The sequence below is a fragment of the Cyanistes caeruleus genome, chromosome 1 (genome assembly GCF_971803275.1).
Source record: "Cyanistes caeruleus chromosome 1, bCyaCae1.hap1.1, whole genome shotgun sequence".
NCBI classification, from domain to species: Eukaryota; Metazoa; Chordata; class Aves; order Passeriformes; family Paridae; genus Cyanistes; species Cyanistes caeruleus.
The window spans coordinates 113,531,501-113,603,589 of NC_141701.1; the positions used below are offsets into that span (position 1 = coordinate 113,531,501).

At 40.3% G+C, this 72,089-nt stretch overlaps 1 protein-coding gene across 6 annotated transcripts; it reads right to left on the reverse strand.

Moving 5' to 3' along the window:
- Positions 1-7,980: 7,980 nt before the first annotated feature.
- Positions 7,981-53,035, reverse strand: LRRC3B (leucine rich repeat containing 3B). Of its 6 annotated transcripts, none has more exons than XM_086851105.1 (3): positions 52,900-53,025; positions 40,676-40,763; positions 7,981-9,243 (listed from the first exon to the last, which is right to left on the reverse strand). In XM_086851105.1, the coding sequence occupies exon 3, from the start codon at positions 9,076-9,078 to the stop codon at positions 8,299-8,301; it is 780 nt and encodes a 259-aa protein (XP_086707231.1). In that variant the 5' UTR covers positions 9,079-9,243; positions 40,676-40,763; positions 52,900-53,025; the 3' UTR covers positions 7,981-8,298. The 6 variants fall into 6 exon arrangements, with proteins under 6 accessions (XP_086707231.1, XP_086707237.1, XP_086707214.1 ...); XM_086851111.1 differs by lacking the exon at positions 52,900-53,025 and adding an exon at positions 41,921-42,064; XM_086851088.1 differs by lacking the exons at positions 40,676-40,763; positions 52,900-53,025 and adding exons at positions 13,555-13,671; positions 14,963-15,116.
- Between the last annotated feature and the right edge of the window lie 19,054 nt (positions 53,036-72,089).

Consider the following 72,089-nt stretch of genomic DNA (forward strand, 5'->3'; position numbering starts at 1 on the left):
AGCCAGGAATTTTGTTACATTACAGGGTGACAACCAAAGAGAAAGATGGATTTTTTTTAAATTTTCCAAACTATTTTCAGCATTGCAATTTGCATCTACTGTCATGCAACTATGGTTTCAGGGTTGCCACAGCTTCTGAAAAGAAAAAGATGTACTTCAGAGCTTATTATTAGAAGCAATGCCTTTGTACCTTACCCAGCTCTCCTAAATAGATTGTCCTTTTCTACTTCAGAACTTCAGAACAGAGTCAGTAAATTTCACTTTGCTCATTTCTTGATTAGCCCTTTTTTAAAAAAAGCTTGTGCATACATTTTTCATTTACTTTGTAAAAATCCCTAATATATTAATCAGTTCATGAATCTTGCAAAAAACATGAGGAAAGAACAAATCTCTGCTGACCCATGAATACACTTCCCAGAGAGGTTTACCATTAATAGCAATCGAAAATCATTTCTGATAAGTGGAAACAAGCTTGCTTGAAGATTCAATCTGAAGAGCCATGAAGTTTATTCAAACACAAATGTAAACAAACAAAAGACTAAAGACAGGGAAAAATATTCTAGTCTGAGTACAGCTGCAAGGGTTAGACACCCTTGTCCTGAAAATCAAACAGGCTGTGCTAGTGTTTTTCAGTTTACAGTACTGGAAAGTTGGATATACCAAAACTAACTTGGATAATTCTGAAGGAAAGCAAGCTCCCTATGATTTTAAAGGACAAAGTCTCTGGGATCCTGACCTGTGATGTAACTGCTACTAGTGGTAAGCAGGTCCCTTCAAGAGGGAGAGGGTTCACAGATCTCCTCCCAACAGCAGTTTCCCTCCTTTTACAAGTGGCCTAAAACAACACAGCTGGCAGTGCTGAGGTGAGACTCTGAACAAAGTACTGTCAGGGTGGCATTTCCCTTGTCCTTAAGGACTAGGCCAGGAAAGGGACAGTGGGTTTTGTGTTGTGTAACCAGACCCGCAGCTTCTGAAACAGACTAGTGAAAAGGTGTGCTGGTCGTCCCATACACAGTCACATGAGGAACATAAAATCCAGCATCTACTTGAGAACCTGAAATCTGTCTAGTATTACTTAAATTCAACAACTCCTTTCCTTTTACCACTATAAATTTAATTAACAGGGTATAGAGATATTGTCTAGAGGGCTTATTGCAGTCACAGGTTTTTTTTCAGACAATGTGCTACATTTCAGTATTCTCTGTGGCTAAGAACTCCATTTATAAGAGACTTTGCTGAAAGTGAATGTTAATCTGGCTTAGGCACAGAAATAAAAAATTGGTAAACCATGAAATGCAGCATTGAGCACAAAGCTAATCCTCAAAGGAAGAAAAAAAGAATAGGTTTTGATAGGGGGTTTTTTTTCTTTTTTTTTTTTTTTTTTTTTTTTTGTCCCGCTCTGATGTTTGAAGGCAACCTGAAAGTTCTGGGGTCTGTTTTTCCTTCCCATTTTTATCCTTGCTTTTATATATTAAAAATTTCCAAAGCATATTTTAAAGAGCATGATTTTATAACCACACCTATCTAAAGAAAACATGTATTTTTCCAATATATACCTAAAGGTTTTTTTAGAGATGTGTAGACAGGCATAGAAACAGACTTCAGTGCAGACAAGGTTTAGCTAATATGTTCAATTTCAATCTCCATTTAAATATGAGTAATGTCAGCTCATACACTACCAGTGTTAGGACAGATGTGTTTAAACAGACCTATATTTTCCAAATTAAAATGGAGCTATGAAGAATTCAAGAGATCACAAACTCTCATTATAAGGCCATGACTACTAATTGTGAAGGATGAAGATACCTAAACATATAACAGCTCAACACATGGACTTTTTGTTTGGTTGGTTTCTTTGCTTATTTGAGTTTTGTTGCTGTTGTTAGTGGTTTTGTTTGTGCTGGTTTGGTTTTGTTTGGTTTTTTTCCCCCTCAATGTCCAGTTTACACTGCCATTAATGAGGAGATCAATATGCCATTAATATGGAGATTGCTGCTTTGTTATGAAATCTGCTTGCAGACTGCCCCACCAAAGCAGTAGGATGCTCATAATGTGCTTTTAAAACCTCAAAACAGCATTAAGAATAATAAAGATGATTGATTTCCCAAAAACTTAACTGCTTCTCAAGTTTCCTTGCAGTAAGGAAATTCTAAAACCATCTAATTTTTCACTTTGGCATTTCTTTTGGAATTAGCAGCTGTATTCAGAGACACAGCCATCTAAAGGAATCTCCTCCAAGGGCCATAACTATCTCCTAGGAGAAAAACACAGCCAAACACACTTGTAATGCCAAGAACCTACTCATTTACAAGTGCAGAAGAGGAGAACTGATCCAGGAACATGAGCTGCACTTGCACTCTCTGGTTTTTACACAAACACGGCTGTTCCTTGTGAGCTAGAAGGCATTACATCATCCACCTAAATATCTCGCTCTCTAGGAAGTTGTACTGCTGTCCGAGCCAGCTGGAAAACAAAAGCTTGTTCACAAAGGTCTGTAATAGCATGATATGGTAGCCAATGGTTGTGACTAAGGATCTCGGAAAGAGGATGAGCTGTACCTCATTTTCTTCCACATTCTGTGTAGCTGGTACTGGGATCAGGGAGCATTGTGAAAGGCTAAGCATGGAGGTGTACTTGGCTTAAATGCAGCATGAATCATGGCTTTGAAGCAACAAAGCAAACCCTCTTCATGATTAAACAGGGCAAATGAACACATCCAAAGGAGATCCTGTTCTATCTGCATGCATGTGTATGTACAGCTAACTGACACAGCCATGCACACAACCAACCACAGGGAAATAGGAGTGAACTTGAGAGATGTATGGATGCCCTGCCCTTGTACATACTCATGGATGCAGCGGCATGCAGAAAACACCTCCTTCACATACTGCTATGGCATGGCAAGTATACGCTGTGTCTGATGCTTGTCGGTGGGTTTTGCTCCTCAGACTGGCTTGAGAAAAACAAAACCAAAGCTTCCAGGCATTTCCCTGTCATAAGTGGCACTGTTGAAGTACTTACACCTTCAAGAAGTCATCACACCAGTTTTCACTTGAAGAAACAACAACGAAGGGATTTCTTAGTGAAAAACAAGTGCTTTAAATGAAGTGTTTTAATGAAGAACCTGCAGAGAAATTCCCATCTTTTCTAGATGGACCACCAGTTGAGCTTTAAGAGTAGCATCAATTTGCCTTGATATGTCAAGCAAGGTCTGAATTAATTATTCTACAGATCCCCAGTGGAAAGCTCTCATTCCTTTAGTTAACACAGTCTTGGCACAACTCAGCACGGAGCGCTCGAACCTTGTCCAGCAGTTAGTGCTGCAATTTGCAGTGAGAAGACACCAACATTGAAGTGGGATTTTGCTTTCCCTGGACTTCATTCCCAGCCCATGCATGGGAAATCTCCTTGTCTGCACTACAAATACTCTCTCCTGCCTCTCAGGGAGGCAGCTTGATTTGTCTCCCACTGGACATATAAGAGCATTGGTGCCATACAAATCAAGCCCACCTTCCCTTCCTCAACACCCACAGCAGCATCTCTGAGAGTATGAGAAGCACAAACCTGTGAGCCTTTCCTGGGATGAGCAGGGATTTCCTTGTTGAGAATTGTATCTATATAATGTTAGTATTGTTAACTGCTAACAACCCTGACTTCCAAGAATTTGTGGAGTCCTACATTTGATATGTTTTCTTCTCTGAGGTAACCTGTACTTCATTTAAATGCATTCTCTCTACAAAAATGTTTTAAACCCCCGCCCTGCATCCATTGCTGGATATCGTCTAACCAGACTCCTGTTCTCTGTTGCAAGAAACAGAGATCAGAGCTTCTGAATTTCCCTTTTGTTTACTACTCCAGCTATTACAATGAGTTCTAATGGTATCTCACCTCCATGACTGGGGATGTTAGATGACTTTTCCTATGGAAACAACTTCATATCCTTGATTATCCTATTATCTTTCTCTACATATTCAGTATTTCAGAAGTAAGTTCATTTTTCTTGAAGACAAGGAGAACCTGAACTGAAATGCAATGCTCCAGATGTGTGCTCATGAAAGATTTTATTCAGTGGTTTATCATGCCATTCCACCATGCTGTTTGATTATTTCCCTCCTAATAATTTCTGGTGTTTGTCATTGAAGAGCTTCACACTGTGCCTCCAAGATGTTTTTTCCATTTGATTACAGCCAATTTAGAGAATATCCTCATGTTCAGATGTGCCATCTGCAGTACTTTGCAATTATTCACACCAAATCCAACCTTCTTTATATCATCATCTGCCAACTTAGAAATGTGAGAACCTTCTGTATGTCTTCACAGTTAGCTGTAGGCTGGACTGCCCTCCATAACTGTTTATAACCCACAAATGTTATCGGTTCACTATCAACTCCTTTCTCCACATCACCCAGGAACACACCGTGCAGCATTGTTCCCATTCGGATTCCTGTCAGACACCTCAGAAATTTCAGTAATCCTTCTCCTTCAAGTCAACAGATGATTTCTTCTTATTTTTGTTTCTTTTAACCAGTAACTAATTGATAGGTGAGTTTTTTCCCTTCTCAAATGCTAGCCTGGTTTCTTTCAAAACCTTTGCCCTATCTATTCATTAATACCCATTAACTCCTGGCTCTTGCTAAAAGTGGACTCCTCTTTATAACTTGCTTAGGAAAAAAATGTTTCCATTTATTTTGCCAATACTATGGCTTTACGTGTAACCTCACCAGAATTTATAACCTCCCGTATGTTCCTCCTTTGGATTTCCTTCCTAAAGTTTAAAGATTGCTTTTAAAACAGATCTCATTTATTCTTGTTTAGCTTGTTTACCCTGCTTAGCTCTTTTTCCAGGTGTGAAAGTAGAGTGACATCCTTTTAAAAATTGATTTAGATTCACTCCAAGATGCCACTGCACATCTAAACATGCTGCAAGACTCCATGACACCTTTAAGTGTTTAAGCCTCCAGCTGTTCCTTTTACTTTCCTTTTTTTACTTTCTAATGCTTATGATTTTCCCCTTTCAAGATGAAAAGAAATGTGGTAGATTTTCTGCCCAGCCTCTATTTGGTAAACAAAAATTCTATTATCTTCTTTTCTTCCTAGGAAGACCAGAACATGGATCACCATATTTTTTGTTCATACTCAACCCCTAAAGTTTATGGCAATTTCAGTGCAAAATCTTGCTACCAAAGACTTAGGAATATAATGTACATTGACAGTGAAAATATTTGTACCTAATAATGAACCAAACTGAGAATAAAAGAAACACATAAAGCCTGAGCCTTAATACACACAGACCAAATGCACTGCCACAGATCTAACCCACAGAACGTAACACTAGAAAATTAGCAGAGAAAAATCACCATTAGTTTTAAGAAAAAAAATAATGTTGAGTTATCCTTTACCATTTAGAAACAAAAATATGGATGTTTTCTGTAAGAAAATCAGGGTAGAGAAATTAATCACATTTAAGCTATTAAACCCTAGCTCTACGTTTCATGAAGCATCTTAATAGAAAAAATATAAAAAAAATCACTGTGTTATGTATTATCTTCTTATTTTCCATCATATGCTATGAGTATCCTGTGAAAAAGAAAATATCCATTTCCTCTTATCTGTATTTACATGCTAAGGTATCACAGATAAAAATACACCAAATCACCCATTTCTCAGCAAAACTGCTTTTGTAAATGAAGTAACTCCTTGAAGTGTTTAATTTTTATCAAAGGCTAAAATTTTGTGCCATTGACTTCAAAGGGAAGCACATAGGCTTTTCTAGTGTCAGTAGTTTTGGAAAGTAAGGTGTGAAGTAAAAACAAGCATCTTCTTATCCTCTTGGAACCATCCCTCCAAAGCATTTGTACAGAGTAATGCGTAACTTGGTTTAAATTTGTTTGGGTCACAATTTAAAGTAGGAAAGCCAGAAGTTCATCTGGGGAAAACTATACTAGAGCCTGTCTCATGGATCAAGTAATAAAGAAAAAAAACCCTAAAGATAACTTATTTATATTTTTCTTAGTTTTGGGAAGAGGGGATATTTTTGAAAATGCTGCTTGAAATTACATTTTTAAAACCTGCCAATTGTTTTTAAAGTGTTTTAAGACTGGCCAGAAATTCTTAAATGTTATTTGGACAAAATAATTTTGTCCAAATTTTGTGGAGAAATTCCTTCATTCAGCTGTGAATAAACAACACCAAACTCTTGATTGTTAGTACCTTCAGCTTGGACTAATCTTTTAGCTAGTTCCCCCCTGCTTTTTCCCACAGTAGCATATTAGCTGGGATCCTAAACATTGCTTTGGGAACACAGTGATAGAGATGAGACCAATTTTACTCTGAAGGAAATTTTAGAGAAATTAGGGGAATTACATCAGGAAGTAATTTTGCCCAGCCTACACAGAGACACAACATGTCCTTTTCAATAGAGTTTGTTGTATTGCCAGTACAGTGAAACATTTTATCTGCTCTCTTCAGACTTACATGTGTATTTAGTCCCACTGCTTTTGGGTCCTACAGGAGGCCACACAGAGCTTGTGGGGCTGGGGTAGACAGTCAGACAGAGTTTGGAAAGTATAAAATGCTAACTAAGGAGGATGTGTAATCAACAAGCGCCTCTCCTTAGAAATTAAAATTTTTACTTAAGGAAGTTGGTGGCAGGGACAGAAATATCAGACAGTGGATATTTTATGGACAGACTGCATCTTTTACAAGCATTAACATTCTCTTAATTTGCCAAAAACTGCTCATGAAGATATGCAAACAGCTAACTAGGTCACAAGGACTCACCCTACAAAGATGACAAAAAAGTGCAAAGATGACATAAAAAGTTGACTCTATGTCCATTTAAAATATTTTTTTCTTTTTTTTTCCTGTTCTCTCACTTGCTTTGAAACAAATTTTAGCTATTATTTTAACAGTGCTCTGAATAATCTAAGATAAACAAGCTTCTGCCCTCGTAACAGAACCGTAACAGAAATAATGGATAAACTAATGGGAGAGATTACTCTGGCAGGGTTTTAAGCTGACTTTTAACACTTATTCTTGCAAAGCAGTGTTTTATATATTTTTTAATCCACGCTTCTGTAATACATATTCCATTCTGGATCTACAGGGATCCAGAGACAAGCATCATTTTATTATGCTAATAAAGGACAAGAAGAATACATCCTTGTGGATTTGATCCCTTTGAAAATTTTATCTATGAAAAGAGAAAAACACTGTGTTTTTAAAGACAGCAGAGATTTAAAATATTCATTTCATATGCAAGGCTGAGTTTAACTGCATGTGGACTTTTTATTTTCCCAAACATTTATCCACAAAATCATATAAAAAAATACATATATCCTAACACACAATAGAATATGCCTAGCCTATATATTCATTTATTTCCTTCAGTTTTTTAAAAGGCTGCTCACTAAATAATAGAAGTCACATTTACTTATGAACGAATATACAGCTTAAACCCACCACTTTTTTTTTTTTTTTTTTAAATTATCACTAGTGGTATTCTAGTTTGACCAGCATACTAAGCTTGCTGTTGCCTTCTCCTGTACTCCCCAGGGCTGAGGTCACCTGCCTGAAGCTCATACAAGGCAGTAAGTGGGTGTAAGATGAAAACTACCACATGCCCCTGGCTTACCTCTCTTCGACATCCTGAGGTGAAGCTCCTCCAGGTCGCCTGCTCCCCAGCACAAAATGCCCTCCAAGAGGTTAAGAAAGCATCAGTCCCTTACACTCAGAGCCAGGGCACTCTGCTCTGCCCACACCGTGCCACTTTCCCCCTGTGGCAGGCAGCCCACAAAACGGGCTGCCATCCACCAGCTGCTCACCTTGCATCCGTGGGTGAGACGTGCCCTTTGGGGACTCTCCAGTCCTGGACCCCTCACAGCCCACTTCATCAGTGCTCCTCTCTTCTATCTTACGAGTATTGAACCAGCCAAGAGCGCTCAGGCACTGGACAGGTTTCTGATCAATAAATTACTCTGCTTTACATGGTTCAAATTTAAGCTTTTATTTGGTTTTTAAATTAAAAAAATAAATTTCGTTATTAAATAGTGGAATGGGTCTAAACTAATGTTTACATATTAGTTCACTTGCTTTAGGATACCACCAGAGAAATAATTGAAGTTTACCACCCAGACAAAACTTTCTGTTAGAAAGCTCAACAGTGGCGTTATTCAGTTAAACAGGAAAAAAAAGCCCCAAAAGTCTTAATGTTTACAATGAACGTTAGAAGTAAACCTCTGGTTTCAGCATCATCCAGCTCTAGCTTCCATCACAAAGGCAGTCATTGTATTCAGAATACTATACCACAGTGCTAATGTCATCGGCTTCATCTGGTTTCTTTTGCCTGCTTGGCAGGGATTTCAAGTACTCAAGGTGCCTCCTTGCGTCCTCCTGGTTCTGTCGGACGTAATAAACCACGTAGGAGATCACCATGGTGAACCAGCCAAACATGGTGACCAGCATGGCGTAGTCAGTAGTCTTTTTAGGGAGGTTGCAGAGGTCGGCATCGTTGGCAGCGTTGAGGAAGGGTCTCCCGGCGTGCTCGTCCAGCACAGATGTCTTGCAGATGACGTTGTTGGCCGTCTCGTGGTTGGAGGCCATGCTCCGCAGCACCTGCTGCAGCGTGCAGTCACAGTGCCAGGGGTTGTTGGCAATTCTAGCCCTGGCCTTCAGGTTGTTGAAAGCGTTTTTGTGCACGCTTTTAATCCGGTTGTCGGACAAATCCAGAGTCTGCAAGGTTTCTGCCACCCCTTTGAAGGCATGTTCATCTATAAACTCAATCCCGTTTTTTGATAAATTGAGGACTCTCAATTGGTGCAAGTCCTTAAAAATTTCGTTGGGGATAGATGTTATCTGATTGGAGTCCAAATAAAGTAAGACTGTTTCTGGAGGAAGATCTCTGGGTATTTCCTTGAGGTTTGCATTGCTACAGCTGACATTCAGACCTCCAGAGTGGGAACAGAGGCAGCCTTTTGGGCACATACTGGCAGAATGAAAGCACAGTATCATGAGGACAAAACTTTGTAAGAGCAGACACATGGAGAGGGAACGAGTTAACCACAGGTCTACCAAATGCATGCTGGGCTGTCAGCATAATCACATGACCATTTCTCATTCAGCCAACAGGGTGGGAAAAGGATTGGCAAAGCTGAAACGTGGCTTCATTTTCTTCGGCAGGACTAATAAAAACTGGTTAGTAACACGTGGGCTTCCTCATGGTCAATACGCTTCTTAGAAGCATGCCTACAGAGAAGAAGGAAAAAAAGTTCTTTATACCATAAATTCCAATTCTAACTATCTTTTCAATAAAAAAATAGAAATAAAAAGATGTTAAAGTGAAATGCCACTCTAAATAAATGATCTATTATCTTAGGTAACTCCTATTAGCATTAATCTGAGTTTAGTGCATAAATCCCCGGGACATTTTTAAGAGGACAGACTACACTTACTACAAATTGCATGAGTTTGGTCTTTAATACTTACTAGAGAAGGCATTGGTTTGTTTTTATCACAGATTCTTCTAAAACACCTATAAAACTAAATTGCATTTTCCCTTGCTGAAGTAGAAGATGCACTGACAGAAGCTAAGACTTGTATCTCCAGCAACAGTGACAGGTCAAGCAAGGAATTTGTGGTGGTTAATGTGAACTTATCTCAAAATAATTTATGCTATTTTAAGTCCAAATCAAAGTATGTCAGCAAGGAAATATTTTTACTATATCAAAGAACAAAAATCAGGTAAAGCAAATGCTGTTGCAAGACACCACCATCACCCACCATCTCCTTGTTCTTCTCCCCCTCCTTCTCTTTTGCTTTAGAATGCTGGATTTCTGGTACCTCCCAGCATTTTGTGAGACCCACAGACATAATTTCTGCTTCCATTTTTTTTGGAAAATTTTCTTTTCATGTAAAAAAAAGAAATGTAACAATTGCCAAAAACTCATATACCCCACCTTCCAAAACAAATAAAACTCACAAAACCTATATACAAGCCAAACATTAAAATATCTTATTCACGGCATGTAATTTCCTAATAGGACATATGAAAAATACTGCTTTTGCTTCTTCCCCCTCAAGCTGGCTTTAAAATAGCAAACATCCAGAAGCTTTTCCATTTTCCCCTTTAATTGGAACACAAATACAGAAGTCTGAAATGCTGACCTATATGGTTTCAAAGACAACCCTTCCCCCCCACCACCCCTATTATGGTAAACTATGAATTTCTAACAACAGGTCCATTTGTTTTCATGTACATGCTCTCTGTCTTTGTAGCAGCTCGGATATGTGTAGCCTTCAGGTTGTATTTACATATAAATGAATTATGCTTTTTTCCAAATCCACACTGTAGCCCACTGAACAAGAAAATCCCTGCATGGAGGATATGTGTGATTTTACATGAAAAAGAAGAAATTGCATTGCAATCACTTTCTTGCTTGCAGAACTGACATACCAACTGCAGTTGCTGACACATCGCAGTAATACAGATCAGATGTGTTAAGCATAATTTCACTATTTTCAATAATTCCAAACTCATAACTCAAGTTCTATTTAACCCTTTTTGCTGAGGCTCAGTATGCCGGTAACCCCACAGGAAAAGAAAAAAACAAACCAACACCAAACAATCTTAACAGCATGTACATTACTTGTGATTATTCCACAGCTTGGGAATGGCAAAAGCTCAGCACACTCTCACTGCAACTACTGGAGAGAGTAGTGTATCACCACTGATCTTCAATTTACCTATTGTTCAAACCAGTGATTGCCTAAGAACCTAAACAGAAAGGTTACACTTGGATTCCATAGAACTTCTGCTCTAAAATTAAAAAGAAATCTAATTGCTAGCAATGAGAAATTGTGAAGTTAACCCTGGAAACATGAGACTGTTCAGAAGGGAACTAAGCAGAGCATGAAAATCTCCCTTTGAGGAGAGAGAGGTGAGGTAGCACCTCCTGAGTCAATGAAATCCTTTATGACCTCTGTGGAAAAAAACAGGATTTACATGAAAGAAACCTATTGCGGTGGGTGCATCCTTCCCTTTTCTCCCTTTGGCTCTTTGGTCACTGCAGTGCCTGCTCTTCAGACCAGACAGAAATCTGTTACTGAAGGAGATAAGCTCCAGAAGTTGTTTTTTCCCAGCCTGCCCAAAAGCGCTAAGTACTCGCTAAAATGTGCAGCCCATTCGGAGGCCAAGCTGGAGCTGGCAGCTGCTCCCCCTGGCACTCGGAGCTGGCAATCTGCTGCTCCCTCCAGCAGCCCTGGGTGTTGTGGCAGGACAGCCTGTCCCCTGGAAAAACAGCCACCTATTTCCTTTTCCCTTCATGTTCACATATCTCAGTACTGTGCTGCTGCACCAGAAGAGTAGATGAGTGGTCCAGCTCATCACCACAGCATCATCTCATCACCTACTGCTTGTACACAGTGAGTTCCCACCACTGGCACTGGAGTCCCACTGCAAGAAGAGACCGGGGGGAAGAGCAAAGACCTGAAGTTGTTTCAGGTGCTTCATTTTATAGAAGCAGAAAAATTTCATTTTAAAGAAGCACACTCTGTTCTCATCAGAGTGTGACAAATAAATATCGAATTTGCTTCATTACAGGATAAAAAAATCCAGTCAGCCTGGAAATACAGCGTGGACTCTGCTGAGTCCTCCACAGTACTGTTACACCACCGAAGAGCACGTATGGAAGAGGCCCCAAGCACCAAAGACAATGTAGAACATCCTCATCGCTCTGAAGACAAATGAAACTACCTAATGGATTAAGGTGTTTAGAGTGGAAAAAGTAGAGTCATTACAGACTAAGCAGGATAGTGTTTAATGAAGCAGTGCCTCTTCTAAAGGCCTAACTAAGTAAATGAATATAGAGAGGAAAAAACTCACAGTGTTTTATGTTGTTAGATAGAGCAAATACAAGTTAAAACCTGCAATTAACAACCCAGTCAACAAAATTTGTCTGAATAAGAACAAAGCTCAGCAAATTCCCAGTAAATTAACCAGAAGAAACACAATGGGACCGAGCATCAGTCATGGCAAACAGAGCTTTGTTTGCTTCAGAATATCCGATCTAAGGAATCTCTGAGGTTTAGGTTTCCACAATAAATGTAGAGCAAGAACTTTCTTTACTTCTAGTGACTGCAAGAAAAGAAAAGAAAACTAGGATTCACACATTTTTAACGCCAATAGGAAGATCTGTGGCTTCTTGAGCTATATTGAATTTCCTCTTGCTTGGAACACAATAAATAAATGTGTCAAAGCTGGAACAAACACAAGAGAGATATACCAGAAAAAACACTCATAACTACCAACAAAGGGATGAAAGACAGAGAATTAAAATAAATATATGAATTAATTATAACTCTACAAATAAAGAAAAAAAAATGTAAAAGTGAACGAAGGCACAGGGAAATGACAGCAATACCAGGAGCACTTGTAGCAGCGTGGTATAAAAAGGCTTTTTGTGCACATTTCTAAAATACAAGTACAAACACAGAATACCAAACGCCAAGTCTAATACTGCAGGGGAATAATACTACAGACAGAAGACTGCACAGAAGAGTTCTTTACAGTCTTGCAATTTAAACAGGTTTCCAAGGCTTCCTCTTCTCAAGCTCCCCCAAGACCATTCACTCAGTGCTAACATCCAGCAACGTAGGAAAATGTACAAATCCTGAAATCCTCAGGGAAAGCACATTGCTTTTAATACATAGTGTGAGATTTCTACTGAGCTTCAGGCATCAGGTACTTGCAAGTGTTTGTCTTTACTGCAAACAAGGTGCAGAAACCATTACATTAGCTCCTGAATGCAACACTACTAAATTATCTATTTGAATAATAACTTCTCCCCACAAGAAACTACTGATGTAAGGAAGGATTCGTACCTCCAACTACCAGCATGGAAAAAGGCCCCACAGACTCAACAAAGTCACACAGAAAATCCAGGACAAGATTGCCTGCAATATTACTTTATGCTGTTTTGTCTTCAGAGAAAGATATAGGAAGACAGGAAATACTATAACTATCACAAAGAACAGACAAAAAATGACACAGGCTGAGATGTTTTGTTGTTTAGGGAAATACTAAGACAACAAAAGATGCATGAAAAGACAATCAATCATATGTGTTAAAGATGCCTGACTAAGGGAAGGGGTTTTCTACTGTGAGACTTTCAGAGTCCACATGGCAGAGTCCACATGGGTCATCTCCCAAGTACTCACACATCTCCTGCCTCCATAAAGGAGAATGCAGCAGCTACCAAATTCTCACACTTGAAGGACAGCCATTGCTCTCAGAGGACTCAAAAGCAGAGACTACAACCAGCCTTGAGAGGTGTTCTGCCTATAGTATTTTGAACACACCCACACACACGACCCCCTCAGCCCCCAGGTGAAATCAGTGGAGCCACTTGTTGATGACACTCTTCCTGCAAATTTGTATCTTTCAGGTGCCAGAGAGGGATTTACTTCCTATTTGTTCAGCAGATGCCCTCTCTATGCATTGTGTATCTACATTTTAGCAGGGTTCCTTCAAAAATTACTTTCTAGCACTATAAAAATTACCTGTAAAATAGGTAAAATAGTAAAATATCTTTGTTCAAGTTGTTCCAGTAGGACGACACTTCTACTTGGAATTTCACCTGCCTTCTCAGACAGTGTCAGGTGAACTCCTATATATTTCTGTTGAGGAAAAATCAAGACCATTGTCCTTCTCCTGACAGCTCTTCATCAAGCAAGATCTCACACGATAAACACAAAACCACAACCTAATGTATTTAATATAAATGTTTTTATGGGAAGATTCCTGTTGTAAATCACAGAATGAGGGCCACAAATTAAGTCTTTAGAACAGGATCACACACGTACATGCCAACACAAGAGCCCCCAGACTCACACACAGCATCCTCACTCGTTTTGCCTGCTTGCCAAACACTGATGGGAAGAATAAGCAGCAGATCTCTGCTCTCAGTACCACACTGGCCTTCCCCAGATCACAAGCTGTAAGGACTCCTCAGTGACAAGAGACTTGAGAGACTATTTAATTTTTGTTGTTATAATTCACAAACAAGTAAAAATGGAAAAAGATCTCATCCTAAAAGCATCTTCATTCCATTAGCTGACAAACACAGGGATTGTGCAGAACACACCCTCCTAGCAATAACAACTGGCTAAATACTGCAGATATTTTGGAAGACATTCTTTTGGTCTTTCTTTGGGATACAATATCATGGAATGCCAAGGAAAAAAACCCTGAAAGTTCTGTAGTGTCAAGCTGCAGTTAAGGCACAGTCCTTAAAGTGAGAGCAGAGCTGGCAGCCACCTATAGAGCTTTATGCAGCTTCCAGGGTCAGAAGTTACAAAGGGTTTTCACTGCTGATCTCTTATGTCAAGCAACACTTCCATCTCATGCACCATCACTTGTGCAGACCCCATAAGCTAAATTATGCCTTCACTGGCATTTGAGCAACTACACCATCCCCTCTACATGCAAAAAGGGCTGCACAGCACAGACATCTCACTGTAAAGGAAATGCAGTGATAGCAACTCCATTTTCCCTATCAATAATGTAAGGTACTAGAACAATGTCTCCTCTTCAAAGCTGGACCCACTGATGAAAAAGATTGCATCTATGACCCCAGCAATGTCAGAGGGGTCGCAGCTAACTACTAACACTCAGCAACTGCACACACAGTTTGTACTTCAGACTACTGAAGGCTCCACCATTAGAAGGAAATTTCTTGTTACTGTAGCTAATGTGCTCAAAGGAGCAGGCAAGATCAAAACAGGGAGAGGGAAGAAGCCAACAGATCAACCACAGGGGGTGAGCTGTTGGCTGCATCATGACTGTACTCAATCTGTCTGGTCTGTCACTTTTCAACCACCAGAAAATCTGGAAAAAATCATGTACAACCCAGCTTCATAAGAATGTGGATCATAGGGACTGATGCACAATTCACCTGCCTAGGCTTACCACGCTTCTGAGAATAGACAGCTGTAAAGCTTGAGTGACTTTGCTACTAACTTAACCCAGAGAAGCCCCCATTTGAAAACGGATCCCAAGCAGCACTGCAGAGCTCCTTGGGATCACAGAGGCCAAAACAAACATCACAGTGTCCTCAGTTAATACTGATGGTATCCCCGAGAACAACTGCAGGTCCTTCCCATCAGAGGTGCACTGCACATGTCATAGTGCCTCCCATCCTCTTCTCCTACAGCCCATACAACTCTATACAACCTAGAGACAGCTCCTCTTTCTGTGGGCAGCTCTACTGCCTCCAAAAGAAGCTCTCAACTCACAATAAGCCCTCAAGGGATCTTGAAAAAGAGCTCAACTTTTCAAGCCTGGTCTAAGTAAAGTCCTGCCTTCAACTTTCTTGAATGCCAGCATCGGAATTTTGATACAGAATTAGAAAAGTCCAGGAAATAAGAGTCCTACAGGGCTCTTTTTTTAGACATCTTTAAAGTAAACTTGCACTTTGAATAAATATTAAAATTTTATAACTAAAAATCCATTAAATGCAGCACAGTAAAAAGATCATTATTTTAACTGACTTTCGGAAAATTACTCAGATGTTTTATAGTTTTGAAAGACCTGACATTATTGCAACTTTTTATAACTATGTTGGTTGATAGAAAAGATGCTCATTGACAAATCTAGTTTTCTATTTTCTATTAAAACCTTGCCATACTGAATATTTTTGGGTTACATAGGGTTTAGCAAATTAACCACTGAAATGGAAAATATGCCCCTTTCTAATACATTGTTTCCCATGAGTTCCACTTCCTGTAATGCCAGTCTGCTTGTTACAAAACACACACACCCCAACTTACTATTCCCCATCCATAGAGCTGTGTTTTATGACTTTGTCCTCCGCTTTTCTCCCCCATTGTCATAAAAAGCCATATACTGCTTTATCTCTAAAAATATTACCTTGCAATTAGTATTGACAAGGCAGCCATAAGATGGAGATTTTAGGCTAAAATTAACAGGTGAACAGCCTGAAAAGTGCAGTTTGCTAGAGGTCTGAGGACAGGACAATTTTACCTGAACCCAAAGAAAGAGATTTGCCACCACTACTCCCAAACAATTGCATATTTAGGAAGAGTTAAAACAGAGAAGATATTTGGAGAAAGACCTATTTATATACTTCCTACCCTTAATAAATCTTACACTACTGGTAAACACAGGCCTTCCAGTAAGCTGCACGCTGGGCTGTCCTGTGCAGCAGTTTTGAGAGCAGCTGAGCCTCTGGAGGCCAGCAGCGTCTGTGCACACTGGGGAAAAACCTCCATGAAATCCTGCCTGGCTCCACCAGCATCTGCAGGCTGAATCAGCCCACAAATTTCAAAAACACAGAATTGATGTAAAGATAAGAAATTGCAGGGTTTTATTTACATACCTATGGATACATGATAAAACTACACCATGGCAATGTGACTGAGTGGGTACTGAGCTGGAAAGCGATGATACTTGTGAGCTGGAGGTGGACAGGAGCAGCAGGAACCCAAAGGGGAATGCAGCAACCACTCCTGACCTCCGTGCTGTCTGTGCACTATAGAACAACAAATTGCATGGGTACCAAGTGAATTCTCCAAACAAACCATACAATCCTCTAGAACAATGCCACCTGTGTGCTGTCAGCACACCACAGCCAAGGGCAATCTCACCAGCTGCACAGACGGACTGCGCATCGGGCAACTCAACCCTCTCCATGGCTCCAGGACAACCTGAGGAAATTCCATTTAGCAGATGAAACAAGAACCTGGTTTGGATTCCCAGGACAACCTGTGTCTTTCACGTATCTCTCCCTGTTGCTCCTCAAACGTGGAGGCCTGGCTGCTTCACAGCTCAGCCACCTTGAAGGTAGGCAGAGTTAAGATGCTACGAAGCACTAAACCAGAGAGGTGCCACGAGCTGCTTGCAAGGTGCCAGGTCTTTTAAATTCCCAGATGAGTCTCCAGCAGTGGAAGAGTTTCAGGATTTCAGAATATAGCAAGATGAAAAATCCTAAAGCAGTACAAAGAGGAATAATAGAAGCCAACGGCAAATGAGGTGGGAAAAAAGGGGTGCAAAAAGATCACTGAGTCTATGAATAATTGAAATGTCATGATTAATCAGTGTGAGCCTGAACTTAAACTACATAATGGATTCATTATCTACTGAAACACCAAATGTACTCAAGCTATAATATTCTCCCCTAAGACAGGACTCAGAATGCCAGTCAACATTTTGTTCCCAAAAAACTTCCAGTATAGGCATCTATATATAACTGCAAACCTTTTCCAGTTGTAGAAGCAAAGAGTGTAGGTAAAGGTTTATAGATCCTGAGCTATGAATGCCCTCCCTTACCTGTCACAGAGTAATAAAATGGTTGAGAAGAGCCAAATGAACATTTTAAGCTATAATTACTTTCTGATTGTGAGATCACTGAATTTATCACTCCTTATTACAGATTAACATCTTAATTATACTGTGTGGGCAAATGAATCAGCACTTTAAGACTGATGGGTTGCGTTCACGTTAAAAAATATATTTGACTTTTTTTCCCTTTTCACATCAAGCCAGGAATTATTTCATAACTTTCAGCTGATAAATAATTGTGTGAAGCTTAGCAGATATAATAACAGATTGATGACAAAAAAATATTACCAGTCATCTCCCAACTTTCCTATGATGCTTTGCTGTTGGAAGTCTTCTGTGGCAACACATTTCTTGGAATGAGATTTGATAACTTGTTGGAAATTAAAGAAACAGCTTCTGGGGATGGTGGTAGACCTTGTTCTTTTGAGCTTTAATAAAGATTGGATCACCTGTTTTTCAGAAGGTATTCAATGCTGCCTACTTTTCCTTGTTATCTCCTGCATCCTCTTCATCTGACATAGACTACAGACAGCTCCTGTCCTTTCCCTGAGCAGTATACCCTGATGAGAAATATAAAAAGCATTTTGTACGCACATCTATGCCATTTGAAAAAGAAAAGAAAATGTTACATACACTTACAGTGCATATGTAGTGGCAACATAAAGCAAGTTAAAAATGAAAGGCACAAGATGTAAGATACATCTTTAACATAATTTATCACTATATTTGGAAGAAATTGTCTTGACAACCTATAGAAGAAATGAACAAAGGCTTAAGATAAGCCACTTACTGCTTAGCAAACACATCTGCAAAAAGATTTTTTTATCACTACGTAAGAACATGAAGAGCCACATTACAGATGCTAAAGGAAAATGCTTCAACACACACAAATGACTACTTGTGAAGAGTTCTCCAAAGCCTCATCATTTTTTTCTAGATTATTAGTGTGAATTGGGGTAAAAAACATTTTTAAGAGTTTGGGATTATATTCTACCAAGTCCCAGTCACATTTTCTGAGAAAACATCAACAACCACTGTATTTGGCAAGAAAATCCTTTCCAGTTGCAGCTGAGTCAATCCTCTACATGATCTATAGTAGAAAAAAAATATACTCTGAAAGCTTGAAATAACCTGAAGTGGAAATACTTCATCTTCCTTGGGTAAAGAGATCCAGACTGAAGTATTTTCTGAAGTCTGGTTATGAAGAGAATACCTAGGAGCCTTTAAGCAATGCTGTAGGTTTTCAAGATATCTGATATAACCCAATGGAAAAAGTTTCCATCATAAGATGTCAGCTTTACAATATTTGCAGATTTATTTTTCTCCCATATTATAAAATAACATGATCAAAGTGAAATAGACAAGTGCCCAGTGTGAGCCATACTTTTTCCAGTAGCTAATGATGGATGCTCCTTCAGCTTAATTGGGCAGAATCTATCAGATCAGAGAAAATCTTGTCTTGATCTCAAGATAATTACACTGATTACCTCAATGATTACCAGCATAATCAGTGGCAAGTCTTGCAATTTAATCTTGATAACTGCATCTGGTGACTGCAGATGGTGTCCTTGCCCAGTTGAAAATCTCATTCTATTTTTGCAAAGTGCAAATCTAACCCCTGGTAACAAAACTGTGTTATCAGAAACTGACAGGCCTTTAAGGAACCACCTTGCAAAGAAAAGCAAGATTCAGACCACCAAGAGACCTTTCTTCCACCTTTGAGAGTGTTTATTTGGTTATGTGCATTGCGATCTTTAGGCTCATCTGAGGTTCATCCAAATGCTCCTGCAACTTAGTAGAAGACAGAAGTCCTGTGTTAAAATCCAGGAAGTCAAGGCTGTTTCTCTCCCTGCACAACTTCCCAGTGACACAAACATAAAGCAATAATAAATGGCACAAAGAATTTGTGAGGAAAGAAGCCAGCAGAAGCTATTACTAAAATGAAGCAACCTGAATAACAGTAATACACAAGATGAGACTAGAAGGAAAAAGAACATACCTCCAGACCAATTACTCTGAAAAAATCTTGAAGTGGAGAAAAAACCCTCAAGATAAATTAGAAAAAGGGGACAGCAGTTAAAATATAGTACCTCCACAGTTATTAATTCAGCTCCTTGTGCTTTGAAATATGCTACCTGTATATTAACAGGACCTTAAAGAAGCATGCAGAAGTAGAGTAACTCGTTTAGAAAAATGTGAGAAAAATAAAATGTGTACCAGCATGCAAAAGAAACCAATCAAGTTTGAAAGTTCCAATTAAAAGTTCTAAACCTAAAAGTGAATGCTCAACACCACAAAACCACAAGCTTCTCCTAATGAAATTAAAATTGTGACTTATGAATATAATTCAGAAAACAGCAAAAGAGACAACAAGTATGGAATAATTATGAGATCAGTAAGAAATTAAGCAACTTTAAAAGACATTCAAGTGACCTTCCACAATCAAGTGACCCACATTGTTAGCTACAAGCCATTTGGCTTTGCCAAGAAACTGGCTGATCAGTGGTGCTGGTTTTTCTGTGCCAGTGGTTATTACACCTGCACACTGCCACTTGCACAGCTGAGAGAGCCAGGAGCACATCTACACCACCACACACACTCAAACACACTATGTACTTCCCATTTCTGCACCAAAGGTATCATAACCTACCGTATCAAACCACCCACCACAAAAATCCCCACTTCTAATATTTTAATCCATGAGCAGCTTCAAATAACTGTAATTGCTTTTTCATTAGCTTGCCAGAGAAACTTGCCTTTTTTTTTTTTTTTCTGTCCTAATAATAGGTTTTCCTCCTGTATTTAGGTATCATTATAAATCTAAAAGCTCAACATGTGGTATTCTGGAATAGTCAGACACAGGGATTTTGAACTTCCATGAAAGCAAGATGGACAGGTTCCCATCAGGACACACTTTTAGCTCTGCTGGCTGCTACTGCCATTAGAAGCTGAGGAAAAAACCCAAGTACAACTTCTGCAGCCCTGCTTCAGGTGAGGATCCTCCAAGCAAGCAAAATCTAGCAGTGTAAAGCTTCAATGCCATCTTGTGCTGGCAGCACTTCCCTAATTAAGAATTTAAGGCCAGATGGAGCCATTAGATCATCTAATCTGACCCCCTGCCTACCACATGACGTGTCATTTTACCAGTAAACCTCACACTGAGACCAAAAATTTAGGTCAGACTGAAGCATGTCTGAACTGAGAAGACTTCTGTGTGCCCAGGGCAATACCCTTTGTGCCCACTGTTCTTGCAGCATCCTGTATCAATATTCACCATAAGAGTTAAACTACTCTTATAGTGACATAAGAATATGGAGCAGACATATCTGCTCTACCAGGATCCAGACACCAAGCAAGAGCGTCTGTTTTCAAAAGAAAAGCTATATTGAAAGATAATATTCCACTGTTCATCATCAACAGCTGCATGTTACCACTTTCTCCAAATGAAAGTTAGACAAGCTGGCTATTTTTTAATCTGCTGGTGAGTTACATCAGGCCCTCAGCTGCCATTAAAGAAGCTTTCAAATTACATGTGTTACATCTAAGCAACAATCAGCATGTTTTCATTTTGAAGTGCTCTGGAGCATCCCCAAGGCTTCCCAGGCAGTCAGGTAATTTATTTATTTATTTATTTTTAACCATGAAGTACTTTTCCAAAGTCATAAAAACTTGCTGTATTAAGTTGTCTTCCGAGGACATACAATGATAGCAAGTTGTTATTACAAGTTGAGGTTGCAGGCTGAAAATACTTTAAGGGTTCTCTGACCCTTACTCAGCAAAAACCTTCAGCCTGCTCGCAGCTCATCAGCTTGGTGAGAGGCAAGTGAGCCTTCAGCATTCACAGAGCTGAAATAAGAGTTATCACCAACTGATAAAGAAAAGGGAACAGCTCTAAAGAAAAAAAAATAAATCTGCTTTTCTCAGTGGAAATAAACACCAGACTTTATCAGACATGGAATCTAGCTGTGCAAAAAAACAAAAACAAAGCACAGCTGCTTGACACTGAGTGTAGAGATTTTCCAGTCAGTGGCTTTTCCTAAGGAGAAAACAAAAGGAAGGAAGAGCCAAAAGGAAGTGTTGCAATGGCTACCTCCAAGAAGAGAACAAACCCTTGAGGTCACATTTTCACTAAGGGAAAAAAGGTCTTTATCAGCAGCACTAGAGCAAAACAGGGGCAGACTGAAACTTGGTTCAATAAAACCCCTATTTTAAAGACAAGAATGTATCAGCTCTTCGTGTGTCTCCTCTGAGGTTACACAGCCAAGTTGACTTTGGCAGACCTAGCTGATACAAAAAGCAGAAGTTGTAAAGGAAAAAAAAAATCTTGATTAGCTGGGCAATGATCCAATAAGCAAGACACTTGAGGCTGCAAGTTCACAGCTGAAGAAGCTCAGGTAGAAATAATTTATAGGAAATTAAGTTAGGTCATGATAATGAAATTTAAAGACATGTGGGACATGATTTATTTTACTATGGCTTGTTGAAAAGTGAAACCCAAGCAGAGCTAACATGAAGGCTAATTTAACTCTGGTTACAGTTGGTACTGGCACTGAGATAAACTTAACTTGACACACTTGGAATGGGAAAGAGAATATAAGAATAGGATTTTAAAAAAAAAATACTTTTTAACACCATTTTTCCACATTTCCAGAGAAAGCAGGACAAATTCGATCCTGTGAATCATGGCTGCTTGTTTCCCAATTTTAAAACATCCTGGCATACAGCCCTCAGTGGCAAGAGCAGTGGAAATAGCAAAGGTTGGGAAAGGATGGATAAGATCTGCACTGCAGAGCCCCTGCCATCAAGGAGCAGCAGCGAGGATGGAAAAACCTAGTGGGAAAAGGCCTCCTAAGAGGGGCAGTTCCCTTGCAGGTCACTGGAAAGCAGCAGCAATGGCAGGAGGGATGCTGTCATCACTGAGGGCTCTGCAAGTTACCTCAAGAGGTTATCTGGTGGCAGCCTGGGCTTTGGCTTCACTCAGCAACAGATGAGGTGCCATTATGCCCTCAGCTGTCCCTCCTGCCACCCACGTCTCCCACGCTGTGAAAAACGCCAGGTGAAGGGGAAAAAGAGTCACTATAATGGATGAATGCAGCAGCTTGCAGGAGGGGGGAGGGAGAGAGTAATGGAAAAGTGTTAATATTAAAGTAATAAAGCTTGTGGCCATTTTTCAGTCTGAAATGCACAACACCATAAAACAATGCTTAAAGGCAGTCACTTCTGTTACAAGCCACCTGCACGCTAAGGCACCCTGCTATTAGCACATAAGTTGTTTACTACCAGTCTTATTTCAGTCAGACTCCAGGAGAGCCATAAAGCTGAATTTTTTCACTCAGTGCAAGTGTCCAAGCGGCCTCAGGTTTTTCTTGGTGTGCCAAGCCCCAGTGTGTCACCTGTGATCCCTGCCCGGTCACTAACCCAAGAGGTTTAAAAGTCAAATCAAAGCAAAGGGAATCCGTGCCTGGCACATGGCACACATACACCCTTTCTTCTTGCCTGCTTCTCCTCGAGCTCCTGAAGCTACAGCTACTCCCAGTGAGATGTGTTTAGCACAACTAGGATGGTGGCTTTATCTGCCAACAGTAAGCATCCCTTGTGTCACACCTTCCCAAAATGGTCTGGGCACTGGTTGGTAAAATGAGACTTCTATTTCCTCTCCTGAAATAATTTATTTAAAAAAAACCAACAAACTAATGGAGAAGTAATGAAATATAATGGCAAAGCAAATAAATAATTGATATTCTTTTGAAATTAAAGACATTTTTATCTGCTTATTTGTCACTTGCCTCTTTTTTGTTTGCTCCTTTGGTTTGCTCTTTTGTTTGGCCCAAATAAAAGCATGTGAATTCAAAGCAACTCACCCACTTTTCTTCCTCTGTCAGAAGCAAACATTACGATTCGAGGACTCTTTATAGAGATGGCCCAGCTACAAAGCAAAGTCTTTGTCTCACTGAGAGGACTCCTAATTCAAGGACAAAAAGACAGACTAGAGGAACAGTGGTACCTACAGGAAAGTTTAAGGCTGACAGGTGAGCCTGTGGAATTGTAAGAAGAGCAAAGAAAGACAACCAGAGGTTAATTTCAGGCCTGCACATTCACCATGAAGCGAGGAAGCCAGATGTGGAAGCTTCACACGAGAGACCACGCTGTCTCACAAGCCCATGGGTGAACTCCATACAACCTGGAGCACAGCAGAACTGCCAAGCCTTAACAAGTCCTAAAAATTATACCATCTTTCTGGGAGTTACATGACAAACCATGAAACAGCCCAGCAGCAGCAGCAGCAGCAGTTCTACTGACTATCACAATAAAGATGCACTGGTATGGTAAAAAAAACACCGTTTCCCCAGTATTTACACATCTTCACAAAGAAAGTCAATAATGGAAAGCACCTTGTTATCTGTCCTCCTTTTTTGAAGGGCACCTTTACCTCTTACGTATTCAATTCCCACATCTGAATAAAAGCCAAGAGTCCAAGACATACCAAGTCCAAATAGCCTAAACAAGACTGCTATGAACTCCCAGGCTATTTACTATGAAGAACACCACAACAAAGAATAAACCAAACTGTATCACTTGAGAGCAGCATTTTCAAATCTTTTTCCTTGTGCTTCCCATCACAGGAAACATGATCTTACTTATTCTCCTTTCCTTTGCTGCCATAGATGCCACAGTGCTGCAGCAACATGCAGCCATCTTCATAAGCTGGTTCAGATCTGAGCACTCCTGCTCCCCTGACTGCTTCCCTTCTTGCTTTCAGTCTGGCCAAAGTATTCTCCAGTTCCATCCTGCCCTTCCTCACCGGACAGTGAGGATAACAGACAAGCTCAAGCACAACAAAACAAATTGCTGTAATGAAGTGGTGCCATACATCTTTCAGTGCCACTCCTTCTGGTCCAAGGACAGCTGCAAGCACGCCAAAGGGATGCTATCTGAAAATGACAAACCTCCCATCTCTTCCAGCTGCAAGGAGAGTCCATCTTTGCAATCCTACATTTAAAACTTTTGCTAGCCTGAGGAGCAGCCCAGTGCTAAACCTCAGTCAACATAGCGCTGTCAAGCCGATCCATGACAGGTGAGCAGCAGTAGGGTGCTCACAGTGGCAACAGCCATGTGTTACTGCACCACCAGGGCTCTCACAGTGCTCTGTGCTTGTGTCCCCAGAACATGAAAGGGAGACACCCACAGCTAAGGCATCAGTGTGTGCCACCAGCCACTGCAGGGCTGCACTATGGCAAGCAAGGAGACTGCAGGCTGGCAAGCCCGTGGTGCCCCAGGACATGAGCTTCAACAGCCCTGAAAAGCTACTGTGATGGGTCTGCTTTCCTTTTGTTTAATATAGTCAACCTCTCCTTTCTCCTTCCACCAAAAAGCTGTTATTTTGAAAATAAGCCCTCCAGAATTCTTCGAAGTTGCACACAGAAATACACCTTGGCAAAGATCTCTCTGCAAACAGGGAGCAGTGGGCAAGTCAACCATCAGCCCAGGAAGTGTCTTACAAGTTCATCTACAATATTAACCCACCACATCATCATTTCATATTATAAAGTTACTTTCATGGCAGTACAAAAACCACCATTAAGAATGAATGATTAACTCTCCATCAATGACTTTAACATCTGCCTTAGTAAGGCAATCATTTATTAATAAAAAAATAAATAACTAGGCTTCTCTTAGAATTAATTTTAGTAGTAAAATGAGAGAAAACAAAGACTATTTATAACATGTTAGTACATATTTTATTTAAAGTTATCCAGGTATTTCCCAGGCAAAATGGTACATCTAACCTTTACTCACTAAAATAGGACATGGCTTGAAGTTTGATGAAGAGGAAAAAAAAAATTTAATATTTTCTTCCTATACTGTGGCATTCTTAAGTATTTTCTCGTTTGTGCTGCATTTTTCATAGCATTTGTATCAATACTGCTTCTAAAATTTTATTGGATATTTTAGTGTTACTGGAACATACATGTTTTATTAAATACAAATTTTGAAAAGCTTGGAAAAACTCAAAACATGTATAAAACATTATACATTATAAAAAAATTCAATCAAAATATAAAATTTAAAACACGTTGGCATTTTTCTGTCTTTCTAAAAATACAGTACTTTTTCTTGAGCAGCTCCTCCTCCTGGAGTTTTCAGTCAGCTCTCCAAAACAGAGAAGGTGCACCTTCAGTGCACTAAAGGTTGCAGCAAGGTTGCAGCTCTTTATGAACAGGTGAACAAGGTGTCCCACTGAATGCTGCTTGGCTGGGCTCACACTCAGGAACTCAGCAATGATCTGAAGCAGCAGCTCAGATGGCTGTGGTGAGATCATGCAATGTGTCTTCAGATGAGACACCTGATGTTATGAACGCTCTCCCATGAACAGACACACACACATTGCAATTCTGACTTCACAAGATGTGATGACAACAGCAGATATGCTGAGGAAAAGAAACAACCCTTTTTTGTGTAACAGTGCCAGCAGAAAGCAGCCCAGAAGTTGGGACAGCTACTCCTGGAAATGATTACTGCAGCATTTGCAGCCTCCCACTAGTTTTGAGGCAGTGCCACAATTCCCATGCACAGCCATTCTTGCTTCCATGCAGGATGAGGAGAAACCTTGGCAGACCTCCACGTGCTGCTACACTGAGTCCTAAGTGCTGTGCAACCCTCTGAGAGTCACTGTCTGTTTCTGGAATCTAAAAAAGGGAAAGGCTTTTTAAAAGTTACAATGAACTTAAACCTGGTGGAGTCATACTGGAAAGGTAAATGAACACTGCTGAGAACAAGGGGCTCCTCAGCTCTGGCTCCATTCAGTACAGATGTCCAACATCTCTTTGGAGGGCAGGGCTGACAGACCTATGCTCCCTGTCAGTGGCACATGCTCAGCAGAAAAGGGATGATCTGTGCTTTGCACCCCTATTAGCCCAAACTGCTCCTGGATTTGGAGCTTGGAAGAAGGCAGGAGCCAGAATCCTGCCTCAGGCTGATGGCCCCACCCAAGTAAAGCAGCAGTTTCTGGTCCTGCTGAGATCAGGAGCTGTCAGGTTCCTGTGGAGCTAGAAATAAAAGCTTCGCTTTCTTTTTCCTCCTTCTTTCTCCCCATTTGACAACTGCACATAAACACTTGTAGATTGGGACTGTTACACCCCTGCAAGCTTAAAACAACCTTGCTCAGGCACGGACGACAGCTCTCGATGGCAACATGAATGTGACTGCAGACTAATTCACCTTGTTGTTCTGACACATGAAAACCATCTCCGAAATCGCTGCACTGTCTGTAGTCACTCCTGTTACACATCTCTGCACAGTCAATATCCAGCCAAGCCAACACAGGAAACAAACACACAGAAAAAAACCTCACACCTTTTTGGTAGATTCACTGCTTCGTGCAGAATTTTTTTTCGTGTAAGCATGGAAAGACATTAAATAGCTTAATTCAAATCTCAGGTTTATCAACAGACTCTAATTTTTTGTCACACACACACTCTGCCCAGGACTGGTTTGTGTCTAAAGCATATTAAGTGAATCTTTGATATCTGCAAAGACAGACTGCCAGGAAAAAGGCTGTCAATTTAAAAGGTACTTCTTCCTTCAATATTCTACACTCAGAAATGCCAGGCCCCTGCAACTAGTGAGAAAATCTGGAGCCATAAAGGCTTGTTGTCAAGAGAAGAGGATGCAGTTAAGGGACATTTAACCACACTGGACATACACAAGCCCATGGATTCAGAGGGGATGCATCCATGAGTGCTGAGGGAGCTACTCTAAACTATCTTTCAAAGATCATAGGGATCAGAGGAATTTCTTGAGGACCATATGAAAGCCAGTCCTATTTTCAAGAAAGAGGACCCCATAAACTACAGGCAGGTCAGTTTCACCTCCAGCCCTGGGGAGATGATCAGCAAATAAATCTGAGAACAATTCCCTGAACATATGGAGTAAAATTAAATGACTGGGACTAGTCAGCATAGATTTATGAAGGCAGAAATCACATCTGACCAACCTGATAGCTTTCTGCAATGAGATGCCCGCTGAGTTGAGAGAGAAGTGCATGTTATTTATCTTGACTTAGGCAGAGCTTTTGATGCTGTCTCCCATAACATCCTCATTGACATACTGATGAAGTACAGACTAAATAAGTGGTGAGGTGGAGAGAACAGTGGCTGAACTGCTTGGCTCAAAAGGCACAGCAGCACAAAGTACAGCTAGGGGCCCATCACTGGTCAGTACTGGGACCAACATCATTTAACATTTTCACAACCAACCTGGAAGGTGGGAGAGAATCTCCAACAAATTGGCTGATAATAGAAAATTGGGAGGAGCAGTTGATGCACTAGATGGGTGTGCTGCCATCCAGAAACTTGGTCTGGCTGAAGAACATGCTGGCAGGAACCTCAGGAAGCTCAAAGGTGAATTCCAAGTTCTGCACCTGGGTATAGTTAACTCCATGCATCACTGCATGCTGGGGCCTGATCAATTGGAAAGCAGGTTTGCAGAGAGCAACATCAGGGTCCTGACAGACACAAAGCATGGGCCCTCATGGAAAGGGTGGGAGCAGCATCATGAACTGCATCACGAAGAGCATCACCAGCAGGTTAAGGGTGATCCTCACCCCTTCACTCAGCCCTGGTGAGACACCTGCACAGAGCTGGGCTAGTCCTGGGCTTCCTGGTATATGCAAAACATGGACTGAAACAAGCTAGCAAAGGCCACTAAGGTGATAAAAGAACAGAAAGATATGATGTATTCTCATACATCATTCTCATAGATTCTCCTGGCCAGATTTCCAGGACTGTTCAGCCAGGAGAAGGCTCAGAGCAGGTCACATCAGTATGTATAAACAACTGATGTGAGACAATAATGAAGACAAACTCTTCCCAGCTGTGCCCAGCAAAAGGACAGGAGGCAATTGGCACAAATTGAAATACTTGGAATTCCATTTGAAAGTAAGAAAATAATTAATTTTTCTTTTTTTCCCCTCTCCCTACTGTGAGGGTGGTCACACCTGGAACAGATTACCGAGACAGGTTGTGGCATTTCCATCCAAGCCTGGTGGACATAGCTCTGAGCAACATGCCTGAGCATGGTAGTGGACTAAGCAACCTCCAGAGACTCTTTCCAGCCTAAGCCCTTCCATGATTACTTCCAATCAAGTTAAACAAAACAGCTGAAAGAACTACAGTTCAAAAAGAAACTACTCAAAAGCAGCATAACTTAAGACAGAGGTAATTGTAGGCTTTGCAATATAATGCTTAAATCCTACAGATGCACATTTTTATTTCTCTTTATATTACACATGACTGAACAATCTGTGTTGTCTGTAAAGAAGAGATGCATGTCATGGGGGTTCTTCACTTGGAACAGGGAGTTAGTTATAAACACATATCCCAAACCAGAATTTGGCTGTAGATGTTTTCTATCTCTCAGCTTTTATGAAGTATCTTACCACTGAGTATAGTTTCCACTATGACTACAGTAACTAAACTGATCCAATTAGAGATGTTCTTTTTTAAAAACAGTAATTGAAAGGAACATGGTGCAAAGTATTAATTGAAATTATGTTCCTTTACACAAGAACAGTTCTTCCTGAGAAATGGTAGTATTATTAAACTGACATTAAAGAGACACAATTACTGTGTTGCTCTGTGACTCTAAATCAAAAGTATTCTTCTTTTTTAACTCACACCAACATCCAAAAGCAAAGGATCAAAACTGCAAATGTTTATTCATTTTTGTAACTGAAGTCAACAAATTGAATTACTGACAATATCCCCAATAAATATGCATAAAATTATCTGTAAAGTTTTGAAAGGAGAAGTTTTTTTAAATGACAACAAGTCACACACAGTCAATTTATTTAGGTAAATAAATTCCTAAGAACCTAATGGACCAATTAAGTGATTAACTGAATTCAATGCATCAAACACAAACCTGGGTGCCTACTCTCATACAAGCTGTTTGAAAAACACTGCTCTTAAAGAAACCAAACAAACAGAGGGGGAGAGAAAAGAAGTTTAAGCCTTTTTTTAAAATGCTTTTGGGTACCAAAATGACACTCAAGCCAGCAAGAAAACTAGGGGAACCTTTGATTCTGTTTTCTGTACACAAATTACAGAGAGTCTTCAAAGTGTAGCTATAAAGCTTCAAAACAAAACAAACCCATTGAACAAGCTTTCTAAAATTCCAAGTTTTGTTATTAATTTTAAGATGTCAGTCAAATGGATTGTAAGAGGAAATACATTTTTCCATCCTTCATTTACAGTACTCTCTTAGAACATCAGAGGCCAATTCACAACCTTCTACAGGGATATGACATTTGCCAAGAGAAAAAAAACAACTCCACAGGAACAAGCCACCAAGGGTTTTCCCTGAAGCTTCCTGCTGGGATTTGTAGCCTTAAAAGGAAAAAAGGCATTTATTATGCTGGTCCCCAGCTTGCCAAACAAAGAGCTCCTGGGTCTGCTTGGTATCTGTCATGGCATTCACTCAGGGATTCTGTGTGGCTTTCTCTTGCTATCTTCCAGTGGAGCCAGCACAGCTGTTTTTATCTCCTGGTATCATTCAAACACTATTTGCTTAACCTAGAAATCCCAGGGTCTCCCAGGAGTCTAAGCTCTGAAGGAAAGTTCAAGCACCAGAAGATGCTGCAGAAGCAAGGCATACCACCTCTGCTCAATATTTCTACAAGTCCAGATAATCCGGAGGTGAGAAGGAGGCACCTCTGCTTGACCAGACTTTTTCCAAAGCCACGGAGGGAGTCATCCATGAGGATAACCTCCACACATAAGCAAAGGACCTACATCACAGGACCATGCAGTTCCTGCCTCAGAAAAAAGCCAAACTACCACCTGAATTTTCAAGTTCACAGCAACAGAAATATCTTTAAAATTCATGTAGTGACAGCACTGATAGGAGACAAATTCCTTTTAAACGCCCTGGACAATTTGGTTTTACACTTCAAGACAACAGTTTAATTTCTACTTCTGTTTTACACTGAAGAAAAGCTCCCTTAGGTACTAAGCCTAAAAAAAGGGAGCCCACCACATACTTGCCCACAGTCATTAATGTTGAGCACTGAAAACCGCTGCTCAGAGCTTTTCTCACGGTGGAAAAAGGCCATGCAGAGGAGATTCAAATACCCAGATAATTCTTAAAAACACTATTTAATATGGTATATTCAAGCATGACTACATAAAGTAAGTAAGACTAAACAGTATGGCAAAGAGAAGAAGTGAAGCATAAACATATTTTCCCTTACAACACCAAATGGAAGTCACATTCATTTAAGCAAATATTTTTCTACATTGATGGAAGCCAAATACGTGGGGTAAACTGCTGCGCTTTTTTTTTTCATTTGCTTCATATAAAATCACTCAGGAAATCTGTGTTCACATAACACTATCAACAAAGTGCTCTTTGCTTTTTTCCAAGTTGTTTGTAATGAACATTTTAGCTCTCTCAAAAGGTAAAGACTAAATCAGCCAACCTCTTTAGGCATGTCCTGTGAGGATACCCATCCTCAGTAAAAACAAATTTCACTAGCCTTAGCCAGCAAGCTGCAGTGGTATGTGGCAAAACTATGACACGCACCAAAAACTTAGAGACTCTTTAATTGGTAGCAAGATACAACAGAATATGCCCACTGAAAACTGCACAGATTTCCCAAATGGCCTTTGAATAGCTTTCCTTTTCAAAAAAGAACTTGATGCTCCACATTATATCTGTGCACTTCATTTTCTCCTTCCTCCCTAAATTCTAAACATTTTTCTTACATTCACTTCTTCTGAGATTCAGTAGTGACAGCTTCTTCTTTACACTCCTACATATATTTTGCACAAGCTGTTAAACAGAATTAGTCCACACTCCTCTTTCGTGTTTTTCCTGTGCTCTGAAGGAACCTAATACACAGACTTTAGAGAAATCCCAGTTTTGACCCTTACCACCTAGCTACTAACTTGTGCAAACGTGGTTTTGGCAGCCAGGCTGAAGAAAGAACTTGCAGACTGTGAGCATGCAGACCCTCTAATGGCCACAAGAAACATTTAACAGGTGAGAACAGGTCCCAGGTGGCTGGCAGCAAAGGGGTAGGAACACAGCATTTGGAAGACAAGCTGAACAGGACAAGTGTAAACTCTATGCTCCCTTTAGCTACTGTGACACCCCTTACAAACAGATAACCACAAAAACACTGCCTGGTATCATTTCAGTTTGCACTCTACACATACAATAACCCAGGTTAGTTCTAAAGGACACCATCAGCAAGAGGGCTGGCTGAGATTTGCACCTAAATACAGAACGAGATTATTTATTTACTCTGAGCATAAAGGTACTCACTCCTCAAATTTCATGGTGAGTCTTTATCACAAATTTCCCCTTATCATTCAAAATCAGCATGAACAAGGTAGAATCACCTAGAAAAATGAAGCCTTGTGTTCTTCACAGACCTAGCAAAGCAGAAGGATTGATGTAAGCAAATTATCCCCGCCTCCCCAAAAAGGAAAAATTACACCCTGATAATTCTTTCAGTTGCAGTTCACGAAATACCTTTTAGCTGGAAACAAGAACAACAAGTTTTGTGGTAACAATCACTAACCTTAATGTTTGATCTTTAAAAAATAAAATAAAAAATACCAGAAGAGACACTAGGAAGAAAACAAAGAGAAATGGCAATGTAAAACCGTCAGATTCTGGGATATGAAATAATTCAATTCTGAGCATCCTTCCTTCACCATGTGGTAGGACCAGATTGCAGCAGGGGCAAAATCATCATGTGCAGAATCTGAAGCCCATGCCACAGAAAAGAAAAAAAAAAATGAAAAGAGGTGGATAATAAAGAATAAACTTATTATGCAAGTCCTGGTATGTTTCAATCTGGAGGCACACTACCACTTCCTGCAGAGCTTTCTGCCAAGTACAGAATCCTTGGGGAAAATGACTTAGTCCCCAGCAATGACGCAGTGTGAGAAGCCTATCTGGGACATACTTAATGCCGTCCTCCACACGGAGGGTGCACTTCCAGGAATAAAGAGTTAGTCACCATGTCTACCTCCACCACCCATCTCATCTTTTGCATATCCTGCTCTGCAGAGACAGGCATTCACACCTACAGGATGCTGCTAAGTCATGCAGGGACATGGCACGCAGGGAACTGCTCTTCTAAGGAAAACTCCTGCAAATACAATGGACATCCCACTAAGATTCTTTTTTTCACATGGATTCCCACAGGTGGTTTTGCTACATCCCATTCCTGAATGGAAGCATCAATCTGCTTCTGCACACCTTCTCATGAAGGTTAGAAAGAGGCAGAGAGCATCTTCTTGAGTATACTGAGACTTAAAGGAGTCGTATGAAACAGATAAATGATTAAAATGGTTTAAAATCACAGAATCATTGAAGTTGGAAAAGACCTCTAAGATCATCAAGTCCAACCATTAGCCTGGCCACATCCATGTCCATCGCTAAAGCATGTCCCCAAGTGCCATGTCCACACACCCTTTGAACACTTCCAGGGATGGCGACTCCACCACTTCCCTGGCAGCCTGTTCCAATGCCTGGAACACCACTTCAGTGAAGAACATTTTCCTAATATCCAGTCTAAACCTCCCCTGGTGCAATGAGGCCATCTTCTCTGGTCCTGTCACTTGCTACCTGGAAGAAAACGTGGAGTACCTTAGGTATAGATTCATCTCCAAGCTATAGGAAACCATTTTTTCCCATAACTTTCTCTGTGGAATTGTGATTTATGCTGAATTCTGTAAACATTTCTTGTTAGCTCACTCCCAAAGCTCATCTCAGAGTGGGATAAGATCACATGCAGCAGTCCCATGGAGAAAAGGAATGAGTCATCAATCTGAAAGTTAAGCAATAGACAGAATCTTAAGATTCAGACCAAGGTAAGCATAGTAATGAATGAAACACCAGTTCTAAATTATATCTGTGGACAGAGATGTCTAGAATGGCAACCCATAAACAGACCTACTTAACACAGCATTTAAAAGCATATATAGGGTCATCAGTGGGATACTTAAAAGGAAAACTCTATGGAATTCAAGGAAGTGGAAAAAGTCTCCCTGAAAGATACTTGAAACAGCTGAAGAAATTCAATTACAGCAGCATGCACTTCTGTAACTAAGTTGGTCAAGTTTGTGTCCTATGGTCTTACAGGCAGGCATAAAGATATGGACTAGGAAGATGTAATTTTTAAACAAAGTAAACAATTTTAATTAATTTCCAGTGAACTCTGAGTTTTAATTTTACTTAAAGCAGTACAATTTTCTATGAAGAAGAAAAAAAAAGGCAATTGTGCAAATGCTCTCTCATTTTGAGTACAAGTGGTTTCTTCTTTGACTAAACACAGCACTCTCAAAAAATGAGAGTATGAACCACACAGACAAAAAAGGCTAAAATCTGTTTATGTGGTTTTGCTAGTCTATATGCAAGTAACCTAGGTAATAAGTTTAGATTTCTACCAGAGCAACTGAGAGCAAAGCACGTCCCCAGAGATCTATGGCCTGATTAGTGATGGTAAGCTGAGAAAGCACAGCCCAAGCTGCCCAGTATTACACAAAAAAAAAGAAAGAGGTGGGCAGGTTCAGAGAAAGCTGCACATATTGGTTTCACTCCTATTAACAATTTACCCCTACTATCTCACTCACCCACTCCCTCTTCACCAAAGCATGAAATGACAGTTGCTTAGATTTAAGCTGTTCAATATTCAGCTTACTGTCATCACAGATTACAAAATAAATTAACAAAATGCCACCATTCCACACAGCAGTTCCCAAATATCATGCTAGCCCTATGAATCTTCAGATGTTTTGCTCTCCTCCTGAACTCTTGTGCTCTGTCTAATTTAAGCGGCCACAGCACCCGCAGTGAGCTGCAGCCACAGCTCCTTCTCCTTCCCAGCTCCAAGGCAGCACAGAGGATCACTGTGGGTGCAGTACACATCAGGGGGATTTTCCCCCAGTCCTTCACCTACACCTGTGCCCCACTGAGCACTGCATCCCATTAATTTCCCTTTAGTTACTGCATGCGACAGAGATCGTATTTAGCACCTCCAGGGAACCTTATCCACATCCAGTGCACGACTGCCTGAGATAGTTTAGCCCTCTCTGAGAGAAGGAGAGTGGGAAGAAGGAGAGCCTGGGGGTAAAGCCTTCAGTTCAGCTCTTCAGGAAACTTCCCCACACGCTGACTCTGCTGGCTCAGGGGCACCATTCACAAGTTTAAACTGTGGTGGTTCCCTGCTAACACTTCAGCCCAGCCACGCTGCAACATCCCGTGCACTGACTGTGTCATCTGGGCAGGGTGAACACCCTCCAAGTGTCTGGCTGAGAAGGGTGAGGACCTCATCAAGAAATGTAATACCAAAAATGTATTAAGAGGATGAGTGCTCAAAACAGGGCAGTGCCATTTAAGAACTTCCAACATATACTAGCAAGTCCCAAAGACGGAATACTACCAAATTTTTATATTAATACCTCCAAACACATGATTGAACAGCTTAATAGGAAGATAATTTTGAAAATTATAAAGACTGCATCCCTTCTTCACCAATCTGGACCTGCTTCTTCACCTACTGATTTTTTAAGGAAGCTCACTGTCCATCTTTATTTATGGCTTCTAATTAGCTTATATTAATATTTATTAATTATGGCTTCTAATTAGCTGATTTCCCATTTTAAGTATTTACAGCTTGGGAGTTGCAAAAGCAGTGGGAAAAGTGAAGACCAGAAGGAACAAGAATTGGCTATAGAGGATAACCACTCCAGGAACTGGACTGCCTAACCTGCAGGCAGGATGGAAAGCAGATTGGGAATGTCTCCTTCCTGTTCATGAAAACACAAGGGGCTGTGAGAGACTGACTTCCCACCAGACTGAGGCTGCATCACACCTACCACATAGTGACTCAGAGCACCCCTGCCACACACACACAATTAAGTTCTGTCAAGCCACCACTGACCACCTCTAGTGCACAGCACATGGCACGCTTTAATTTAGCATTAGCAAAATACCAACAGCCCCTGTAGAGACTTGGATTTAATTCTACTTCAAAAATATGTTCACTGTACTAGAAGCAAAGTAGCACCAATGAATAATAATTACTAACTGTCAGCTCTTTGAACATTTTCATACCTATACTGAAAGTCTTGGAAAGGATAGCTTCTCTTTCCCAACATGAATTCCAGAAACAGATTTTTTCTGAAAAGGAAGACCACATCAGAGTGCAGATATTAACTCTACATTTCCTTTCTAAACAGTCCAGATGCTGAAAGCAGAAGAAACAAGAATACAGTATGTAAAACTGCAGCTCAAATGTCTTCAGCAGCCCAGCAAAATCCTCTTGCAGACATTCTTGTGAATTAAAAAACAGATCTGCTGAGAGGCACAGCATGTATTTCACTGCAACAGCACAGATTTATGTTTCTGCTTCCTGGGGAGCCACTGCTATGTAAAAGGATATGACTGGCTTCACAGGTCAAGGTAAAATTTACTGTCCTGAAACAGACTGAAAATGGAAAACAGGTGTAGCAGATGAACCACACAGTGCTATCAGAAGGGGTTGAGGAGCAGGATACATCCACACCAATTTATACAATTTAAATAGCACAGGCGATGCTTTTCTTCTCCACCTGACAACTTCACTTTTTGCTTCCCATTTTCTTTGCTTTTCAGCCCTTTGGAAACCTCCCTCACAAGGGAGAAGATGTCACATTTCCCCTGGAACAAAACTGGCTTATGACACATTGTATAATTCCAAAAATACATCATGCATTAATTTGACATACTCCTGTCATCTAGACATTAATTTCTAATATCTTCTTTTCCAGATACTATTAGAAAATTCCTCTGCCTCAGCTACCTTGTACTGCTTGTACCCTAACTTGTAACACTTTAGGAGGCCAAGTGCCTTCCTGATCATCCCAAGGTCCTTCACCTGGAAGATTCACAAACCTCCGGAGAAGGTCTGCTCGAATCTTCTCCTGAACATACAGTGTTCTCACCCTAGTGAGGGACTGCTAGTGAGCTGCTTTCCTCAGCCAACACTTTGTATTTTAATTCCTATATTTCCTTCACTAATTTCCTCCCTCTGCTTCTGTGCATTAATTTCCCCCCCTACTTTTTGTTCCTATTAACTCTTTCCTTTCATTTTGTTTTGCTTTCCAGACCTGTGTGTCCCTCTTTACCACCAGACCACCATGTGTGCTACAAGTTAATTCTGCAAAGGAGTACAGTCGTGATTTCTGTGCAATACCCTACAAGCCTAGGAGTGCTGTCTGGCAACTGTTCAAACTGTTCAGGTAGAACCCTAAAATTTAAGTGGAACATTTTCTGTAAAATAGATGTGCTTCTGCTACATAAACTTTATTCCCTCCTACCTTCTCTAGAATTACAGCTGCTTCATTCTTGATTGTAAAAAGGCAGGAACAGAGAGAGATAGGTTATATAGGAACACTGAAATGCTTGATAATGTCTTCTGGTGGACACTTAACTGTAGTCTGTGAATCAGAAAACTGTAAGAGATCCACCTGCTCACAACTTTGTAACCTTTCTGGTTAGGAGCTACACACCAGCTCAGGTAAGCTGCTGCTCCATCTTCACATCATACCTCACTCACCTGATTAAATACTACATATCTCTTGCAGATAGCACAATAATTATATGCACGGACAAATCAGATGACATAGTGCTATGTATTTTTCACAGAATGTCCAAAAGTGCCATTCCTCAGTTTCAGAGTTTGATGGTAAAAATGTGCGTAGGCTCCAAAAACCAGAGATCCACCCCAAACTGTAAACTGATGTTGCTGACATCAAACTCATCTCTCTAAATCAGCCCTAAATTAAAATATAAAAAGGATACTTCACAGAGATAATAAATACTATTTTCACAGCCTTCGATACACACTCATTTGCACTTGTGAAAGACTATTACAAAGCCTTACTCTGACTTTATGCATCACCAAACCAAAACAGTAAATGCAATGTACCAGCATACTCCCTTTGCACCACTCTCTATGACTGCACAGAGTGTGGGAAAAATGCAAACCAATATTCATGATTTAAAGATTTCCTTTCTGTGTCCTATCCCACTGTTTTTTGTTTAATTGCTTCATGGTCTCACCATCAAAAAATCAGAGAGCCATTTACTGTCACGAAGCTGTCCTGAACATAAAGGAAAAGCAAAGTTCTTATTTTTGAACCAAATTCCTTAGATGGGAGCATTGCCCAAGTGAAAGCAGCCTGGCTGGGCTGTGTAAGAGGGTGGGAGGCTGGGGATAACAATCTTAATATTTTTGGATGCAAGTTCAGAAAAGAAAAAGCGAAGACAGATGCTGTTAGATGCAGAGGACACCTGAGAAGTCACTCCACAGCACTCCACACATGAGCCAAGGCTGATCTTACTTTTCCTTCCCACACACCTGGGCAAGCAGCCCAGCTAAAGGCACACAGCACCAGCAAGGAGACTCTGCTCTGAATCTTTATACCACATACATTAGCCGATTTGACCAAAACCACCCATCAATTCTGCCCAGAACCGGGAAAAAAAACAAGAAACCCAAACAGAGCCACCACTGCCAAGTTGGAGAAAATGACCCTGACTTGGGAAGCAGCTCTGGCAGAAGCAGAGGGGGAAAGACTGGAAGTTGTATCTTCTTCTGTTCAAACATACTCTTAGTCATGTCTTTGTCAGTAACTATTGTTTTCCTGCCAAGTTTGCATAATCCTTTGCACGACAAGGTATGTTTAGCACATGATCTTTTAAAAATACCTTTTTTAAAAATAAACTATTTCTGCCGCTATGAAATCTAAAAACCCTGAGATTACAGATTTTACTCAGGCCTATTTCATTACACACCTCGTGTACAAACTTATTACAGGAAAATGTTACCTAATTAAATTTATTATGCTTTGTGAGGCTGTTTTGTTAAATTACTTAATTAGAAACTTCTCAATTTATGTAACTTATCATGGCATGACCATTGTTAATGAAGCTCACAAAAGATACTGTTGGATAAATTCAAGCGAAGGAGATGAAGCAGAGCAGAATGAAGGATTATGTTCTCAGACTCACGAAGCAAAGAAGCCTGAAATAAATGGAAGTTGTGAGTGTTTGGAGCAGACAGTGCATTTATTGTAATTATTTCAGGCTGCATGCTGATTGGAAAAGATTAACATAAATAGGAGCTGCTACTGCAGATGTTTCTGTTCTTGCTAGGAAATCCCCTGAATATAGGAAGCACAGAATAAAAAATGTGAAGATGCCATACTACAGAACTGTAACTTTTTTCTATTATTTTTCTGTTCCAGACATATATCTGGAAGAAATATAAAAAACTGTTAATTCTTCAGGACTTAGAGGGAAAACAACACTTTTCTCTGCTAACATGACAAAACATCCAGATGTCACCTGATTACGCAGCAATGAACGCTTTGCACATTCCTCCCTTCCAGAAGTGCCCTTAAACTGCATGGCACCCAGGTCACCTCTAGAAGCTACATGGCCTGCAGCTACAACCATAGTAAATGAAATAAAATCCACAGTAATTAACGGCATTTAAGATCCTTGTTCCTCCATTCACAACAGCAATTTGGATACATAAATAATTCACATGTAATTCTGATATTTCCGACCTCCTTTCTGTATTAACCAATGGCAAAATTTCCATTCAGTCTGGAAAAAAATACATAGAGCTCTTCTTTTTGAAAATTTTCCAAAATGTAGAAGTAGATAAAAATACCCAATGACAGTGCTGGAGGTGTGTATAATACCTGTCATTGTATATTCTGCTTACCTTCCTCACGTCTCATCATTTGTTTCCTTGTCTCCATAGGATCCCAAGACACAGAAAGCAAGAATTAAAGTAAATTACTCAGGACAGGGCTTTTTTGACTGCAACTTCAATCTGTTCAGGTCTACCACCGCAACACATTTTAAAAAGAAGAATTATACAACTATTCAAGCTCTTTAGTTATTTGTGGACCAGCTGCGTGAAGTATCCTCTACACTGGTGGAGATCAGCAAGAGTCAAAGATGCTTGCCAGTAGAGTATCTGCCTGAACATTTCCCGTGGTTCTGCACTAAATATGAAGCAAAAGGGTCATATGGGCCCATCCATACAGCAACATACATCTCCTTTACACTGTTTCACAGTCACAGGGCACTCAAATACACCACGGGAGAGTCCCCGGAGCTTCTCCAGAGCCTGAAGACCAAAGGGGCTCCTCAGCCCTGTGCTTCCTCCATACTGGATGATGCTAGGAACGTGTCAGACCCAAACACAGTTTTCTTGGCCCTGAAGAAACATCCTCTGCTGCCGGGGACTCACTCTTGTGCAAGGTCCACCAAGATGCCCCAGGGTGCTGGGCACCACTGCTACCAACCCTGCTAGCAGATGGCCCTGGTTCTTTCCCAAAGGAGATCAGGCTGTTGAGGAGGATGGTTGCATGGTGACCAGTGGCTTGAACGCTGCCAGGAACCAGAAGCCCACTGATGCACACCCTCCTCGCAGCACAGACACTGCTGTGGCGCCCAGCCGTGACAGCTTCAGTGACAAACTCCACTGACAGCACAGCACATCTCATACTCCAAATCCATCCCTCTTTTTCAGTGTTATGAAACAGTATCATCGACTGCAGCTCAGGTGCAGCTTTAAAGTAAAATGTACTAGAACAAAAACAACAGCCCTGTCTAGCATTTACAGAGCGACTTTCAGCGGAGTGGATCTCGTGGGATTTCTTAAGCCTTTCCAAGCCAACCGTATAATGCCACAGGTTTTCACAAGTGTAGCTAAGGGCAGAGTTTGGGTATCCATACATATGATTTCTTCGATTCACTGCCAGCTGGAAGGGGTCAAACACTGACAGAACACAGAAGCAATTCTACGTAGCAACACCGCAGAGGAAGGAAAGCATGGACAACGGCAGAGGGAATTCACCACAACTGCTGGGCTTTAAAAAAGGAGGGAAAAATACCAAAAAAGAGGAAAAATGATGCTTCCTCAGCACAGTAGGGCTGCAACAGAAATTCTGCCCTATTTGCAGGGGGGAGTGAGGGATTTACAGGCACAATTACATATTCTGCAAATTCCTTCCAAAGGACTGCCCTTGAATGACTGAAGCAAGATCCAAATCTCCACAGACTAACTACTAACAGGGCTCAGCAGAAATGAAATGCATTGTATGACTGTCATTTCTATAATTTTGAACAGAATCTTGTTTTAGTAGCCTGTCAGATGACAAGGGTAGATATGAATTCAATAGATACTACTAAAGCCCCAGAAACAGTTATTTCAAGTATTTTTATATTGCAAGTTAGGAACAATACCTCATTTTCCATCTGGAAATATCCTGTGTTCAAATCAGTACAAATAACATCCATTCTCAAGGTGTTTTCATTATGATTTTGCATAAATCTGTAAAAAAATGAGACAGCATGCACATTATGGACATAAATCTATTATGCCTTACACCCACATAAATCAAAGAAATTCCACCAAGCTCAGACGCAGGTTTACCTGAAATCTTTAAATACGAGTGATTCTCAAGCAAAAAAAAAAGAAAAATAAATCCACAATACTGATGTTTCCAAACTAAATACCAATCTAATCACAACCTCTGTACAACCCCAGTCTCAGGTCTGAACGCAGGCACATTCCCATGATTTCCTCTCCTCAAAAAGTCCAGCATCTTCCCCAGCAGATCCAGCCATCAGCTCCAGGAAGGGCAGAGGAAGGCCAGCTCCAGACACCTGCACTGAAAGACTTTTGCTGCCCTGTTTCATGCAACCCTTAGCCCACATTAGGGGTCAAGTTGGTGCCTTGGAAGGGTCCTGTGTAGCTGACACCTCAAAGAGAGGAGTAAACAGTGTTTTCTGAGAGTAGCACCAGTGGAAAGGGAAGACAGCAGGATAAAAGAAAGCTCTATATAGTTTAGGGACTGTAAAGATTCTCATTAGCATCAATATACCTTCAAGGAACATTACATGAAATTTACTTTTTATTAACTTATTACAGGTCTATGTTATAATAAAACATCTTTCCCTCTTCATTGGAAAACACAGAGATTGTGTACTTGCTTAAGCATTTTGAAGACTCTTCTGTCACCTGAGAACACTTCACCTTCTTATTTACAAGGACCATTTTTCCCTGAGAAAGGAAAAGACCTATTCATCTCCCATTTCAGACCTCCTAAGCCTCTTCTAGAAATTTTTTTCTTTGTTGTACCAACATCTTTCATGGACTTTGTTCTTCAAACATCACTTTGGTTCAGAGGAAAATTAGAACAAGGTTTTAAAACTACTGGGGAAGCAAAACAAAACAAAGGAGAAATGCCTGGCAAGTTAGAAAATATTGCAAATCCATACTGCAAAAGTCACATGGGGCCTCCCTTTCACCCACTGAGAACACTGAAATCCCATCTACCCATTTCACCCCTACACCATGCCACTCACTAAGAAAAAGAAACTGAGCCCTTTTGCTCAGTAAGGTTTTGGAAAAGCCCTCCTGCAGTCCTCAATCACAGCCTTGAAGGCTTATGAAAAGAACAGCAATTAAAAACACCATCTACTTACACTGACAATATTCATGTTAACAGTCAAACTGGTACTTCAGAGTGCAGTAAGCATAACTGAATCTGGCAGCAGCAGGTACTGAAAACTTGCCATCATTCCTTTTTCACCCTGGACCAGCCACCAACCTATAAAGAAATTCTGCTTTTATAGAAAAGCTCAGCTCTTGAGCAAACTTTTAAGGGACACCCATCAACTGCTGACAGCTGTGAGCCCAGAGACTGAGCTCCTCCCTGAGATGCCTCCCTGGATGCATTAGGAGCTCCGTGACTTGGCCTTTGCACCAGTGTTCATGTCTCAGCCTTGACAAATCCCCGTGACCTATGGATGTCCAAAACACTTGTTTTCTCAGGACCTGTCAAAATGCCTCCTTGGGGCTGCCATGAAAGCAGCTGCAGGCTTAGCAAGGACATTGTGTAGTATTAGCGGCGTGTTTTATCTTTTACCTCTCACCACAAGTACAAACCTTAAAGGAAATCTTTCTGCAGGTGCTGATTACCCTGCCCTTCATCTCTTCAGGTGAGCCTCCTTACATGGGTATTTCATCTCGTACATCCCTGCCAGCTCTTTATAGACAGCACTTCCCTCTCATTCCATTTTCCCTAAATCCTGACATGCAAACCCAAGCTGAAGAACACCAACCCCACCACCTGATGAAGTAGTACTGACAGTGGCCAGTGTTTTTGTTCTGGTTGTTGTTTGTTTTGTTTTATTTTGTTTTTTTTCTGTAGAAGCAAGGAAATCAAGTTCACCCTTCAAATGAATCAAGGGTCAAATCCCTAATGAAAAATTAAAGTCTTTCACCATTATGGGGAACTACAACACAGCATAAGGAGCCAAGAGCCCTGAAGGACAGAGGTGCACCCCAAAGCTGTGGTCTGATGTGGCCACTGGCGCACCCTGTCCTTGCGGTGAGGAGGTTCACAGGGAGCCTGCAAATGCCCCTGTCCTGCAGGACTGGCACTGTGACCCAGTGCGGGGCACCTGGCACTAAGCCCAGTGTTTTCTTTGCTTGTTGCCACAACCATTAAAAATAGTGACATTCTCATTATGGCACCTGAGTAATACAGTGTTTCTCTCTAGGAGAGTACAGGCAATGGCACAGGAAACAGGTTTCAGAAGGTTTACACAGACGGGCTCTTTCTTTTTTCCCATGCTGGTGTGAAAATGCTGAAAAGAATGTAATTATTTATATATTGCATTTGTTTTGTAAGTGAAGATACAGATCACTTGTTTTTAATTTCCTTTTTCCAGGTTCATTCTTTATTTAGTAGGAATGATAAAAATTCATTTGAAAAAGTAATATATTCAAAACTAATAAAGTTCAAGTGTAAAATATTTTTAGAGGCAGCTTAGGTACAACTATTAAGTTGTCAAATAAAACCATGTAGTCCAAGTTATACCAGAAAAGGGTCAAAGTTTATGGCTAATTTCACAGATTAAGAGTGTTTCCAGGAGCAACACTTCCATGCCAAATGCTGCTAGGTAAGTCCAAGAACAGTCAGGTGTATGAGTGAAAACAGTGAATCTGAGTAATATCAACATTAGCAAGAAGCCCACCTCCCACCAACTTCAGTTTTTCGCTATCACAAACTTTCCATCTCTGCAGTCAGGCTACCTCTGCACCAACTGACCACAAGCTCAGTATCTGTAATTAAAAACAAACATGTTTGGGTTTTTTTTCTGGATGGAGATACTGAAGTGCACTTTGCTGATAGCTGATCCTTAAAAACTCTATCTTTCTCTGTCAGCTGTGGTATTAAGAGTCATTAAAATGTTACCCTGTCACTGCCCCTTACCTGCAAGTAAAATGCAGGTAAAAGGTCCAAAATGCAGAAACAATGTCAGAAAGGCTGAGATCAAATGCTTTTAAAGTCACATTAGCTCCTCATACACACATCACATCACACATAAATTTACAAAAATGCCAATATTGTTTAAATTCAACAGTCAAACTCCTAGCCTTACACATTCTTAGAAGAAAGGCAACAATATACCTTTAAAAAAATAATTTGAGGAAAACTGTGGATGCATAGGAAATGGAGGAGGCTACTTGGAGCAGCCAGGTGAATGGAAAAATACATGAGGTCACAGAATCAGCCCCTAGCCCACCAATGCTTTACACTAATGAAGAACTGTACTGCAAGCCTGATAATATTTTAGTGTCCCTTTGCAAATGCCAAAGCACTTACTCGGTATTCAAAGCTGCACTCAACAACTTCAAGAATCAGAATTTAAAACTAGCAGTCTTAGCTCACTGATTAAATATTGCTTCAATGAAACAAGACACACTAACTCCAGTCAACAAGACTCCTTTTGGGACCCCACAGAGCACCTTCTCTGCAACCCCACAGCAAGGGGAAAATAAAGGACCTGTGCAACCTCACTCACCTTGTTTTTCTAATGATTTCCCAGTCAATTCAAATGTCCACAAGCTTTTTAAATCCATTTACTTATCATCAAAGCATTACCTGCCAAGTCATGCATGCCACAGTGGAAAAAAAAAAGCCACTAAGATGACAGTGCATGGAGCTGACACTGCATAGAGATTGTTTCTCTCAGGAAAGCTCTTTGGAGAACGGACAGGGTCTGTAGAACTATGTTTGTGGTGATATAGTCATATGGAAAGTCCAGACTGGAATGGTACTTTTATACAAAATAATCCTGAAAGTAATGTAAAATATATTTTATTACATCTGACCCATAGTCAGATTTCACCTCAAGAAAGATCCCTAGCGTGACAGGCTTTTACATGGAAAAAATAAATACACACCCGTGAGCTGCCATCAGTGACAAAGGTATAATAGCAAATATCCCTTATGGCAAGCTTGTGAGAAAGGGCTGTTCTCAGACAACAAAGCCTGAATACAAGAGGGTACATCAATTATTGCTGCACAAACCAGACTGAAAGAACAGCACACAGCACATAGTTGTTCACACAGCATGACAATGGGAAGGGCTGAGATGGCATTAGACAATACAACACCATGCATTTCAATTTTTAAGATTCATGCCATTTTTTTCTTTTTTGCTCACAACCAAGGGAAGGTGCAGTGCTACTGACATTGCACGACTGACTGTTGATTTTCAATGTGTTAAAAAAAAATCTACTATAATTAAGTAATTGGTTGGCCTCTGTCCATTTCATTCCACACTGCTGCCTCACACTTGTTTAAAGAATAGAGAAAAAAAATTGTTGAAGATGTGGCAGATAGTGGGAAAAAACCCCCAAATGTTAAGCTTGACTCGTTCAAATTAGGTGGTATTTGTACAGATGGAGCACCTGCCATGACTGGCAAGAAGAACAGTCCTGTCGCTTTGCAAGAAACATTTTTGGATCGAAATGTATTGAAATACCATTTGTATCCATCAGGATTGTTTCCTGAGCCAAAGATTTAGGTTTCTTGCATGTTTAAATCCTGTCAAGTCCTACTCTAGCAAAATAAGTATTTATAGAATCGCAGAATCATTTAGGCTAGAAAAGATCTTTGAGTCCAACTGTTAACTCAGCACTGCCAAGTCCACCACTAAACCATGTCCCTAAGTGCCTTAGCTATACATCTTCCAAACACCTACAAGGATGGTGACTCAAATACCTGTTCCAACTCTTGATAACCCTTTCCATCAAGAAATTATTCCTAACACCCACTATGCATCAGAGATGCCAATAAGCATACCAAGTAATTGATGAAAGTGATGAGCAGAATACAGATAAAATGTTTGCTGTCAAAGGGCAAAAACCTGTGAAAGACTCTGGAAAGAGAAAACGACCAATACATTTTCTGAACAGAAATTAATAACCTTTCAATGACAACGGTCTTGCTTATAGCCAGGAAGGGATCGCACATGCAGTGTACAGGGACATGACATGTCAGCTCTGCAGCTTCAAAACATACAGGAAAAGAAACGATTTCCTGGATTGCATGCCATCATCCATGTGCTGCTTTTCAGTCTAAGCTGAGAGGTTTATATTCTATATGAATTGTGTGCTTTGACTATATGCAGTATGTTAGAAGGGACAACTAAAGGTCTGAAAAATATTGTGATCTGAAGTTTGAGGAGTTATTTCACTTTAAGTTAGAAGATCCTAGAAACCAGAATTTCCCACTTATATCTCGTTTTATAACACAATATAGACCATTCCTTTGAAAAAGGTTTCAGTTTGGAATCTCAGCTTTGAAAAAGAGGAGATGTCCTTGCAGCAGCAGAGTAAAAATTGGTACTCCCACCTAGAGAACAGGACCAGACACGCCCAGAGAACAACAAAGTTGAAAATGACTTAGAAGCAGATCTCCTCTGATACATGCCTTCCCTTTTAGTGCTTGTGCAGACTGGGACTGACACACACTCATGAACAGTAATACTCTATTACAAACTTTGTTAAAAATAGACTGTTTAAAAGTCACCAATTCTCATCTCAATGACTTAGTGTCAACAAAGCTGAAAACAAGGGCAAAAAGGACGTTTAGAAACACTGTCTGAATGTTGCAATAGCAGAATTAGCCTGTTAACTTCATTTTAGGAGAAAAGAACTAAGGGTCACTCTTCTGACATTTATAACAATAATTACATTTAATAAAATGTAAGACTCAAAATAAATTTTAAAGACCATTTGCAGTACATCTAGGAAAAAAAACCCAACAAAACCAAACCCAGCTCCAGCAAGATTCACTATAAAGACTGACCCCTGGATTTACCAATTTCCAGCCTTGTGAACAATCAGTCTGCTGCTGTTGAGGACCTTCCCTCCTCTGCAACTCCTATATTTGCACATACTGATTCTGCAATTCTTGTTCCTGACAAATACCAAGTTTTTTTGCCTAGTTGGAGGTAAGTATAACAGGACATCAACATCTCCATATAAATATTCAGAGTGAAAAAAAAAAAAAGCGTTATAGAAGTGTTTTTAAAAGTGTAAGAAATGGTTTTCTGGAGCTTTTGCTTTTTCTTTTTTTTTCTTTTTTTTTTCTTTTGTTCTCGTTTGGTTTTTTTAAGAAAAGAGTGTATTGAAAACAATATACAAACACTGCAATGTGAAGAATTAAAAATAAAAATAGTTGAAATGGAAGTTTAAAGAGATTGTGCCTATTTTCATTTCCCAACACAGAACAGAAACAGGTTGAAAAGTCAAGAATTAAAACACCAGTCACATAAATTTGTTTTGGTTTCGGTGCTGATTAAGATGAAGTCTTATCACTAAGATACATAACCACCATTGCTTGCTTAACCATACCTGACCTAACAAGCAATTTCATACAAAATTTTTGTTGCAGTTCTTCTTCCAGGAAGAAGTATTTGTCTCTGCCTTTAAAGGTGAGGGAGTACTTGCAGGAACTCAACATTATTGACCCAGTGTTTTTCCTTTTCTTTTAATTACAATGCCTTTACAACGGCAAGCACCATGGATTTACTTTCACATCCAAAGGCTTCACCCTTTTGATGCAAATTATTCACAAGCACATAAAAATGTATACTTTGTAAGTATTACAAGAATATTTTGAATTAAGGAAATTCCACCAAAACAATACACATTTGTAATCTACAGCCTTCCCATGCTTTTCAAGCTTTTCCCACTAACTCCCAACGCAAACATTTGGAATGAAATGCTGAGTACTCATGATCTTGACATACAACGTATCTTTAGCGAGTATAGTTGCTAAAGTGTGTAACCCAGTTTTGGTAAATTGCTAAAAACACTTCATTTAAAACCAATGCTATTGTTTGGTGGAGAAAGCAACATTGACAGAAGTAAATGACAGCACCAGTAAAGCTAACAATATCCACAAACCAAACCTCTTAAGAAAGCCCGAGACCTAAGACACACCATCTTCAAAAGCACATGCCCTATTTACTGAGGTTGTGTATCCAGAGGATGAAGTGTGAACATGAAGTGATGCCCCAGGAGAAGACTGTGTGCCAAACTTCCACAATTTGAGTAAAATTCTGGCTGTTATGCAAGCACCACAATATAAAGGTAGTATTTTCCAGCTGAAAACTCCACAGAAATCTTAAGTCCATCTCCTGACCGTCTGGTTCCTTCCTGTCCACCTTCTACTTTCTTTATGCGTTGTCTCCCTTTCCTGACCTTTTAAAATTCTGTTTGTCTCTCCTTTTACTGTCACTTCAGAACCGGACTTTTCATTTATTGCTCCTTAAATAATTAAATAGTCTCCATTTGCTTTCCTGCTTCCAAGTCAGAGTAGCATCCCATTTATGTACTGTCACTCACTTCTATCACTTTTCATTTTTTCTTATTAGCATATCTTTATAGCACTATTTGGCAAGCAGAGGTTAAATTTTTTCTTCTTATCAAGGGATAAGTTAGCAGCTTTATGAAACTGCTATTAATGAAGTGCCAAATTCATTTAAAACACACTAGCTAGTTGAAAAGCAGAGGTAAACCTTAATCAAGTACATCAAGATCTGTAGTGCTAATTTCCATCTCTGTTTAAGTAAAATGCCCAATTATCCAGCTCAATGTATCTCTGAAAAGGCCTTTTAGCAGTTCCATTTCCTCAAGAGGCATTTTTTATCTCCTTTCCATCAGTGGAGCTGAGATACAAAAAGCCAAATTCAATTCCTCAGCAAGGCTTCTAGTCCCACTGAAATCAACCAACACTTTTTTTCCGTAGGCCCACGGCAGGGCCGTGACAAATCCATGGCACAGCACGGAGCCGAGCCAGAGGGATATGGTACAGCCCTGACCACCTCAACTTCAAGACTCAAACTACTCAGGTCAGCCACTACTTTCTCCCTGCTGCCATCCACTTCTCCCCAGTTTCGAGGGCACCTGGCCTTCTTCATCTGCTCCCTTTTGTCTACCTCTCTTTTTTTCATCCCTACAAAAGTTCATACCCTCCAGAGAAAGAAACACCATTTTAATTCAGCAAAGAAAGAAACACCATTTCAATTCAGCAACTGTTGCCTTTTCCTTACTGATCGAAAACGGAACACAGGAGCAGGGATGATCCTTATGGTAAAAGGATGTTCCCATGTCCATTGTGGAAGTCAGAAATAATAACTTTTTAAAATTATGTGCTTGCTGAAGGCATTCAATGGAGCATTTAAATATCCAGAGAGAGGAGTAAAAGGTACTTTGCTGTTTGCTAACAGCAAGTGTTGAGTTTGCATTTCCAAGTCCAAACTAAGTGTGTAGAGCAAGCCGGTGCTGGATACAGGTGCTGATGAGCCTATAGGGGTAGGCAGTGCAGGTCATTGGTGGCAAGTACAGACACGGGCACCAGTCACCCACAGAAATCTCCATGCAGCAGGATCATGCATCTTTAAGCACTGTGAACTAAAGACATCCTCCTCCACACTGAGTTCCACAGCAACTATTTATCTGAACCATGAGCTCTGATGAAGCAGTGAGTAAAACCAATACCACATCATACTCTTTTCCCCTCTGGGATGCACCCACAAGTCTGCTTTACATCCAGACTAACAAACTGCACCAGAATGATGGATGCACAGAAACTACTTATGGAAAGAGCTGGACCGAAACTAGAAGCAGAGATTAAATTCATCAAAACATCTCAAAATTTGATGCTACTTCACCCATAGCACATTGGATTTAAGAGCAGAAGATATACCTTGCTCATCCATGTGTTCACAGGCTGTAATCCTTTTATTGAAGGTGCTGAGAAATTCATATATCCTTTTTGCTTGTACTTTCTGTAGACATATTAGCATTTGATTCGTACCAGTACTGAAGTGCTCTATCAAAACTGCACTTTCTGGAGGTTACTTTCAGTAAAATATTAAGTTAAAAATGCTTGGCCAAACAAGCCAAGGTAAATTCAACATATTCTATGAACTCAGATAATGTATTCTTGGCTCAAAATACGGTCATTTTGAAATAAGGTTCTGTTTAACATTATTATAAGTTTTTAAACTGCTTCACAAGAGTTTTCTCTAAGCTTATGAACAAAGCTTACTGAATGAAGCGAAATTAGGGGTATTATTTTGCTAGCCACAGAACACTAATTTAATTTGCATTCTCTAATGAGTGCTGATCCAAAGACCAGGCATGCAGATGACAAGGACAGTAGTTACATGCAAATCCTGTAAGTCATTACAAATGCAGTATTCCACTCTGAGAGGAAGAACCTTCCTTAGTTCATCTTCTGATTAACTGAAGTGGCAACAACAAATATTTCTACACATATTCCTTCTTGCTTAAATCATCCACTTCGTTAAAAAGTTTAAAATCTTCCTACCAGTGAGCCATGTATCCCTTGTGTTACTCACATAAATACTCCCAGTGAAGTGACAGGAAATATCCTTAAAAACAAGACTCAGAAGCAGGTTATTATTTAACTGAACATCTAAAGGTGCTTTTGAAATGAAGCAATACATTTTCTCTGGGTTTAGACACTTGAGTTAGCACTTCTGAATACAGCTGAATTTTATAAATTCCCATTCTCCTGCTGAGAGGATATTTCTTGAGCTGACATATCATGCACTCGCTCTGTTACTCTAGTTACTCTAATGCTGTTTCAGTGTGAACAGGAAGAATTTCCTACCTCCCGAAAGATCTGAAATACGGATCCATAAAGCACATGGAAAAGACAAATCATACCCTCAAGTCTTGTTATTTCATTTATAAATGGCAAAGCTCTCATGGACTTTATTAGCTCAGCACTGGATGAAGAGCACAGACTTATATGACTATTAAATGATACTTCTTTTTCAATTAATCTCACATTTGAGGCAAAACACATTGATTCTTGATAGTTGCAGGTACAATCCTCATACACTCAGGCCCTGATCTCCAAGACACTCAGCAGCTTCAACCCGCCCTAAGGCAACCGAAAACTACAATCACACAGGAGAAGCTCTCGTTTTGGTTGGACTGAAGTCAGCACAAATTTTACAGCAAACCTCAGGGGAAGGCAAGATCAGGGTTCAGTGACTCAGGCAGCAATACTTGAAGAAATGCAGAAGATCTAGAGTTAATCTCACATTCTTCTCTTAGCGAAGTCCAAATTGTCTCATTAACACCCATGGGCACAAGCCCTACATGGTGCTGCACGCTGGAACTCTGACCATGGGCCTGATCCTGCTATCTTGAGCTATCAGAATATTACCTGTAGAAGTAATCCCAGAGAAATCCAGGCAACTTACACAAGTAAGGGCTGCCTCAATCACAGTTATAATTAATTCTGAGCAATTTTGCTATTTAGAAACTAAACTAGAAAATCAGACTCTGAACGTAGCAAAGGTTTTGCAAATTTAGTTCATTCTACAGCTTATTTTCCTTCCCTTTAAACCAAACTAGAAGCCTACTCTTTTAAATTAAATTACTAAGAATGATATCAATAGGTAAGCCATATGAACACTGTGGTGCTCTATATCAAAGCCTTCAAGCTACCGCTTTCAGTAGGGCGTGACGCACACCTTCCAATATAAACCTACAAATTATTAGACAGGTTACCATAGGAAATTTTTGACAGGTATTAGGCATTCAGAAAAGACTACGCCAATCAGAGTTTTCAGCTTTAAGAAGGCTTATTTTTCTCTCCTTACTAAATCTGTAACACTTTCTCATAGCTATTATATTTTAATTAATTCAAATGGTCTCAAATGCTTTCGCTTATTCTGTCATTTTCATATCTATGTAAATAACTCTAGGATTACTTCTTTGAGGAGAGCACTAAATGTTGCTTGCCTGGTTCTCATCCTGACTCTTTAGGCGGTTGGTCTCTTTATGCTTTTCAAGTTGTTTGGCTGTTTTCATTCTGTAATTACACCATTTCTGCTGTCTAGGGACAATCAGAAAGATTGGACGATAACCTGCAGACTGAACCGCTTTCGCGTTTTCTAACCGATACTCTACAATCTCCTAATTTTTGAAGGCAGAAGCAAAGAAGGAAAGAAGAATTCTCGCTGGCACATCCGAGGCATTTTCCAAATTTTTGGTGAGGGAAATTCTGGACGAGTAGCTTGCCAGAAAGGCGAGAGAAGAGCCCTCGGCTCCCACAGACACACAGTACCCAGTACCCGCTCGCTGCAAGAGATCACATTTCTGCTCGGGCTCAGAGGTGGCGACCGTGCCCCGCTCGGAGCTCAGGGTCGCACGGAGCGCCCCGCGGACCCCCGAACCCCCGTTCCTGTCCCGGGCCGGGGGCACCGCGCACCCCGGCTCGGTTCCCCCGGGGCAGCTCCAGCGCCGCCCGCTGCGGTCCCGCCCGGTGCCTCCCCGGGCGGCGGGGGCGTCGCAGCTCACCTGGGCGCAGCAGGCACCGCCGCTGCCCTGCAGCCCGCCTGCCGCCCGCCGCTGCCATTTGTTGCTCGCGTTCGCAGGAGATGCCCTCTTCCCCTCCCCGCCCCGCATCGCGGCCACCGCCGCCCGAACCGTAGCAACTGGTCCCGGCAGGTCTCAAAGTGGAAAAATCCTACGGCAACACACGCGGCGTCCTCCCACCGGTCCCCGCCTCCGCCGCCCCCTTTCCCCGGCAGCCCCGCTCGGCGCCCCGGCCGCCGCCCGCACGCCGAGCAGCGCGACCGAGCTCCGGCAGCCCTCCCGCACACGGCCGGCCGGGGACAGCGGCCAGGCACCCGGGAGCACACACGGATGGGAGGGGCGCTTTATTTTCCACCCCTTTTTCTATGTTGCTCCAGTACGGGATCGGGAGCTGCGGGTCTCAAATCCCTCGTTTGCTCCCAAGTGAGAGGGTACCAACCCTCTTCCCGCAGCCTCTGCTTCTGGATTCCCTCCTCCCCATCTCCCGCTGCCTCGGCGGAATCCCGACCCCGTCAGCCCCCAGGACTCACGGACACCGGAGGTTGGCCAGCACGGGCTGGGGGAGGGGGCATCGCCGGTGGCCCTCGCCCATCGCTGCCGGGCAAGGTGGCACGGCACGGCGGTAGCCCCTCGGAGGCAGCAGCACCGATCGCCTTCCCCCCGCTGCCTCCCCGTCGAGTTTCCTCCCGGCGCTGCCGCCCCCCACCCAGTGCATCCGCGGGGCGCCGCAACTCACATCGCGGCGCCTTCCCGCAAAACTTCTCGGCGTGCGGCCCCGGCGGCTCGGCTCGGCTCGGCTCGGCTCGGCTCCGCTCCGCTCGGCGCAACAGGCAGCGCTGCTCACCTGGCCCCGGGCCGCCGCGCCATGGGAGCGCCGGGCGGAGCCTGCGGGCGGCGCGGCGGGGCCGGGCGCAGCCAACGCCCGCCCGCCCTGCTGCCTCCGCCGGGCGCCCGCCGGGAGGCTGCGCCCGCCGGGAGGCTGCGCCCGCCGGGAGGCTGCGCCCGCCGGGAGGCTGCGCCCGCCGGGAGGCTGTGCCTGCCGCGCCGCCGCTCCCCGGCCCCTGCGCTGCGGCTGCAGGCACGGAGGCAGGCGGGCAGGGAGGGAGGAGAGAGCGGGGCGGGGAGGGAGAGAAGGAGGAGACCTCCCTCTCGCTCCCACCGCGCAGCGGGGAGGTGCTGCCCGCGAGGGGTGATGCTGCCCGTCTCCCTCTCGGGGCTGGCTGTGGCTCTCACCCCACAGCTTTAAAGCCGGGGCCGCCCGCGCCGGGCAGACGTAGAGAGATGGCCCTGCCTGTCGGGAGCGCCGTGGGGTGCCTTCAGAGGGTGCTTCTGCTCCCCCCAGTGCCCACCAGGTTCCCCAGCAAAATACGAATAAGGTTAATAGTTTTGCTCATCTAAGTGAACAGCTGTCATTGCCAGTGTATAATACTTAAATGTAATACATAGGTGCAATGCATAGGTGAACTTATGCTGTGCTCAGCCTTACCAGCCTTTTGTGATGATCCAGTTATTCACATCCTCCTTCACGTTTACTTCGGGTTCTTGTGAGGGTGACTTTTTTTCTCCATGAGGTGCTTCTGTGGTATGTGCTGTGTTGCAGCAGTCGCATGGCCTGTCATAACCCAGACTTTGAGAAACATCAGCAGCTGGTTGCCTCTCTCACTCAAACATACATTTTCTGTTGTGCACTTTTCTACTCTGGCTCTGCAAAGTAAACTTTCTATTCATTTCCTGCAGCAAAGAATTTTGTTGCCCGTGTCCAGTTGAGAGCACCTGGGTAGATGGGTTTTAGAAAGATCCATCTTAGCTGCTTTGCTTCAAGGTGAAAGCTGCCTAAGATGCTGCATGGAAAAGAAAATGAATTGGCATTGACTTCCTCTGGGCTGTTTTGTTGGTTTTATTTTCCCTCTAACTATCCAAATCTGTTTTATCTCCACATCGGCCATTGTCAAAAAGAAACTTCTAGGTCAGAAGTTTGTCAGTGCTATGGCCACAGACAAGTGGTCTTCTGAGGGAAGGGGGGACAAAGGAAAGGTACACAACTAATAGATGGTCAAATGTCATTTTTCATCATTTAACCTCACTCCTGTGAGATTACACACAAGTAAATATTTATCATTCTGAGTAATCTATCTGACTCATATTAACAAGATACGCAGGACCAGCTCTTTGTACTATAGCAAAACCTGCTCTTTTTTCTCCTAAGAATATTTGCAAATTGGCTCGTGAACACTTACCTGTATGCCTATCATTTTAAATTCTTATCAATAGAAGAGAAAATAACAAATACAAAAAGAAACTTGATAAAAATCACTTTCATGAGCTCTTTACACAATTCTCACACTGACTCAACCCAGCTTTGAAGACACAATCAATTAAAAAATAAAAACACGGTACATGAGCATGCATTTCTTTTTGCAGTGTGTTTGATTGTGTCACAAAGCTGATGAAACCGACTGAAGAAGCCAGGATTGCATTACCAGCCCTGCATTATTTGCAATGGAAAACAATTTTCAGGCTTTGTGAGTTTTATTCCTTTAGCTGAAACTGACTGATATTCATTTTAAGGAAGTAGAAAAATATTAATCATTGTTGATAACCCAAACCCAAAATCTAATGTGCAGCATCCCTTTCTTCAAATACATCTTGTGTTCATAATTTTACTCTTTGGTGTATAGATATGTGACAGCTGGGTATAGTACCCAGAATGGATGCACTTTGTTGCAATATACCACATTAGCAGAATTGCAAATTTCCTTAGAGTTGTTTGCTGTTGTTAAAATATTTTGTAATAAATAAAAGAAAAAAAAAAAGAGATCTGCTTTTTATTTGGCTCAACATACCCCACCCCCCCCAAAAAAAAGATAAAAATGCAATCATTTCCCTTTAAAATTGAATCTCTGGTGGTACTTTGTGGAATGTACTGTTTGCATTCTTAAATATCACAACAATATAAGAGAAGACTGATCTTAGCATGCATAAATTAACTTACTGCATTAGCCATGATGCCATTCATCCTAATGATTTAAGTATAATTGCCAAAGAAAACAGAACCTCACAAAAAGATAGAAATACTTTTTTTGTCATTTGTTGAAATGAAACCTAACAAAAAGTTTTTCAACCAGCTGCACATGTGTAGCTGGTTTGCAGGTTTGTATTCAAAGGCTCGCTCCTGAGAGCAGCTAAGCATCTACAACTTCAGTTGAAGAGTGGGTGTTTAGTATATATCTCTGAAAAGGGGAATAGAGTGCTTTTTCTGGGGAAAATTACTGTAAAGGGATGCACAGCTACTTGCCATTAAAAATGTCGTGGATTTTTAAAGACTGAAATAGTGCTGATGTCATGGTGGTTGTAAGCAGAAGAAAGACTATATTATTATTCTAGGTGAAAGAAGCTTTGGTCCTTGAACAAACCCAGCAGCAGATTTGCTGACTGTCTTACTGGCATCACCTGTCCATTTTACATAAGTAGAAGGGAAAGGATTAGTCCTCTGTTAGGAAGGAGTGTAAGTTTAAAGGATATGGAGAAGGTAATTTGGCTGCCCTCAGATAAAAAACAAAATGCTAATATTTGCTGACTTCTACACATAGTGAGGAAAATCAGGGAGCATTAAATAACAGGGGATACCAGATGGTTCTTCAGTTTCTCTCATAAAATAATTTTGATGAGTGTTTGTAAATATTTAAGGGCCCGGTAGTACTGATCTTTACACATTTTTTTTTTTCCTAACGCAAAAAACCCTACATAATTCAGCAAGACTGTTTGTGAGTAAGGATTATTCATATAAACAAGACTTTACAGGATTAGATCCTTAAAAATTTATAAATATTAACAAAATATTTCAATGGCTAAATTAAAGAATCATCTGGTACCATCTATTCCCTTGATCTTCTGAGACATTAATAGCTTTTTACAAAATCAGCAAAGAATAGCGCTTCTTCCAGTGCTGAGATAAATTGAGTGACCTTCTCTTTATCCCTTGACTAATATTCCTTTCATTACAGGATCAATTCTTTTCATAGCCAACGGTAGTATGAAATTAATATTCTAGATGTAGGTACATTAAAGAGCTAAATCTCACAACATTTCTAGCTCTAGTAGCACATACTTGGGAGCTTAGAGGGAATACTCTGTTCATGGTCCAGAGTGTGATATTTTGTAAAGAGGAGTGCAAAGACATATGAGGGGCACATTCTCCCTGGGATTATTCCATACTCCAAGGGAGAACATGGGCAGGTAGTCTGCGTTGAGCCAGAAGAACAGCAAAAAGCATGAAATTTTGCAACCTGGAAATACTAAAAGCAACACAAACCACGGTGTTCACACTATAACTGCATTCCTAAATTGTATACCTGTTTCTGCTCTCTCTCTAGGCTTGATGGTACCAGCAGTCCTCATTCTCTTCTCAGCCCATAGGCTGCTACTGCATGTATAGGTGATGAGGTTTTCCCCTGAGAAGATTAGTAATGAATCAAAGTCCTCTTTACAGAGGGCCAGTACAAATCTTTTGCATCTCTTAATCTTTTTAAGCTCTATGCTGGCAATGTGCAACCCAACTTGATTTCTAAGCACAGCTACCTTTACAGGTCTTTGAGGACTGGGCATTAAAGACTCCCTTCAAGAAGCACCAGTTGTTTCTGTGTTCCTGTATTTGGCAGATTCTGTCATTTGAAAGCACTTGTTGGTTTTTTACTTAGTCCCTTTTCTATATAGAAAAGAGATGAAGAGACTACTGGGGGAGAGTTTCTGTTTTAAATAAAAGAAGATCCTTAGACTGTCAGTAATTCATGAACACTGAGAGAGAAACAGCGATTGTAAATAAACTCAACTAGTTCAGCTCATATTCCACCTAGGTCTGATTTAGAGAATGTTATAAGTAGGGAAGTACATTTTTCTACTATGTGCCATCCATTAGTTGAAACTGATGTTTTGGTCTTCTCACAAAAAAACATATATTTCTGGGATACTTAAGTATTAGAAAAATAATTACTCTATTTAATCCTGGTCAAAACAGGTTAGTGGAAGTTAGTTCTCAACACATACACTTGTGGAATTTTTGTTTATTTCAAAGATTTATATAAAAGATTACAGGTATGCATGAGAAAAGCAGCTGTATTGATAGAAAGTACTTGGATTTCTGCAAGGCAGTTAACTTAATACCACATGTCATTTTGATTTCAAGTCTTGCATTACATGGAATTAACAGGTCACCTATTGCGAGGATTAAGAAGTGTCTTACTCACAAATTTCAAAATGTAGCCTTTTAATGGGGAGATTTCATTCAATGTGAGGAGTCTTCTAAGCAGAAGCAGAAACAGTCCTTGCCTGATACTGCTTTCTATTATTTTCAGCACTTGGGCCATGCAATAGAATCTTTGCTTTAAAGGCTTGCATATAGCACAATAAATAAAGAAGATATATTTCTTCTGCAGTAATTTGATTTGGCTAAATGATCCCTGTCCAACAAGCAGCACACTAAATTCATTTTACTATAGTCCAAATGCTCGTAGGAATGGACACTGGATCAGAGAGGAAAGACTCAGGGAATGATAAAAAGTGATTATCCTAATCACCTCCCTTACTTGAGGTCTCAGGACCTTGGTGAGGAAAGGACTCAGCACAGTCCTTGCATGTTTCCAAGATATCAAGCACAGTTCTGGTGCCTGCACTTTAAAGAAGATGAGAAAATGTTGGAGAAAATCCAAATATTTTGTATGTAAAGTACAAGTCTTGAGATGGGAGGCTTAAAGAGCTGGACATTTCCACTTAAGAAAAGAATGAGAGGACACAGGGAATAGATAACAACAGTGAGCTTTTCACTCTTGCTGACAAAAGCACAACTAAATCCAGTGACTGGAAGTTTCAGGTTAGATGTAATCAACCTTGAAATCAGATGCAATTTCCTAGCAGTAAAGGTAATTAAACTCTGTAACAGCTTATGAAGGGAGGTGGTGCGCTCACCATTGGTTGATCTTGTCCTAAAAAAGGTTGCCTTTCTAAAATACAGCTTTACTTCAGCTTCTGGGAGCACTTCTAATGGACAGAGCATGCTCAAGGGAGGAAAGGAGGGTCACATCAGGCTAGATCCCCTGGTGATCCCTCTGGCCCTACATCCATTAAAACAATGCATCTGTGCAACTTCTTCCATTATGGCTGGAACAAGATGGCTTGAATTGCACCCTGCCCACTCAGACATTTTCAGGCTGGCATTAAGGTAATAAGTATAATCAAATCCCATACTTGAGAGCTCCAGTTGGCTGCCTACAGCATGGAGAAAGAATCTCTTCTTCACTCCTCTGAGAGATATTTGGTCTCATATATTCTCCAGAACTTTTTGCCTTTTCTTGAACTATGTATGATTTATCTTGCTGTAGTCAGGAAGAGATTAAACCAATGCAGAAAATTATTTTAGACATCTGATTCTTGGGTTTGAATTAAGCCCAGTCCAGAAGCAGTAGAAATTTTAATAGCTCAGATTGGCAAGCATTTGGGATATTTTGCATGGATTTTTTTTCTGTGGTTGTCTGGGTATGCCTAATCAGTTCTCAAGTATCATAGGAAGCTCAGGTAATGTTTTAGACACTGTTTTAGTTTGGTTTCTCAAGGACTAAAGTACGATGGACTAATGAATGTAGTTCTCTCCACCCTGGTGTACATGTACAATGTTTAATAGATGCCTTTATGCAAGACAGACAGTCTGATCATGTCTCTTGGCCTTAAATTGTAAGGAAATTTAAAACTTGTACATAACAACAGCCTCTAATTTTCAGGGCTCTCATGAATGTACATGGCTATACCATGAGCCACAAACAACAAATAGTCTTCAGTGCCTCTGGTCAGAGATAGAAAAACTCACTGAGAATTCAAACACCAAGCAATTCCCACCAAAATTTAAGAATATGCAAGCACAAAATATTGCCAATTGCTTGTATGTCTTTGCCTTGCAAGCATCAGAAGAACTTACTGGAGGTATCTGCCTGTATCTTTCTTCACAGCCTCTGCCATCAGCAGTCCCATCCTGCCTAGGCCAACAGGACACAACTGCAGGTGGCTTGATTGTGGAAAAGCCCTATTGAAAGCAGGTTTCTGAGGACTTCCAGCCATAAACTATGAGGTGTTCCATCTTCATGACAGGTGAGGGAGCCCAGCATCCCTGCATGAAAATTTGGGTATTTAACACCTTTTCTGGCAAAACGTTTAAAACACAACATGGTGTTTTGGTGTGGTTGGAAGGTGTGAGTGGCTGCATCCAGGAAAATAATTACTGAATAAAAATGAATTAGCTGTTTCTCTGCATAGACTGACATAATTAATGAAAACTTGTTTCTAACATCTTACCCAAAGAGTCATGAAAAGGAATGAAACCAAACCAACTCAAATTGCTGAAACAAGGTAGAAACACATCTGCATGACTTCCTGATTAATATACTTGTAAAACAGGTGTATTTATCACTAGTAAGTGTGATGAACATTGTGACACTGCAAATTATTTATAAACAAAAATGGTGTTATAGATCCCCAAAGTGTTTGCCTCTGGAAGCCTACAAAATCAAAGTAGGCATAGCTTCATATAATGCTTATCATCACAGAAAGTGGGTATTTTTTGTTGTTGAAGGTAGGAGAAAAGGATGCATTATAGCCTCAGCTCATCAAGATATTTTTCTCAGTTTAGATTTATCACAGGTTTCTCTTAAACTACAGTTTTAAGAAATGGGCTTGTGTCACTGAGTGTATATACAGACTGCAAATAACGTTTTCCAAGCCAATCCTCTATTGCATAATCTTTGCTGTCAGTTTTAGTAGCTAAATGGAAAAGAATTCTTCAATAAAGAATCGCTGTTTATGATGGGACATATAGGAAGCAACCAGCACTATCCCAGAAGCCAATTGCAGGGTGTCTGGGCAGAAAATGAGAAATTTTTGTGGATTTATTGTCTTCTTTAAACAGGAAAAAAAAATGAATTAAAATGTAATCAAGCAACAACTAACATAGCCTAACAGCTATTCATTTCAGCCATCTGAGATATGGACATATGAGACAGTGTTCAGAGCATATTGAATATATTTCTTTCTTTATGTACAGTATCATGAGGACTTACAGAACTTGGTTGCTCTGGAAGAGTTCACATGGTACCTAGGATCTGCTGTCTTGAGTCTTTCAAAATAATTTGCTTGATTGACTAGTTTTAGGTTGAATTTTCACAATTATGTCTATTATTTTTATGTACAAAACACTTAGCCAAATTCACTGGCATATTATGCATATTTACAGAAAATACGCATATTTTGCTACATATTTATGTGGTATTTTTACATTAATAGAAGTATGGTGTGCCCCAAAGGAGCTGCCAACCTAAGATTCTGATCCTGCAGGTATTTACACATCTGCTCAGTACAATGTACCAAGAGTACTGATATTGACTTCAACTGAGCCTTTTAAAGGTGTTAAAGTAAACTATGTGCCTAAGTCTTGTGTTGGATGACATTTGTAACAATACCTGCAGAAACACTGGGAGAACAAAATATGTAGGTTAAATGATACCTCATGCTTAGGCACCTGGATAAAATGGGAAAGTATATGCAATTTACTTTCAAGGTAGATCTTGCTCACAAGATGAAAAATATTCCATAAAAGCAGTTATTACTGTGAGATCACTATTGTTCTTCTGCAGCCAGTTTGTTGAAAATAAAAAAACCTTTTATCTTCCTTGAAATTGTCTCATGAGAAAATTACGTTATGGTGTAATAACCAGATGTGTTCTGATATAGACAAATATATTATTGTGCAATAACAGATATTACAGGGGAAATGGCATGATCTGTTGTAACCTATATATATATCCTACGTGTGAAGGTTTCCTTCTCTTCTCAGATACCAGCCATCCCTTAGTTGGTGCTGAACATCAGGGAGGACAAAGACTGAAACCCCAAGAAGATGTGCATTTCTCCACAGTAATAAATCAAACTCTGAAAAGAAGATGGTGGAGATTTAGCACAGTTTGTGATTCTTATTATCACTTTTCAACAGTTTCTTTTTTTGAGAATTTCACAGAAAGTCCAGTGTGAACCCCACCACTGAATTAAGTTTTGCCAGTACAACCTGGATGGAGAAGCGCCATGAAAGAACTAGAAGTCCAGAGAAAATGACATGCATGAACACTGTCTTTCTGGTTTTTAGGAAATGGGAGAGGCATGACTTTCTGCAAAGAAGTCCACTAAGGTTTTTTGTTTCTTTTTTCCAAGGCACTGATCTTAGGCAAATTGCCAAAGCTGAAGCTACAGACTCTTGATAGATACACAGTGATCCACAAGAACAATGGTAAAACAAAAGAAAAGAAGTTCAAGTAACCAGAAGTCTATGAAGCATAATTGCCTCATTTCTTCTGGATGTCAATAAGATCAGACATTTTTGCTCTTGTTTAACTAGTCAAGTGCACAAATCCTGGCTAGTCTTCTCATTCACCATTGTGTTGAAAGGCACTAAAGATTGTCATCCAGAGTGTTTAACCCAAAAACATTAGATCCCACTTAAAATAAGTTGTCTGCCAAGAACTCTTTCAGACTCAGTGGAGTATCTGAAGCTGTTAGCCGTACTGATCATTAATCAGAGGGGAGAAATTGGCCCAAATCCCCAACAGGCCAGAGAAAATGCCCCTTGTGCTCATGTTTTTTCTGGCTGCAGGAAATGAGCCTGGTCACAGCATTTATTTGAGCTGTCTTTCTCTCTGAAAAACAGCTGGAACTTAGACCATCTTTATTTTCCTATTATATTTTAAGAGAGCCAATTATCCTGTGGCATATTCATTTAAATTGATTTAAATTGTAAATAAGTAAACAGGATTAGACCAAGATTTGGCCTGACTTGTTAGCTTGGGGGAAACAGTAAGACAAGGTCCCCAAATGATACTGCTGTCAGCCAACAACTTGGTTCACTAAGAGAACAGTCTTATGATGACAGTCATATTAAAAGTGCCTAAAATCATTAGAATTAATTTTAAAATGGTCTCTGGGAAGTATCTGAGCAGGGACTTAAAGGAAGATAATGAGAGAGAGCGAGATAGAAGCGAGGACATTAAAACAGACTGATTAATAAAATATGAACACAGACAAAGCTGTGCTGCTGGGGTTTTACACTTTCATTTAAAAATAGCCATACATATCATTCTGACACTGAGCCTATATCACTTTAAATCTTTTAGAAACATATTAAAATTACTCAGAGAGGGACCATTTTCAAAAGCTCCCTGGCCTTATGCATGATAACTAAAAAGAGTTTCATTGTAAATCCCTCTGTCTAGTTCAGCAGTATTATCTGCTTACAGACAACCCTCAGAGGACAATGTCACAGCCTTCATCTGGCAAAATTATTGTCCAGTGATGATATATTTTTTGTGCTTGCAGAAATGCAGCATGAGCACAATAATATTGCATCTTATGTATATTAGGATGCTGCACTGTCAGGACAAAAACATCAACTCCATTATTGTTTTCACTAATGAGACATTTCTGATATAGCATTGTTTGTCTAAAACCAAAGACAGATCCATTTCAAAAGTCAAGGAGAACAGATAAAGAAAGATTCAGCTGTACATCAGTTTTCAATTTTAGGACAATATTCTCTAGATCATACAGAAGCATTATGAAAATACGTGAGAAATTAATTTGAGGGAGACGAGTGCTTGAAGACATTTTGATCATAAGAGCTCTGTGTATACATCAGATCAGAAAATCATGATCTTGGAAATTATATGATTCAGTAAAAAACAGGGTGGAAAGAAATCCTTTAACTCATTTGGAACTGTATACTGGAAAAGAAAAAATAACTGAATTTGAAGTTCTTATTAGTCATCACTGAGTCAAGACATGTATCTGTATCTGACCTACAAAGAAGCAGATTTTTTACGCAGTATTCTGCTGTTCTTGTTGGGCATGCTAAACAGCACCACATTTTAGAACAACATCCACCCCTGATGAAAGAGGAGGCTTGTGCACTTTTCTTACATTTAAGCCTTCAAGACAGAACTGAAGTGGGATCTTTATCTTTTCTTAAGTCAAGCACTGATTTACATCTGCTTCCTTGTTTCCTGTCCCTTACATGCACTGAGGAATCTCCTTGTGGAGAGGTTTAGTGCATAATTACTGTGCACACTTTGGAGGGTGAGTTAAAGCATGGCCTCACATGCTTTACCACAGAATGGCAATGAAGAAAATGGTTCATTTTAATGAGGGATGCATAGGCCCTTCCATGCATCTTACCGGTTGGTTTCATTGAATTGTTTTCATTATGAGCCAATTAGTTCAGGAGTTTAACAGTGCCAAGCAGCTCTGCTCCAGGCTACTGTTTGGCACACAAGTCCACCAGCACAAGAGTGATGGTTTATTTGGACATTGCTCACCTCTTACCCAGCTCAAAGACAAGCAAAAATGCTAGTGGTGGTTTTCAGATTTTAGAGACTGTATTCAGATTGCACAAGGCATCTTTGTCTTTAAAAGCTAACTGCTCAGGAAGATGAGAGCTCATAATCTGGGCTAATGGCCATGACAAATTAGGCAAGAAATGTTTCAATATTCACATACCCAAGAATAGTGGGTACCAATAATGTTCAGAGATAATGCAGTAAATAGTTGAAATTCCATGGAATTTGGTTTTAAATATCTGTTCATAACAACATGAGTCATCTGACATGGTGGGATATGATGATGGATTGCACTTTGTAAGGTGTTTCGAGATGTGTCAAAGAACTCATGTTTCACACCTAACTACATTTAGTTGTTATTGTTTAAGAAAGATAAAATTCAGTAAAAAACTAAACATTTTTGCCCATTACAGGTCTTCAAAGAAAAAATCTTTGCGCCTAAATTTATTTCAAGAAAGATGAATGTGAAAACTGTTGCAGTATAAAAATATGATATGCAACGTATACTGCATACACTTGACTAGGAATGCATTTTCTCTTTTTTTTTTTCCCTGTGGCAGTTATTCCCTATATTTTCAGAACTGAGAAGGAAGGAGGTATACTGCTAAAAGTCTTGCAGCTGAAAATTTTAATTTAGAGGCTTTGAATCAAATAATTGGATGACTCATGAAAATGGTAATTGGCCATTAGTTACTACCAACAGGTAATATACTCCATGGCCACGATTGTGCTGAAACACTTGCTCAGAGTTGCTCTAAGTCTCAGGTCTCCAAACAGACCTTGCAGGGCAGTTACCAGCCTGGGGTCCAAGTGTAAACTTCCTCACATTGCAAGTGAGTGGTCACATCTGGAGTATATTGCAGGATCATTTTCCCAGTCCCAACAAAAGCAGAGTGGTGAAGAGCACCAGGCGACCCTCTCTTAAGCCATACTTACCCATTGTTTGTTTATGCAGCTCTTCAAACGACATAATTTGTGGCTGCTACAAATTATGAACGTGCTACCTACCTAAATATTCCTGTGCAGACTTTGCATTTGAGCTGCCCTGGCTCCCATGCCATCAGCAGCAGCCAAGCTTTCATTAACACTCGGGGTCTAGCAAGCCCTGTCTGCTGCCTCTAAGTCATCCCTGGCTGGTTGTCATCAAGGGCAGCAGGCACAGTGAGACAAGGGAAGCGTTTTGTGTTTCTGGAACACAGTGGTGACTTCTCAAGATTGGGATCAAGTTGGAGCAAAAGTAGCAAGACTGAACATTTTCTTTCATTTCTCTGGAGCCAATAGGGAATTATTGAACTCTCTTTTTTCTGCCACCTTCAGGAAAGCTGCAACAGTCTATATGAGTATCTGCAACTGGTAGCTTTCATAAGAGTTGAAACATTCACAAAACCATTGCATTTGTCGTTTTGGAGGAAAATTCTGTATTGAAATAGGTGGCATACATTTTATGAAACAGCCCCATTTCTACTGTCTGCAGACCTTACTGTCCCTTTTGCTGTGGCTTACTGGCAGAGCTACACTTCATCAGGTGTGGATATGCTCTTCTCTTGCATCTGCCCCAAAGAACGTGATGGATGAAGGAAAATAAAGTACTCCACCTCAATTTTTTTCAAAATGCATCTACCCTTAAATCTCTTTGGCATTCACAAACAGGCTCCTTTGCAATTGCTGGCAATTATATCTATTTTTAGAGTTGTCTAACATACTTCAAAAAGCAGCAAGGGATGCAATAAAACCAGGGCTACTATACATCATTTTCATTAAGAAACAACACTTTAATTGCCATGACTTACTTCTTCAGTGCATGCAAGATGGGTGGTGTCACCCTTGAGAATTTTCCAGGCACTGTTTCTACTAAAATTTAGTCTCTCAGACTATATTTATTTCATTTTCTTGGGAATGAGAGACCAGACAGTGGTGGGACAAGAAAAATGCAGTGTTGGAGAGAAGATAAAATGATTGAAAAACATTAGCTCAGGTATACACATGCATGGGACAAATGTATGACCTGGGAAGGAATACCTTATGCTGTAGTATCTTACATGACATGAAGTCCAAAAAGGCTGCTGAAAGAGTGTGAACCTGCACCACTTTAACTAGAATTATTGCATTTTGACTATTTCTGCTGTAGATAGGAGACTCCCCATATTTAACACATGTTGTGCTCTCTGTGGAATCCACATAGATACCCCCAAAAGCACTTGTGGCCTTGTCATTAATACTGAGTTTATATATACAATATTTTCAAAACTTAAGTTTCAGTAAAATCAGCATAAATGGAGGAACACTTGGAACTACCCATGGCAACCTCAGTCTTTTTTGGCCCTGTTAAAAGAGATGCTGGGATAGTCACAATCTTTCCCTCTAAATGAACATAGGATCAGGAATAGCTATTCTGCATCTATAGAAAGTCATGGGATTTTGATCATATGAGAGAAGAGACTAACTCAGAAATGAAAATGGGTCTGTACTGCAGAGGAGGTACTTCAAAAATGTCTTTAATTTTCATGCAATCCAGCATTATAACAGAGCTTGGCCATCATTGGAAGCTCTTCTGGGCTGTATCACAATGAACAAAGATTAGCTGTTATTATCAACATCTGCTTCAGCATTCTAAATACCCTAAAAAATTCAGAGCTTTACCTAATTGGGCTAGAAGGAGAAACAGACCAATAAATCTATTTTTATTATGATTAAGTTATTCAAGTCTGGGAGTAAATAAATATTAAATAAAATGCATGGGAATACTAGCTAATCATCTTCCAACCATAAGAGTATGGTATTAAGAAGTGGACTGGAGTGTAGAACTGTTGTTCAAAAAGATTATTCTTCTTAATCTTATAGCAAATAGAATAGTCTTTTTTAAAGTCATTTGTGCCACCCAGGCTAGAGCTTGCTAGTGTAGTTGAAGTGATGCTTAGCCCCTTTCCTACACAGAGAAGCTGTTGAAAATGCATTGTACAAATGCTCTGGAACCACTGATTGTTTCCAACAAGCTTCTTCGTGGGACTAAAGAGGCCATCTTTAACCTTGTATGCCCTAAATGGTTTGGAATTTGAGAAATGCCCTGCATTTCCATGTCCTGGTGCCACCAGGGTGATAGGCAGACTCATAAAGGGAGGTGCTGGCCTGAAATCCTCTGTATAGGTCTAGATCTTTCTCTCAGCCAGGCAGTTTGTTTTTGTTTGAGGCATCTTTCTCCACACTCACGTTTCCTCTTGCAGTTAAGGCAGGGTGGGCTGCAGGATGTACATTTATGGGTGCCTTTCCTCTGTTCTTACCCTATGAATTTTTAGTACTGATGCTGGGATAGGTATTTTGACCTATTTTTGGAGCTGGACATGTAGAGATGAATTTTGAAACATTGTGAATCTAAGTAATATCCATGTATGATTAGGAGACAGAATGAGAACTGCAGAATTAAAATCCCCAAGAGTTGTTATTAGTCTCCTTTTCTCTATGCTCAGTGATGCCAACTGAATTACATGTCAGAAGACCTGTGCTGTGAAGAACACAGCACATACACATCCTGCTGTATGGCAGGATGCCTGGCAGCCAGGCAATTGATCTCTCCTTGCTACCGACTGCACCCAAAAACCAGCCTCATCCACTTCCTTCCAGGGTGGAAGGAGCAGACTCACTTCCCAAATCTGAGCCAACAGAAGCCTGTGTTGGTTTACCAAAACCTCAGTCAACATTGTGCCATGAGTACTAGAGACAGCAACACAACTTTCCAGTTTTGGCTGGGCCAATGTCTATTTGATGTCTCTCTGCACTGGAAAAGACAGATGTTCTGTCTCAATTAGGCAGATACAAGTGGCCTGGGTTCATCTTTGCACCTTTCTTCATGCATTTCTCTGCAATAACTCGGGGTAGGGTTCTGTAAGACACTACTACCAGTTATAAATAGCACTATAAGTAGAACAGACACTGGGATACCAGCTGCAGAAGGAGCAATCCTGAGCAAGCTTTTTAGGTTTATTGCAGAGAAGAAAGAAGACTTCTAAAATTTTAGTCACTGAATATTGTAATCTCTCTTTTCCTATGACTGATCATGTCATACTATAGGACAAGCTTTCCAGCTTAAAGGACAGCTGAGAATGGATGCATCTCTGTGTATGCCATTGTAGTAGTTGGATACAAAAGCATAAACACATCATAAAGTGAATATTTACAGCATTAAAATTCACTGACCTTCCATTTCTAGGAGGAAAAACAAAAAAAAAGAATAAAAACCCATACAAAAAAATGAACAACCAAAAAAAAGTGAGAGTAGAAACTACCGGGCTTCCAATATTGAGCTTTCAAAACATTTTTCAATGGTGACATTGTTGTGACATTTTTGATACTGATACAAGGTGAGCTGCTTGATAGTAATGTAGGCATACTCTCAGTTACAGTACAAGAGACCTACAGACATGAAGTTACATGTGTTAATAACCTAAAAAAAGTAAGCATATCTAATGGATTTTACCTTCCTTGTTTTATGTAAAATCTAATAATTCACTTCAGACATCGAACTTTATTTTTTTGCAAGCTATAAGGATAAGGAGAAAAATTTCATTTCAAAATGCCCCAAAAACCTCTTATCCATACTATAAATAGGTTATTTAAGTGTGAATCTTTGCAGAGACTGACTGTTAGAAAAAAAAATCAGTGATTAAAATGGGGTCACGAAACATAAACCTTCAGAGAAGGCATCAGTATGCTTCGCTCTCGCAACAACCTCCGAGGAAACCGTGCTGCTCAGAGTGTTTATGTCTGAAATGATATCTGTTTGCCGGCTTCAGATCAGTGAGGAGGAACTAGAGTGCCTTCTCTTTTTTCTCCCAGCTCTATCTGGCTGCCAGTGTCTCTGAGCTGTCAAGGAACAAATGCTCTGACTTCATCTTGTGTGCTCTTTCCTGCGTATTCTGACAACGCCTCTCAGGTTCAGAGATGTGTCAACCCCATTGTAATGATTTCTGCCAAGTAGATGCACTGAAGAATTAAATGTGGAGATATATGTTAAAACTGCCTTTTTTATTCATCAGAGACGCTAAGCCCCTGAAAGAAATTTCTAAGGAACAAACACATCTGTAATGGTTAGAGGTATTTTGTTTTGGGGGGTTTTTTTGCTTCTACAGGTAACACTATGTAAAACAAGCCCTCTTCACTCTGTTTTTTTTTATCTGAGAGGAGGAGGGGCCACAAAAATCAGAACTTGAAAACTGATAGAATCTTACCATTAAACCAGTTACAATCAGAAAGCTAATTTCTTTTCAGAGGAGCAGTGGGATCGCATAAAACGGGATTAGTCCATTTTCAGTTCATCATGCCAGCCTAACATCTTCAACATTCCTGTATTATTTTCACAGGTGTTTGTACTACCTATGTTAATAAAGAAGATTATGTCCCAGTGAGCAACCAAAAACAAAGTCTTCAGGAGGAATGGTTTCTTATGAATGGAAAATGTTCAATACACATACATACATCCCAGGAGTCCAACACCCTTCCTTAGGAAGAGCTTCTAATTGATTTCATTCAGCAAAGCCTTTGGGATCTCTATTAAATAGATTAGGTCTAGTGGGTAGGCTTTGTCATTCCAACAGTTTCCCTAAAGTAAAAAATTTAACCCCTCCATTTCTCTCAATGGGATTTGATTATTTACAAAAGAAAGGGAAAAAAAGAGTGAAAGATATAACGAAAGGATAGGAAGTCATGCTATGTAAATAAATGTCAGCTCCAGCCAACTTGACCTTCACTGCAAAGATGATTTTTTTTTTTTCAGAAGGCCGCCTTACAAATTTCAGAACAAAATTTCATGAGCTTATGTTTGGAAACATTTCCATAACATTTTGTACACTACCTTTCACCATCCATACTTCATCTATAGTCCTATTCTTCCTTAGCAGCTCCTGCCTGAACTTCCATTTGACCTCATCCCTGTTCAATAATGTAAAACCTACAAGTCCTGCAGGAACCTGTTTTGAAACAGGTGCAGTACTTTTCATTCTTGCCTTTAATCCATCCACCTGAAGTCTGTGGAAGCTGAATTAGCTCGTGCACTTTCAAATGACTCATCAGTCACACATTTGCTCCATGAAGTTCATCTCCTCCTGCCCTATTCCATGAAGGCACAGTGCAATGAGGGCAGCACTCAAAAAAGGAGGCAGGTGTCCAAACCTCCCATACCCTTTTCTCACTAACAAATATATCCTCTCTAGGATCTTGCCTGTACTGTAGGATCACTGCTTGTTGAGTTACACAAGACTAAGATGTATGGAATCTCAGGATAAATGAGCAATTGCCTGCATGTAATTTTTAATTGAAATGTTAATGTAATCTCCTATGCAGCAGACAACATTCAAATGAGATTTTCTTCAAATTTGCTGTTGCTGAAAATATACACACAAAAAAAATCACCTTCACAAATAAGATCTTGAATCCTAACTCAGACAGGAAAATTCACGGGCCGTTCTCTTTAATTAATTTAAGCATCACTAATTTAAACTAAGTTCTCCTGAGTAATTCCGGTAACAGCACTTAAAAATAATGCTCCTGTGAAAAGCTCTGCTGCTTCAGAAAATGATCAGAATTAATATTCCTCATTTCACAAAGAAGATTGTCTTTGTTGTGGCACATGCAGAAAGTTCTAGTCTATTGGCAAACAAGATCAAAAATGAGATCATTAATACTGGCTGAAACAAACAAGATTTTGATATTCACATATTGTAGATCTTATGAGAACCTGAAGGGGAACAAGGAAAACAAAGCAAGAGAAGATGTGTACCCACAATGGGAGGGGAAACTATCCTTCATGATACTAGTGGACAACTAGCTAAGTTAAACACTTTTGTCATTGTTATATATTTATATATAACTATTTTTGACTAAATTCATGTCACAATGCCAAAATTCTCTTCTCATCATGACAAGCAGTTGCTGGTCAACTTGCATTTTTAGTCTCTTCCTCAAATTTCTCACAGATTAACTTCCAGGCAGCTCTGATTTTATCCCACACACTGTAAATGCCTCTGGCTTTGGTCCAGTAAATAGAAAACATTTTATTTAACCTGATGATTTTTTTATTTTCTATGAAGTGGTGTTGCATGCCAATGCTTCAGTGAGCTCCTACAGAAATACTGATTCTGCAGGAACAATAAAGTTTGTGAGATAAAATATATAGATTTATGTTTGTAAGAGGGGCTGGTCTGTAAGTGGACTTAATATGTGCAACCAGGTAGCTACATGACATTTCAGCTGGACAAACTCAAAACAGTTAATATGGTATCAAAATATTCCTTAGCTAGGTTCATTGTGAAAAGTTAAATACATTGTTTCACAAGTTAGTTTGCTACAAAAAAAGGGAAGGTATATAAAAATAACTCCTCATTTTAGCAAACTGTTGCCTACTATGGCCATGAGAACTCAACTAAGTGCAGGTAGGGTCCCACCTCCTGGGGCAGTGCTCATCTTTGTCCCTGGTTTTTGGAATCTAGCAAGATCAGTTTTACTTTGAGGCTATCACCTCCACAGCCATGATTAGACCTGTTCATTTCTTCTCTGTTTCTGTTCATGGGCACCTGGTATTTATTAGCAATCTTTAAGAGGCCAGACTACACACTGGAGTAAATATCACAGACAGGAAGAAAGTGTGTAGGGTTCTACAGGGAAGAGCAAGATGGCTAATTTTAAGTATGTCTATCATTAAACATGTAAATATTATATAAAGGCAACCTGCCTGGCAATTCATCCATAACTTATATATCAAAAGAAGATTCTGACCTTTATTTTTTTACGTAGAAAACAGCAAGAGGTCATAAAAGCTTGTGTATGTGCCACTTTCTTTTTTTAATGCTGCAATCTGTGTAGAGTTGAAAACAATAGCATTTGGGAGGACAGAAAGATCTGGGGTCATTATGGTCTTAACATATTGCAGTATTCCTTTCGATGTCTTCCTTCACTTCTAAAATTGATTTTTGTTTTACTTTTCTTTCTCATATCAACTAGAAAATTAGATGCAATGGAGCGAGCAAGATAAACAGCAAGAATTCTGATATTTTTCCTCATTTAGAAAACTGAGATTACTTTTTCTGTTGGTTTGCATTTGAGATGTGCTGATTTTCAAGTGCTTCTTAGGGCAAAGAAAAAACCCTAAAAAGTATCTCTCCAAAGCACTTTCTAGCAAAATGGATGGCAGTACAAGACTTTTACATTAAACTGAGACTCAAGTATCTGGAAAAAAATGTAATAGAAAAAGATTTCTCATTGAAGTATGTTTCTATTTAGACACTTCTGGGAACTTCAGTCCAATTAAACAAAATCTGACACTAGATTCTCAGTTGACTTCTTAGGCTGAAGTTGATCTATTGCCCTTTGTTAAAAGAGAAAACAACTGAGTTGCTGAAAAGATGTGGAATATATCTTTGCCTTGTTGTATTACAGTATATGGGACTAAGCACTCACAGGAATGATAAGATATTAATTTTTGGAGGGATTATCTAGAACCTAATCTTCCCTGGCTTGCACC

Coding starts and splice junctions, on each gene's coding strand:
- LRRC3B (XM_086851096.1), bottom strand. CDS start 9,078: ATGCATTTGGTAGACCTGTGGTTAACTCGTTCCCTCTCCATGTGTCTG.